The sequence below is a fragment of the Malaclemys terrapin genome, chromosome 2 (genome assembly GCF_027887155.1).
Source record: "Malaclemys terrapin pileata isolate rMalTer1 chromosome 2, rMalTer1.hap1, whole genome shotgun sequence".
NCBI classification, from domain to species: Eukaryota; Metazoa; Chordata; order Testudines; family Emydidae; genus Malaclemys; species Malaclemys terrapin.
Genome location: NC_071506.1, coordinates 1,333,838 through 1,403,809, shown reverse-complemented (window position 1 = coordinate 1,403,809; position 69,972 = coordinate 1,333,838). Strand labels below are relative to the sequence as shown.

The 69,972-nt window shown below is 55.7% G+C and overlaps 1 protein-coding gene across 3 annotated transcripts; it reads right to left on the bottom strand.

The window, feature by feature from the left end:
* Positions 1 to 37,573: 37,573 nt before the first annotated feature.
* On the bottom strand, positions 37,574 to 63,243 carry GRINA (glutamate ionotropic receptor NMDA type subunit associated protein 1). Of its 3 annotated transcripts, none has more exons than XM_054017521.1 (7): positions 63,189 to 63,243; positions 49,256 to 49,621; positions 42,738 to 42,850; positions 42,383 to 42,583; positions 41,282 to 41,410; positions 40,405 to 40,548; positions 37,574 to 38,760 (listed from the first exon to the last, which is right to left on the bottom strand). In XM_054017521.1, exons 2-7 carry the CDS (start codon positions 49,590 to 49,592, stop codon positions 38,611 to 38,613), a joined length of 1,074 nt encoding a protein of 357 aa, XP_053873496.1. In that variant the 5' UTR covers positions 49,593 to 49,621; positions 63,189 to 63,243; the 3' UTR covers positions 37,574 to 38,610. The 3 variants fall into 3 exon arrangements, with proteins under 3 accessions (XP_053873496.1, XP_053873495.1, XP_053873497.1); XM_054017520.1 differs by lacking the exon at positions 63,189 to 63,243 and adding an exon at positions 55,866 to 56,562; XM_054017522.1 differs by lacking the exon at positions 63,189 to 63,243 and adding an exon at positions 52,791 to 53,052.
* Between the last annotated feature and the right edge of the window lie 6,729 nt (positions 63,244 to 69,972).

The following is a 69,972-nucleotide window of genomic DNA, read 5'->3' as shown; positions in this document are numbered from 1 at the left end:
AGCGCAGGATAGGAAGTGTGGGTGCCGCCTGGCTGGCTGGGCTGCATGAATACAGTGGTTAAGGAACTGGTTGAAACCGACCCAGATCAACAGAGGTCCACAGGGACAGTGGAAGCCCCATGGCGTAAACACTTCCTGGCAGGAAGCTCTGGCTGCGGCATGGCCCGGCCTGGGGAACACAGGACGGGGACGTGTCGGGCAGGGGATCCAGGGCTGGCTTCTGGAGGAGGCCGGCTGCTCTCTCCAGGGACTGACAAGGAGTCAGAGAGTGACGCAGCCACTCCAGCTTGGCTGGCCGATTGCTCCAGCTCGGCAGATGGACGATGCTTTTACCTTCAGTTCTCTGTGCTGAGCTAGGGCTGGCCAGGCCTGTCCCAGCTGACTAGTAAACTCCACGCTGTTTTGCAAACACTGGCTGAGTGCACTAGTCCCTGCAAAGTGTACTGGGGTCTGGCTCAGTGGGGCTGGCAGGGCAGAGCTCCGGACGTGGAGCCCAGGGGCCCAGGAAAGAGACTGTGTGGCCTGCCCTGGAGGAAGAGTGGGACCCCTTGCGGGTCTGGCACACTGAAGGCTTCCTCCACGGGACAGTTCCAAAGCTTTATCCGTGACAACTGCCATCAGGCTAACCAGCCTGTAGTTACCTCCTGGATCATCCTACTTGTCCTTGAATATTGGTGCGACATTAGCACTCATCCCGTCCTCTGGAATCCCCCGATCGTCCAAGATTGATCAGAATTCATAGCAGCCGGGCAGAGATCACCTCAGCCAACCCTAAGACTCTTGGGTGCAAGCCATCTGGGCCTGGTGATTTTAAAATGTTTATCCGTAGGCGATGCTGTCTAACATTCTCCTCTTACTAATGGACTGGAAAGTACTTGGTCATCCTCATGTGATAAGAGCACATCATCCTGCTTCTTTCTTAAAACAGAACAGAACTAGTTATCAAACACGGCTACGTTTTCTGTATCATGAGTCACCATTTTACCATCTCCAGAGGCCCCAGGCCTAGCCCATTGCTGGGGTTTCTGTTGTTCCTGCTATACTTTAAAACTCCTTATTGCCCTTAGCTCTGCCAGCCATGGAGTTTGCCTGGTGTATTTTGCTTCCCTTATCCGTTTTCAGTGCTTTGTAAAGTTATATCGAAGGGACAACATTTCCGGTAAGTTCTTGGAATGTGCCGGGGAGAACTTTTTGTTCAGCAAGTGGAGGAAGTAAGTGGAAGGAGTAAGTGGAGGACAGCCCTTTTAGACTTAATTCTGATCAACAGGGAGAAATTGGTAGCGAATCTGAAAGTGGAAGGCCATGTGGCTAAAAGTGATCACGAAATGGTAGAGTTCCTGATTCCAAAGGAAAGGAAGGAGTCAGGGCAGCAGAATAAGGACAATGGACTTCCAAAAATCAGACGTTAAGAAACTCAGAGAACTGGGAGATAAAGTCCCATGGGAAGAAAATCTATGGGGAAAAGGAGTTCAGGAAAGCCGGCATTTTCTCAAGGAGACAGTATTAAAGGCACAACTGCCAACTATCCCAAGGTGAAGGAGAGATCGGAAGAATAGTAAGAGGCCAACCTGGCTCCATCAGGAGCTCGTTAATGACCTGAAAATCAAAAAGGAGCCCGACAAAGAGTGGAAACCTGGATGAATTGCTAAATTGGAACACAAAAGAACAGCACAAACGTAGGGACAAAATCAGACAGGCTAAGGCACAGAATGAGTTACACCTAGCCAGGAACATGAACGCAATACGAAGACAGTCCTTTCATTAGGAGCAAGAGCAAGATGAAGGTACGTGTGGGTCCTCTACGTAGCAGGGAAGGAGAGCTAAGAACTCATGGCATCCAGAAACGGATAGCTTTCTTGTTTTGTTTCAGTCGTCACTAAAAACGCGAATGGTGACCAGATACTCAGCACAATGAACATGAACAGCTGAGGGAAGGAACACAAAGGCTGGACAGCTCAGGTTGAAGAATATTTTAATACGCTGGATGTATTCAAGCAGGCTGGACCTGATGAAATTCATCCTCGGATACGTAAGGCAATCTCGGAACCGTTAGCAATTAGCTGTGAGAACTCCGGGAGGACAGGGGAGGTCTCAGAGAACTGGAGAGGGGCAGACACAGCACCTGTCTTTAGAAGGGGGAACAAAGAGGAATTGGGGAATTCTAGCCCAGTTGGCCTGACTTCGATACCTGGAAAGACACTAGAACAAATCATTAAACAATCCATTTGCAAGCACCTGGGCGATAAGACGGTTCTAAGGAGTAGCCAGATGTATCTGTCAAGAATAACCCAAGCCAAACCAAGCCGATATCCTTCTTAGACAGGATTACCAGCCCAGTGGACAGGGAGGAAGCAGCAGACGTGAGATACCCTGATGTTCGTCAGGCTTTTGACACAGTCTCATACGCAAACTAGGGAAATGTGGCTGAGATGAAATAACCGTAAGGTGGGTGTGACAGGACCATGGGCCCAGTGCTCTCGCACGGCTCTGTCACAGCCCATGGGAAAACCCCTTCGGTGAGTCAGCCCCCAGAGGGTCACACTCTGTCGCTGGGGTCAGTCCCTCGGCTTCACGGCCTGCAGGGACCGACCCTCAGAGCCCTCAGCCCCCCTGGGTCATGCTGTGAGCTCCCTGCAGCGAGTCCACCCGGAGTGAACACCACGGGGAACCCAAAGGGAACAGAGCGCCCCCAGTTTCCTTAATCTGGAGTGACTCTCAGCCCGCGGGGTAGCGCAGGGGGTTATTAGGTGTCTGGACTCAGCTTAGCGAGTCCTTCACTAACACAGATGGGAAAGTTACAGCAAAGTCCAGCTGGGTCGGTCCAGAGCCCAGAGCTCTCCGACGCTTCTCTAGTCCCAGACCAGCAGCCCCCCACGTAACAACCTCACCTGGCCCCTGCTCTGTCCTTTGTCCTTGTACCCCAGGAAACCTGGTCACCTGACCTCCTCCTCAGCCCTTTGTTCTCCAGCTCGTCACACCCGGCTGGCTTCCTGCCGAGGGTTGGTCATCCATGGTCGTCAGTTGCTAGGTACCAAATTTCCAGGCAATTGGAGTGGCCATTGTTTTCTGGGACCCTCCATGGGCATAGGGCCAGGCCCCAGATAGCCTGGTGTCAGTCATATCTGTACCTCATGGTCTCTGCAAAGAGTAAACAACCTTTTCCCTCCACCTAGTTCACCATGCAGCTCATTGGGGAAACTGAGGCACACATAGCATTCATACAAAACATTATGAAAAATTCCCACTTCGTCACAATGGGTGCATGACTGGTGGACAGACAGTTCTCAAGGAGTAATTACACGGTGTAACGATGGTGCCCATGGGAGCCAGCTGAGGTCACTCAATTAGGGTGAACTGCAAACAGAACGGGGCAGACAAACCCCAAACGCTGGTGGTTATTTCAATACTTAGATTTACCAAAACAGCTTCTATAGTACCTCACTGGTTACTCAGAAGTCCAAATAACGCAATTCCCTTAAAGTGCCCAGCCTCAGGCCTCCGTCCAGACACACACGTCAGATATAGAATCCTAGAATCTCAGGGTTGGAAGGGATCTCAGGAGGTGTCTAGTCCAACCCCCTGCTCAAAGCAGGACCAACCCCCAACTAAATCATCCCAGTCAGGGCTTCGTCAAGCCGGGCCTAAAAACCTCTAAGGAAGGAGATTCCACCACCTCCCTAGATAACCCATTCCAGTGCTTCACCACCCTCCTAGTGACATAGTGTTTCCTAATATCCAACCTAAACCTCCCACACTGCAACTTGAGACCATTACTCTGTGTTCTGTCATCTGCCATCACTGAGAACAGCCAAGCTCCAAGCTCTTTGGAACCCCCCTTCAGGTAGTTGAAGGCTGCTATCAAATCTCCCCTCATTCTTCTCTTCTGCAGACTAAACAATCCCAGTTCCCTCAGCCTCTCCTCATAAGTCATGTGTTCCAGCCCCCTAATCATTTTTCAGAGTAACAGCCGTGTTAGTCTGTATCCGCAAAAAGAAGAACAGGAGTACTTGTGGCACCTTAGAGACTAACAAATTTATTAGAGCATAAGCTTTCGTGGGCTACAGCCCACTTCGGATGCATATAGAGTGGAACAGAGAGGAGATATATATACACACATACAGAGAGCATAAACAGGTGGGAGTTGTCTTACCAACTCTGAGAGGCCAATTAATTAAGAGAAAAAAAACTTTTGAAGTGATAATCAAGCTAGCCCAGTACAGACAGTTTGATAAGAAGTGTGAGAATACTTACAAGGGGAGATAGAGTCAATGTTTGTAATGGCTCAGCCATTCCCAGTCCTTATTCAAACCGGAGTTGATTGTGTCTAGTTTGCATATCAATTCTAGCTCTGCAGTCTCTCTTTGGAGTCTGTTTTTGAAGTTTTTCTGTTGTAAGATAGCCACCCGCAGGTCTGTCATTGAATGACCAGACAAGTTAAAGTGTTCTCCCACTGGTTTTTGAGTATTTTGATTCCTGATGTCAGATTTGTGTCCATTAATTCTTTTGCGTAGAGACTGTCCGGTTTGGCCAATGTACATGGCAGAGGGGCATTGCTGGCACATGATGGCATATATCACATTGGTAGATGTGCAGGTGAACGAGCCCCTGATGGTATGGCTGATGTGATTAGGTCCTATGATGATGTCACTTGAATAGATATGTGGACAGAGTTGGCATCGGGGTTTGTTACAAGGATAGGTTCCTGGGTTAGTGGTTTTGTTCAGTGATGTGTGGTTGCTGGTGAGTATTTGCTTTAGGTTGGGGGGTTGTCTGTAAGCAAGGACAGGTCTGTCTCCCAAGATCTGTGAGAGGAAAGGATCATCTTTCAGGATAGGTTGTAGATCTCTGATGATGCGCTGGAGAGGTTTTAGTTGGGGGCTGAAGGTGACAGCTAGTGGTGTTCTGTTATTTTCTTTGTTGGGCCTGTCTTGTAGGAGGTGACTTCTGGGTACTCGTCTGGCTCTGTCAATCTGTTTTTTCACTTCAGCAGGTGGGTATTGTAGTTTTAAGAATGCTTGATAGAGATCTTGTAGGTGCTTGTCTCTATCCGAGGGATTGGAGCAAATGCAGTTATATCTTAGAGCTTGGCTGTAGACAATGGATCGTGTGGTGTGTCCTGGATGGAAGCTGGAGGCATGTAGGTAAGTGTAGCGGTCAGTAGGTTTCCGGTATAGGGTGGTATTGATGTGACCGTCGCTTATTAGCACAGTAGTGTCCAGGAAATGGACCGCTTGTGTGGATTGATCTAGGCTGAGGTTGATGGTGGGATGGAAATTATTGAAATCATGGTGAAATTCCTCAAGGGCTTCTTTTCCATGGGTCCAGATGATGAAGATGTCATCAATGTAGCACAAGTAGAGTAGGGGCGTTAGGGGACGAGAGCTAAGGAAGCGTTGTTCTAAGTCAGCCATAAAAATTTTGGCATATTGTGGGGCCATGCGGGTACCCATAGCAGTGCCGCTGACTTGAAGGTATATATTGTCCCCAAATGTGAAATAGTTGTGGGTGAGGACAAAATCACAAAGTTCAGCCACCAGGTTAGCTGTGACATTATCAGGGATACTGTTCCTGATAGCTTGTAGTCCATCTTTGTGTGGAATATTGGTGTAGAGGGCTTCTACGTCCATAGTGGCCAGGATGGTGTTTTCTGGAAGATCACCGATGGATTGTAGTTTCCTCAGGAAGTCAGTGGTGTCTCGAAGATAGCTGGGAGTGCTGGTAGCGTAGGGTCTTAGGACAGAGTCTACATAACCAGACAAGCCTGATGTTAGGGTGCCAATGCCTGAGATGATGGGGCGTCCAGGATATCCAGGTTTATGGATCTTGGGTAGCAAATAGAATACCCCTGGTCGGGGTTCTAGGCATGTGTCTGTACGGATTTGTTCCTGTGCTTTGTCAGGGAGTTTTTTTAGCAGATGGTGTAGTTTCTTTAGGTAATCCTCAGTGGGATCAGAGGATAATGGCCTGTAGAATGTGGTGTTAGAGAGCTGTCTAGCAGCCTCCTGGTCATATTCCAATTTATTCATGATGACGACAGCACCTCCTTTGTCAGCCTTTTTGATTATGATGTCAGGGTTGTTTCTGAGGCTGTAGATGGCGTTGTGTTCAGCATGGCTGAGGTTATGTGGCAAGTGATGTTGCTTTTCCACAATTTCAGCCTTTGCACGTCGACGGAAGCAATCTATGTAGAAATCCAGTCTGTTGTTTCGACCGTCCGGAGGAGTCCATGCAGAATCCTTTTTTTCGTAGTGCTGGTAGGGAGGATTCTGTGGGTTAGTATGCTGTTCAGAGGTATGTTGGAAATATTCTTTGAGTCGGAGACGTCGAAAGTAGGATTCTAGGTCACCGCAGAACTGTATCATATTCATGGATCTGGAGGGACAAAAGGAGAGGCCCCGAGATAGGACAGACTCTTCTGCTGGGCTAAGAGTATAGCTGGAAAGATTAACAATATTGCTGGGTGGGTTAAGGGAACTACTGTTGTGGCTGCTTGTGGCATGTAGCAGTTTAGATAGTTTAGTGTCCTTTTTCCTTTGTAGAGAGGCAAAGTTTGTCTTGTAAATGGCTTGTCTAGTTTTTGTAAAGTCTATCCATGAGGAAGTTTGTGTGGAAGGTTGGTTTCTTATGAGAGTATCCAGTTCTGAGAGCTCATTCTTAATCTTTCCCTGTTTGCTGTATAGGATGCTGATCAGGTGGTTTCGCAGTTTCTTTGAGAGTGTGTGACACAGTCTCTCAGCATAGTCTGTGTGATATGTAGAGTGTAATGGATTTTTTACCTTTAGTCCTTTTGGTATGATGTCCATCTGCTTGCATTTGGAAAGGAAGATGATGTCTGTCTGTATCTGTACGAGTTTTTTCATGAGGTTGATGGATTTCCATTCCATACGGCTAAATGCAGTGCCTTGCATAATGACAGGTTTCAGAGTAACAGCCGTGTTAGTCTGTATCCGCAAAAAGAAGAACAGGAGTACTTGTGGCACCTTAGAGACTAACAGATTTATTAGAGCATAAGCTTTCGTGGACTACAGCCCACTTCTTCAGATGCATATAGAATGGAACATATATTGAGGAGATATATATACACAGTGGGAGAACACTTTAACCTGTCTGGTCATTCAGTGACAGACCTGCAGGTGGCTATATTACAACAGAAAAACTTCAAAAACAGACTCCAAAGAGAGACTGCTGAGCTGGAATTGATATGCAAACTAGACACAATCAACTCAGGATTGAATAAGGACTGGGAATGGCTGAGCCATTACAAACATTGACTCTATCTCCCCTTGTAAGTATTCTCACACTTCTTATCAAACTGTCTGTACTGGGCTAGCTTGATTATCACTTCAAAAGTTTTTTTTCTCTTAATTAATTGGCCTCTCAGAGTTGGTAAGACAACTCCCACCTGTTTATGCTCTCTGTATGTGTGTATATATATCTCCTCAATATATGTTCCATTCTATATGCATCCGAAGAAGTGGGCTGTAGTCCACGAAAGCTTATGCTCTAATAAATTTGTTAGTCTCTAAGGTGCCACAAGTACTCCTGTTCTTCTTTTTGCTAATCATTTTTGTTGCCCTCCGCTGGACTCTTTCCAATTTTTTCACATCCTTCTTGTAGTGTGGGGCCCAAAACTGGACACAGTACTCCAGATGAGGCCTCACCAATGCAGAATAGAGGGGAATGATCACGTCCCTCGATCTGCTGGCAATGCCCCTATTTATACAGCCCAAAATTCCATTCGCCTTCTTGACAACAAGGGCACACTGTTGACTCATATCCAGCTTCTCATCCACTGTAACCCCTAGGTCCTTTTCTGCAGAACTGCTGCCTAGCCACTCGGTCCCTAGTCTGTAGCAGTGCATGGGATTCTTCCTTCCTAAGTGCAGGACTCTGCACTTGTCCTTGTTGAACCTCATCAGATTTCTTTTGGCCCAATCCTCTAATTTGTCTAGGTCCCTCTGTATCCGATCCCTACCCTCCAGTGTATCTACCACGCCTCTCAGTTTAGTGTCATCTTCAAACTTGCTGAGGGTGCAATCCACGCCATCCTCCAGATCATTAATGAAGATATTGAACAAAACCGGCCCCAGGACTGACCCTTGAAGCACTCTGCTTGAAACCGGCTGCCAACTAGACATGGAGCCATTGATCACTACCCGTTGAGCCTGACGATCAAGCCAGCTTTCTATCCACCTTACAGTCCATTCATCCAGCCCATACTTCTTTAACTTGCTGGCAAGAATACTGTGGGAGACTGTATCAAAAGCTTTGCTAAAGTCAAGGAATAACACATCCACTGCTTTCCCCTCATCCACAGAGCCAGTTATCTCATCATAGAAGGCAATTAGGTTAGTCAGGCATGACTTGCCCTTGGTGAATCCATGCTGACTGTTCCTGATCACTTTACTCTCCTCCAAGTGTTTCATAATTGATTCCTTGAGGACCTGCTCCATGATTTTTCCAGGGACTGAGGTGAGGCTGACTGGCTTGTAGTTCCCCAGATCCTCCTTCTGCCCTTTTTTAAAGATGGGCACTACATTAGCCTTTTTCCAGTCATCCGGGACCTCCCCCGATCGCCATGAGTTTTCAAAGATAATGGCCAATGGCTCTGCAATCACATCCACCAACTCCTTTAGCACCCTCGGATGCAGCGCATCCGGCCCCATGGACTTGTGCTCGTCAGCTTTTCTAAATAGTCCCGAACCACTTCTTTCTCCACAGAGGGCTGGTCACCTTCTCCCCATGCTGTACTGCCCAGTGCAGCAGTCTGGGAGCTGACCTTCTTTGAGAAGACAGAGGCAAAAAAAGCATTGAGTACATTAGCTTTTTCCACATCCTCGGTCACTAGGTTGCCTCCCCCATTCAGTCAGGGGCCCACACTTTCCTTGACGTTCTTCTTGTTGCTAACATACCTGAAGAAACCCTTTTTGTTACTCTTAACATCTCTTGCTAGCTGCAACTCCAAGTGTGATTTGGCCTTCCTGATTTCACTCCTGCATGCCTGAGCAAAATTTTTATACTCCTCCCTGGTCATTTGTCCAATCTTCCTCTTCTTGTAAGCTTCTTTTTTGCGTTTAAGATCAGCAAGGATTTCACTGTTTAGCCAAGCTGGTCGCCTGCCATATTTACTATTCTTTCTACACATCGGGATGGTTTGTTCCTGCAACCTCAATAAGGATTCTTTAAAATACAGCCAGCTCTCCTGGACCCCTTTGCCCTTCATGTTATTCTCCCAGGGGATCCTGCTCATCTGTTCCCCGAGGGAGTCAAAGTCTGCTTTTCTGAAGTCCAGGGTCCGTATTCTGCTGCTCTCCTTTCTTCCTTGTGTCAGGATCCTGAACTCGACCATCTCATGGTCACTGCCTCCCAAGTTCCCATCCACTTTTGCTTCCCCTACTGAAAATTTTATCAGATTACTGAAAATCTTACCTCATCATCTAAAAGAAAAGATTCTTCCTATCCCAAAGGATCAGCCACACACCCAAGTCCAATTATAACTTAGATCTTACCCAAAACACACGCTTAGCGCCAATTCTTATTAACTAAACTAAAATTTATTAAAAAAAGAAAAGAGAGAGAGTGTTGGTTAAAAGATCAATATACAGACAGATTTGAGTTCAATCTCTTGAGGTCCAGATACATAGCAGAGATGTATAAAGAAGTGGGTTGTAGCCCACGAAAGCTTATGCTCTAATAAATTTGTTAGTCTCTAAGGTGCCACAAGTACTCCTGTTCTTCTTTTTGCGGATACAGACTAACACGGCTGTTACTCTGAAACATAGCAGAGATGGTGAGTTTATAGTTGCCAAAAGTTCTTTTAGAAATGGTCCACAGGTTATAATCCAATGTCCATATTCAGGGTGACTCCAGTCAGTGACTGGGGATCTCAATTCTTATGGCTTAGGATTTCCCCTTCTTGAAACCCAAAGCAGATCTGAGATGAAGCAGGATTGTGTCTCAGGGTTTTTATACATTTCCAGCAGCCTTTTGGCCTGAGAAAACAATAGGCTTAACTCTCCTTCTCCCAAACATCCTGGCAATTAGCACAGGGTAATTTATCCATTACACAGTTCAGATACAGGTTACCACAACCTTCAAAGAGACATAGAGACAATAATACTATTTCCCTCAAGTATCTTCCCACATGCTAATATTCCTTTTTTGATCTTTGAATTAAAGCTATAGCAATAGACCAGACTTGTTTGCTTACATCACAAGACCTGAGCAAACACCTCCCCTTCTACCTCTAACAATGCCGGCTGCATTTCAAAGCTCTGTTCATTTATAGATCTTCCTAACCAGTCTCTAAAATTCCGCTATGGGTCAGGTCAGTCTGTGAGTTAATTAACTCTTTCTGGCCCTGTCATCTTTCAATAAGATATTATATCACACTCCTAACGTCACACCCGCAACGCTAAATTGATGCAGGAAGGGATGACACAAACATCACTGACTGCATCCCAAGAGCTCCCCATCCTTGGGTCTGTCTCAGTACCGCTAGTATTGGGTTAGAAGCCGTACCAGTGTATAACAGAAATGGTTCATCGAAGCCATGTTCAATAACATGATTGAATCTCTTTACAAACTCAAGGTAAAACTTGGTTAGAACAATAGTGGATTGGATCTGGTCTCAGGGCCGGCTCCAGCATTTTTGCCGCGGTGAGGAGAGAGAGAAAAAAAAGCCGCGATTGGCGGCACTTCGGCGGCTGCTGTACCGCGCCGCTTCATTCTTCGGCGGCAATTCAGCGGTGGGTCCTTCCCTCGGAGAGGGATTGAGGGACCCGCCGCCGAATTGCCACCGAAGACCTGGACGTGCTGCCCCTTTCCATTGGCCACTCCAAACACCTGCTTCCTGCGCTGGTGCCTGGAGCCGGCCCTGTCTGCTCTTGCAGCATGGTTCCTGTATGTCTCACAGACTGGCTAACCTAGTGAGGAGGGCTTTAAACTAGGTTCGACGGGGACAGGTGAGCAAAGCCCGCAGGTATGTGAGGAACATCGAGACCGGGGAGATGGGTCGGAAATGAGAGGGAGTGTGGGCTATATTGGCAGAGAGAAAGGAGGGTCAGGACAAAACTGGGAGGAAAGATCAAACCAGTATCTTAGATGCCTATATACAAATGCGAGAAGTATGGGGAATAAGCAGGAAGAATTGGAAGTGCTAATAAATAAATACAACTATGACATTGTTGGCATCACTGAAACTTGGTGGGATAATACACATGATTGGAATGTTGGTGTGGATGGGTACAGCTTGCTCAGGAAGGATAGACGGGGAAAAAGGGAGGAGGTGTTGCCTTATATATTAAAAATGTACACACTTGGACTGAGGTAGAGATGGACATAGGAGACGGAAGTGTTGAGAGTCTCTGGGTTAGGCTAAAAGGGGTAAAAAACAAGGGAGATGTCATGCTAGGAGTCTACTACAGGCCACCTAACCAGGTGGAAGAGATGGATGAGGCTTTTTTTAAACAAATAACAAAATCATCCAAAGCCCAAGATTTGGTGGTGATGGGGCACTTCAACTATCCGGATATATGTTGGGAAAATAACACAGCGGGGCACAGACTATCCAACAAATTCTTGGACTGCATTGGAGACAACTTTTTATTTCAGAAGGTTGAAAAAGCTACTGGGGGGAAGCTGTTCTAGACTTGATATTAACAAATAGGGAGGAACTCATTGAGAATTTGAAAGTAGAAGGCAGCTTGGGTGAAAGTGATCATGAAATCATAGAGTTTGCGATTCTAAGGAAGGGTAGAAGGGAGAACAGCAAAATAGAGACAATGGATTTCAGGAAGGCAGATTTTGGTAAGCTCAGAGAGCTGATAGGTAAGGTCCCATGGGAATCAAGACTGAGGGGAAAAACAACTGAGGAGAGTTGGCAGTTTTTCAAAGGGACACTATTAAGGGCCCAAAAGCAAGCTATTCTGCTGGTTAGGAAAGATAGAAAATGTGGCAAAAGACCACCTTGGCTTAACCACGAGATCTTGCACGATCTAAAAAATAAAAAGGAGTCATATAAAAAATGGAAACTAGGACAGATTACAAATGATGAATATAGGCAAACAACACAGGAATGCAGGGGCAAGATTAGAAAGGCAAAGGAACAAAATGAGCTCAAACTAGCTACGGGAATAAAGGGAAACAAGAAGACTTTTTATCAATACATTAGAAGCAAGAGGAAGACCAAAGACAGGGTAGGCCCACTGCTTAGTGAAGAGGGAGAAACAGTAACAGGAAACTTGGAAATGGCAGAGATGCTTAATGACTTCTTTGTTTCGGTCTTCACCGAGAAGTTTGAAGGAATGCTTAACCTAGTGAATGCTAATGGGAAGGGGGTAGGTTTAGCAGATAAAATAAAAAAAGAACAAGTTAAAAATCACTTAGAAAAGTTAGATGCCTGCAAGTCACCAGGGCCTGATGAAATGCATCCTAGAATACTCAAGGAGCTAATAGAGGAGGTATCTGAGCCTCTAGCTATTATCTTTGGGAAATCATGGGAGACGGGAGAGATTCCAGAAGACTGGAAAAGGGCAAATATAGTGCCCATCTATAAAAAGGGAAATAAAAACAACCCAGGTAACTACAGACCAGTTAGTTTAACTTCTGTGCCAGGGAAGATAATGGAGCAAGTAATTAAGGAAATCATCTGCAAACACTTGGAAGGTGGTAAGGTGATAGGGAACAGCCAGCATGGATTTGTGAAGAACAAATCATGTCAAATCAATCTGATAGCTTTCTTCGATAGGATAACGAGCCTTGTGGATAAGGGAGAAGCTGTGGATGTGGTATACCTAGACTTTAGTAAGGCATTTGATACGGTCTCGCATGATATTCTTATCGATAAACTAGGCAAATACAATTTAGATGGGGCTACTATAAGATGGGTGCATAACTGGCTGGATAACCATACTCAGAGAGTTGTTATTAATGGTTCCCAATCCTGCTGGAAAGTCATAACGAGTGGGGTTCCGCAGGGGTCTGTTTTGCTACCTGCTCTGTTCAATATCTTCATTAACGACTTAGATATTGGCATAGAAAGTACGCTTATTAAGTTTGCGGATGATACCAAACTGGGAGGGATTGCAACTGCTTTGGAGGATAGGGTCATAATTCAAAATGATCTGGACAAATTGGAGAAATGGTCTGAGTTAAACAGGATGAAGTTTAACAAAGACAAATGCAAAGTGCTCCACTTAGGAAAAAAAAATCAGTTTCACACATACAGAATGGGAAGAGACTGTCTAGGAAGGAGTACGGCAGAAAGGGATCTAGGGGTTATAGTGGACCACAAGCTAAATATGAGTCAACAGTGTGATGCTGTTGCAAAAAAAGCAAACATGATTCTGGGATGAATTAACAGGTGTGTTGTGAGCAAGACACGAGAAGTCATTCTTCCACTCTACTCTGCTCTGGTTAGGCCTCAGCTGGAGTATTGTGTCCAGTTCTGGGCACCGCATTTCAAGAAAGGAAATTGGAGAGGGTCCAGAGAAGAGCAACAAGAATGATTAAAGGTCTTGAGAACATGACCTATGAAGGAAGGCTGAAAGAATTGGGTTTGTTTAGTTTGGAAAAGAGAAGACTGAGAGGGGACATGATAGCAATTTTCAGGTATCTAAAAGGGTGTCATAAGGAGAAGGGAGAAAACTTGTTCACCTTAGCCTCTAAGGATAGAACAAGAAGCAATGGGCTTAAACTGCAGCAAGGGAGGTCTAGGTTGGACATTAGAAAAAAGTTCCTAACTGTCAGGGTGGTTAAACACTGGAATAAATTGCCTAGGGAGGTTGTGGAATCTCCATCTCTGGAGATATTGAAGAGTAGGTTAGATAAATGTCTATCAGGGATGGTCTAGACAGTATTTGGTCCTGCCATGCGGGCAGGGGACTGGACTCGATGACCTCTCGAGGTCCCTTCCAGTCCTAGAATCTATGAATCTATGAATCTATGTGATCTTGCCAAGAGCTAAAGAACATAACTACTTGATCCATACAAGCTCTGGCAAATGTTTGGAACCCAATTAATATTGAGTCAATGTAGAGATTAATGTTGTCCATAGTTCAGGAATCTTGGCAATTAGCCGTGAAAGCAATATGGTAGTGTACCTCAGTTTCCCTTTTCATACAGCACATCAGGTCTGGAATGTCTTTTCTCCTGTGAACAGTTCTAATACTGTTTACAGGCAGTAACAGTGCAACATTAGCATTACAAGGCCTTTTAACATAAGGGGGGGTTTTATGTATCACTTTCAACATGTTCAAGGGATTTTCCAGATTAGGCACATTGTACATTTTTACAGTTCTTGGTAATAGCAACACATTCGTTACAGAAATCACCATCCACAACACACGGATTCCGTGACTTTCCGCAACCCCCGTGACTTCTGTGGCGGCCAGTGTGGCTGACCCCAGAAACCTCCTGAGCCGAAGTCCTGGGGGTGACCAGAGCAGCCGCTGTGAGACACCTCCCCAGCAGCGGCCCCCCAGGGCATCCCCCCAACAGTGACCCCCTGCAAGATTTAGTCAGGGGTATATAGTACAAGTCACGGACAGGTCACGGGCCGTGAATCTTTGTTTATTGCCCGTGACCTGTCCATGGCTTTTACTAAAAATACCTGTGAGTAAATTGTAGCTTCAGTAACGATCAGTGGTTCGCTGTCAGCCAGGAGACACGTACCTAGTGGCCGTAGTGGCCCGCAGACCGACCGAGGCAGCTGTGGAAAACGCTGAGCTCATTGGCAGGAGCTCTCTTGCTGCATAATCCTGCCTGGTTCTGCAAGCTCCTTGGGGCAGGGGCTGGGGGACCTTGTGGGCACGTTCCCTGAGCTGCAACAACAGCCCGGAGAGCGCGGGTTGGGGCGGAAGCTGTCCCAAGCCCAGCCGGGACCCTACAGGGCCTGGTAATACCCTCCCAGCCCTGAGTTTTAGGGGGCTCCTCAGCCCCCCATCCCTGCCTGACCCATGGCCTTGCTCCGCCATCCTGGAAGAGCCCGGCCCCCTGCCTGTGCGTGGGCCCTGGGCCCAGCTTCACCCCATCGCGGCTCTGCGGGCGGTGGGACCTCGCCCCCCTGGGGTGCTGCGGGTAATGTGGCTTGACCCCGTCGGGGACTCTGCGGGCGGTGCGGTGGCCAGGCACAGGACACCCCTTCACTCTCATTTTCTGGTTGCAGGGGTCTCTCCGCCCGGTGGGCGCTCGTACCCAGGCGACACACTCTCCTGCAGCGCGGGCCAGGGGCGGCGTCTCCGGCCAGGCCAGTCGCACTGCGGCTGCTGCAGCTGGTGCGCCAGAGCTGGGAGGATCGAGCGAGACACCTGCTGGGCCGAGGCCTGGCCGAGCCTGACCCGTCCCCAGGCCCCCCGGCAGCAAGAAGAGGCGGCAGCGGACAGCGAGGGCAGGGGCGCCAAGCCATGCCCATGCCCATGCCAAGCAGCGCTGCCCTGCGGCCTGGGGGCACCGTCACGCTCCGCAGACAGCCTGGACACCTGTGGGTTCTCCACTGCCACCTCGTCCCTCAGCACCCCCAGCCTCTGCGAGGGCAAAGCCAGAGCGGATCAAGGGGCTCTGGCCTCTGCCCCAGACCTGGGGGGCTCAGCCGAGGAGACCATCAGCTCCATGCTGAGCTGCTGCGCCATCAGCCCCGGGGCAGCGGCCCTGCCCCTCGGCATCGACAGGTCGCCCACCGCCAACAGCGCTGCAGCGCAGCTGCTGGAGGAGTTCCTGACCCAGAAGGTCCGAGCGAGAGACCCGGCCGCCCTGCCTGCGGGCACGGAGGGAGGTGGCCCCCCAGGGCAGGGGGACGTCCTGCACAGAGCCTGCCACCCCAGCCACCCTACCGCCTCCACCTCTCTGCAGCAGCTGTGGCACCACAACCATCACTTCCAGCAGGCCATGGCGCGCTTTGAGAGCAGCACAGAGGCCTGTGGCTGGCGGAGCGAGCCGGGCCGGCTGCGGGCCGGAGAGACCAGTCAGGGGTGGGGCGCAGGGGGCACACAGCACCGCAGCCGTAGCAGGGAAGCCAGGCAGGCCGAGCCGCGTCCACCCCACCACAATGTGGCACGGGACTCTGCTGTGTGTGATGCCAGGAGCCCTCCCTTCCACACCACGGGCCTGCCCACGGGACACGGGTGCTGTGCCACGGTTGAAGTCGTGGGCAGGAGGCCTCGACAGGACCAGGGCCAAGGCCGGAGCTCTGCATTTCACTGCTGCTGCCGCAAGCCCCGCGGCGACCGCGCCAGCCCTGGCCCAGCCTGGGAACCCCAGCGCGACGGCAGAGGCACCTGGGCGACCGGGGGCAGCCCCAGGGAAATGGGTGGCACCCGCGAATGGATCGAGAAGTGTCCCAGCGACCTGCCCACCACGCACCCCAGCCGCCACACGGCGCAGGCCACGCTGCGACGGGCACACTCGAGCCACAGCAACCTGTGCCTCCATGCCCACAACACGGGCTCCTGGGCCGGCACCTCCTGCTCTGACCACGCGCCAGGGAGCCCCTGCCAGGCGCCCAGGAGAGCTGCCACGAGACCCCGCCCAGGAAACTGCTATGCCCCCCTCTGGCCTGGCCGGAGCTGCCTTTGGGAACCAGAGCCCATGATGACCCCCCAGCCTCCCCAGGTAGATGGGTGGGACTCCCAGCTCACACTGGCTTCAATGGGGTCCCCTCACGCACAGAGTCCTGCCTCCCCCTGGAGGGTCCCCGACCTTGGCCCCTGCCCCCTAGCTGCAGGGGATCTGGACCAGTGCCGAGAGAGCTCTCGGGCTGGGAGCAGCCTCTCCCTACACCCCCATAGCCACTAGCCAGGGGTGAGGCTGGGGGGCTCCAGGCCTGCATCCGGGCTGGGCTGGGGATGCTGCAGTGGCACGGAGGGACAGACACGCACATGCTCTGGGGCCTGGCCATGCAGCCCCTCCCCCAGCTCTGTTCAGTGACATCACAGCCTAGTGCATGTGACATCATAGTCACCCCATGGTGATGTCACAGGCCTCCTCCCATGGGGCTGGGCTGAGGGGTTTCCAGGGCCAGAGTGGGGCAGGGGCAGGGCGTGGGTGGCTGGCCCTGCAGGGCGTGCCGAGCTGGGGAGTGCCAGGCAGGCTGGGGGGGCGCGAAGGCTGCTGGGAGCAGGGGGTGGCTCCTTGGGGCTGGGGAGCAGGAGCAGGGACAGGGCCCGGGGCAAAGGTTTCTCAGCTCCACTGGAGCACCTAGGGCCAGGCCCATGGCAGCCCCCCACTGTCTCCTAGCCCAGTCCTGGGGGGTGGAGGGGGGCAGCCCCTCCCTGTAGACTGGGGGAGCGATTGGGGAGGCAGCTCTGGCTGCAATGGGGACAGTTGCCAACTTTCTAATTGCACAGAATCGAACACCCCTGCCCTGCCTCTGCCCTGGGGCCCTGCCCCTGCTCACTCCTTCCCCCCCGACCCCGTTGCTTGCTGTCCTAGGGTTACCATATTTCAGCGAGCAAAAAAGAGGACGGGAGGAGCCCCGCCCTAGCCCCGACCCTGCCCCTCCCACTTCCCGCCCCCCCTGACCTCCCAACCCTCCCCCCGTTCCTTGTCCCCTGACTACCCCCTCCTGGGACCCCTGCCCCTAACTGCCCCCCAGGACTATCTAAGCCTCCCTGCCTCTTGTCCCCTGACTGCCCCAACCTTTATCCACACCCCCACCCCCAGACAGACCCCTGGGACTCCCACGCCCCATCCAACCACTCCCCACCCCCTGACAGCCCCCCCCCAGAACTCCCAACCCATCTAAACCCCTCTGCTCCCTGTCCCCTGACTGCTCCGATCCCTCTCCCCACTCCTGCCCCCTGACAGCTCCCCCCCAGAACTCCCAGCCCCCTACCCCCCCCCCCCGCTCCTTGTCCCCTGACTGCCCCCTCCTGGGACCCCTGCTCCTAACTGCCCTCCAGAACCCCACCCCCTACCTAAGACTCCCTGTTCCTTGTCCCCTAACTGCCCCCTCCTAAGACCCCCCCCCCAACTGCCCACCAGGACCCTACCCCCTACCTGTACCCTGACTGCCCAAAACTTTCTCCACTCCCCCCAAAAAGCCCCCCCCATTTCTTGACTGCCCCCTCCAGAACCTCCCTGCCCCTTCTCCTGCCCCCCTTACCCTGCTGCTCAGAACAGGGTGTTGGGCTCTGTGCGAGCCGGACACGTGGCTGAGCTCCCCAGCACAACAAAACCCGGTCCCTGGCCCTGGTCCCTGGCCCTGCACAACAAAACCCGGTCCCAGGCCCGGACCGGGTTGCAGGGGAGAGCTGCCCTTGTATCAGCACAAAGTGCTCTCGCTCCCGTTTTGCTACGCTGCATGGCAGAAACCGCTCCCAGTTGCAAAAGGGGAGGGCTGCACTTTGTGCTGAGACACTTGCTCAGAATGCAGGGCGGAGCTCCTCTCCAGCTGCTCCGGAGTCCAGCCCGGGACTTTCCTGCAGCCCTCCCAGCCGCTCCGGGGGAGGGGGGAAATCCCGGACATTGTGAGTGCTTTACAAATTCCCCCCGGACGCTATTTTTAGCACAAAAAGGAGGACATGTCCGGGTAAATCCGGACGAATGGTAACCCTAGCTGTCCCCCACCCTCACTCACTTTCTCCAGGCCTGAGGCAGGGGCTCTGGGTGCGGGCTCCAGGTGGAGGCAGAAATGAGGGGTTAAGGGTGCAGGAGATGGCTCCAGGCTGGGGCAGGAGGTTGGGGTGCGGGGTGTGTGTGAGGGCTCCGGCTAGGGGTGTGGGCTGTAGGGTGGGGCCAGGGATGAGGGGTTTGGGGTGCAAGAGGGGTCTCCAGGCTGGGGGTGAGTGCAGGCTTTGGGAGGGAGTGTGGGTGGAGGAGGGGACTCCAGGCTGGGGCAGGGAGTTGGTGTGTTGGGGGGGGTGCAGGCTCTGGGAGGGAGTGTGGGTGGAGGAGGGGACTCCAGGCTGGGGCAGGGAGTTGGTGTGTTGGGGGGGGGGTGCAGGCTTTGGGAGGGAGTGTGGGTGGAGGAGGGGACTCCAGGCTGGCGCAGGGAGTTGGTGTGTTGGGGGGGGTGCAGGCTCTGGGAGGGAGTGTGGGTGGAGGAGGGGACTCCAGGCTGGGGCAGGGTGTTGGGGTGCTGGGGGGGGTGCAGGCTCTGGGAGGGAGTGTGGGTGGAGGAGGGGACTCCAGGCTGGGGCAGGGAGTTGGTGTGTTCGGGGGGGGTGCAGGCTCTGGGAGGGAGTGTGGGTGGAGGAGGGGACTCCAGGCTGGGGCAGGGAGTTGGTGTGTTGGGGGGGGTGCAGGCTCTGGGAAGGAGTGTGGGTGGAGGAGGGGACTCCAGGCTGGGGCAGGGTGTTGGGGTGCTGGGGGGGTGCAGGCTCTGGGAGGGAGTGTGGGTGGAGGAGGGGACTCCAGGCTGGGGCAGGGAGTTGGTGTGTTCGGGGGGGGGTGCAGGCTCTGGGAGGGAGTGTGGGTGGAGGAGGGGACTCCAGGCTGGGGCAGGGAGTTGGTGTGTTGGGGGGGGTGCAGGCTCTGGGAGGGAGTGTGGGTGGAGGAGGGGACTCCAGGCTGGGGCAGGGTGTTGGGGTGCTGGGGGGGGTGCAGGCTTTGGGAGGGAGTGAGGGTGGAGGAGGGGACTCCAGGCTGGCGCAGGGAGTTGGTGTGTTGGGGGGGGGTGCAGGCTCTGGGAGGGAGTGTGGGTGGAGGAGGGGACTCCAGGCTGGGGCAGGGAGTTGGTGTGTTCGGGGGGGGGTGCAGGCTCTGGGAGGGAGTGTGGGTGGAGGAGGGGAGTCCAGGCTGGGGCAGGGAGTTGGTGTGTTGGGGGGGGGGTGCAGGCTCTGGGAGGGAGTGTGGGTGGAGGAGGGGACTCCAGGCTGGGGCAGGGAGTTGGTGTGTTGGGGGGGGGGGGTGCAGGCTCTGGGAGGGAGTGTGGGTGGAGGAGGGGACTCCAGGCTGGGGCAGGGAGTTGGTGTGTTGGGGGGGGGGTGCAGGCTCTGGGAGGGAGTGTGGGTGGAGGAGGGGACTCCAGGCTGGGGCAGGATGTTGGGGTGCTGGGGGGGGTGCAGGCTCTGGGAGGGAGTGTGGGTGGAGGAGGGGACTCCAGGCTGGGGCAGGGAGTTGGTGTGTTGGGGGGGGTGCAGGCTTTGGGAGGGAGTGTGGGTGGAGGAGGGGACTCCAGGCTGGCGCAGGGAGTTGGGGTGCTGGGGGGGAGTTCGGGGTGTAGGGTTCTGGCAGTGGTTACTGTGGCTCCCGGGAAGTTGCCGCCAGGTCCCTGCAGCCCCTAGGTACATGGGCGGCCAGGGAGGCTCCGTGTGCTGCTTTTGTGCCCGCAGGCACCGCCACCACAGCTCCCATTGGTCACAATTCCTGGCCAATGGGAGCTGCGGAGCTGGCACTGGGGGCGGGGGCAGCGCGTGGAGCCTCCTTGGCTGTCCATGTGCCTAGGGGCTGCAGGGACCTGGCAGCCGCTTCCCGGGAGCCGTGCGGGGTCAGGGCAGGCAGGGAACCTCCCTTATCCCAGGCCCCCGCTGCGCCGCCGCCCAGCCTTTAACAACCGCCAGGCTCCTGTTTCAACCAGGCGTTCCAGTCGAAAACCCTACAGGCCATACAAATAGCAGAGAAAATTCCCATTTCATCACAGTCCCGCTCCCCACTCTGCCCCCCCAGGTACCCTGCATGGCTGCAGCAGGCTTCGCTGCCACCACAGCCCCAGCACGTCCCGCTCTGACACACCCTGCTCAGACCCAGCAGGCCCCCAGGACCCCAAACCCGCCCGGCCGTGGCCTGCTCTGGCCCTGGCACCCGCCAAAGGGCTCGGCTTGGCTCTGCCCCAGCCCCCCACCTGCCCCATGCCTGGTGCTCGTCCTCCCAGCTTGTCATTGTGGGCCCTGACCCGGCACCTGCTCTGCGCCCCACGGGCTCCCCGCCGGCTCCGCTCTCACCCTGGGGAGTTCCCAGCCTGCGGGCCCAGGCTCCCGCTCGGTGCCCAGCAGCAGGTGCCTAGGCCGGGCTCTGGGCTGCCCAGCCAGGCAGCCAGTGAAGACACGCACCAGGGATGGGGCCCCTGCAGCATGAGGGATCCCGAAGTCTATCAGCCCCCGGCCAGGGCTGGAGCTCACGGGGCAGCACTGATCCCAGCTTCCAGCTGGTGCGACCCCCGGCCCTGCCAGGGGGCACCAGGCCTCAGGCTGGGGCAGCCACAGAGCAGCACAACACAGCGCTGGCAGCACTCGGCAGACTGCCCTGCCGCGGGCTGACCCACCTGGCTCCATGCTGGAGCAGGGCCAGCTCCATGGGCCGCCCTAGAGAGCCGGCTCTCGGCGCCCAGCAGCCCCTCAGGGCAGGTGGACGCTGCTGCCCTCAGCCCAGGGCTCCCCTGAGGTGCCAGCCTGGCTCGCCAGGCCTGGGGGCAGTTGGTCCCCGGCTGCCTCTGGGCTGAGCCCTCCCTTTGTCTCTCCTCGCTGGCCACAGCCCGTCCCCAGGAAGCTGAGCTGCAGCGACACGGACTCTGCCGAGAGCCCAGAAGACGACTGCGCCTGCACCTACTGCATGAAACGGTGCCAGCTGGGCCGGTGCCCGGGGGCCGGGAGCCAGAGCCACCCCTCGCTGGGCGGGGACGAGCAGGACTCAGAGCACGGATGCGAGCGGGACCACAGGAGGGAGCAGGGCAGGGACAGGGGGATGGACGGGGAGGGTGGCAGGGACTGGGGATGGGCGGGGGAATGGGCCAGGGAGGGCGGCAGGGACCAGGGACGGGCCAGGGAGCGGGGCGGGGACCAGGGATGGGCCGGGGACCAGGGATGGGTGGGGGAATGGGACAGGGACCGGGAATGGGCCAGGGAGAGCGGCAGGGACCAGGGACGTGGCAGGGAGCGGGGCGGGGACCAGGGATGGGTGGGGGAATGGGACAGGGATGCGTGGCAAAGGGCTGGGGAGCAAGGGAGGGCCCCAGAACAGCGCAGAGCCCGGCGCAGGGAGCAGCCGTGGGGCTGGCTCAGGGAGTCGGCTGGGGGCCCCAGGCAGGGCCGTGCAAACAGGGTGTGGCTCATTGCCAAGACCTTTGAGCGGCGAGCACAGCGCGAGGCCGCGCAGGCCAAGAGGGAGCGGAGGGCTCAGGAACACAGGGCTCTGAGGTCCCCAGGCAGCCCGGGGAGGGAGCCCAGGGGCCGTTCCCAAGAGCCCAAGAGAGGCAATGCCCAGGTCAAAGACTCCAGGCAGCAAACTCCCCCGAGCCGGGCTGTCGCCAGGGCCCATCCGCTGGGGCCACCCCATCCCAGGAGGGAAGCCAGAGCCCAGTGGAGGGACGGGCACCTCAGCTCCTGGCTGTGAGAGCAGGGGGAAAGGCACCAGTGGAGATGGGGAGGGCGCTCCAGGCTGCGGGGCGCAGGGGGGAGGGTGCTGCAGGCCGGCAGGGGCAGAGGGGGGGAGGGTGCTGCAGGCCGGCAGGGGGTGTGGGGAGCGGGGGAGGAAGGCACCATGGGGTAGGAAGCGTTGGTGGAGGTGCACAGAGAAGGGAGACGCTGGGGCATCCCAGGCACATTAAAGTCCCTGCTGACGGCTGAGTTAAGAGCTGAGGAGTTGCTCTGAACGGAAGATGCGCCTCCCCCCTACAGGCTGCCCACCCCCAGGCGGTGCCCTGCTGTGTCCCCCCAGGTGCTGGCCCCGACCTGCCGCTGCCCCCGGGGCTCATTCTCCTCGCAGCGCTGTTGCCTTGGCGCTTGGCGCAAGCCCTGCTGATGCCTGACCCCAGCGTGGCCTGCCCCCCCCCCCCACGCGTGGGTCAGTGCCAGCTCGGGGTCAGCTCCCCAGACTGGCCTGTGCGGGGGGGGGGAGGCCTGGGGCACCCGCACTGCCTGGGGGGCTGAGCCCGCCCACAACGCTCCCGCCAGCCCTGCATCATGGGTCCCTCACAGCGCCGGAGCCCGACTCTCACCTTCCAGCCAGGACTGTCCCCACCAGCCCCTGCCTCCTCTCCCGGCCCTGGGCAGAGTCCTGGGCCGGCCCCGGGCACACAGCCAGCCTGGCACAAACAGGGCCATGCCCCAAGCCCAGCGCGGCCCAGGGACTCCAGGGGCTCTGCTCAGAGCTCATTTCCAGCTCCCCCCAGCGTGGCTGGTGCTGAGCGGGGCAGGGAGCAGGGATGGGCCAGGGAGCTGTCGGTTCCTCCGCTCTGCCCCAGCCCTGCATCTGCCCCCCACATGCCTGCTCTTGAATCTTCTCCGGGATGCGGTCCCCCCCACCCCATGCCATCCCTGAGCAATGTGAGAGGGGTAAGCCAGACGAGGGGGTCTGGACCGAGCAGGGCCAGAGGACTCTCTGTATACTGAAGGAGACTCTAATCCAGGGCCCGGTAAATCTGGTAAACCCAGACTTTGCCAAGCCTTTTGCAGGGTTTACCAACACCTCAGATGCAGGGCTGGGCTGATGCAAGCCGATGCTGAGGGGGGAGACCCCCCACCGGGTACCTGAGCCAGAAACTGCTGCCCCGGGAGCAGAACTATGCGGCCTCAGAGAAGAAATGCCCGGCCATGGGGCAGGCTCTTAGAAAGCTGCAGCTGTATCTATTTGGGCGGTGCTTTACTGTGTATTCTGACCACTCTCCTCCAACGTGGCGGCGTCACATGCAAGGGGCTGATGCCGAGCTGCTGGGGACAGAGACACCTGTTCAGAGGGTGGCCAAGGTCAAGATGGGGGCTCTTAACCCAGAGAGCCCGAATTGCAGCCCTCTAGCCTGGAGCGCTGGGAAAATACCCAATCCTAGTTTAAACCCCAGGGGTATTGGGGTGAATCTCAGTTTAAACTCCAGAGGTATTGAGGTGGCAAAAGGGTACGGGACGCACAAACCTTCCTGCATGCAGCCTGCAAGCGCCATCAAGCACAACAGACCCACGGGAGGGCCTGAAACTGGAAGGTCCTGGTGTAACTCCCACCAAGGAATGGGAGAGATGATGGGCCATCCATGGGAATGTTGCTGGGTTCAAACTTCCCCAGGTCACTGGCTAAAGTGACCTCGCTCAGTTCGGTCTCCAAGGGGGGAGAGATGTGATGAAGTGGGACTGTTCTTAAGGTTTCCTCTGAATACTGTGTGGGGGCCTCAGTTTCCCCTATGCATTTCTTAAATCTCTTGGTGGTGGGATAAGGGGGTGTAAGTGCTGGAAACCAAAGGGCCGATACTCTGTCTCCTGGCAACTAATGGCCAGGCCCTTCCCCCTGCAAGGGTATGCTAAAGGTGTTTGGAGAACAAAGGGATCAGGTGACCTCCTGGCCCAGGAAAGGAACAAAGCCCAGAGAAGGAGGGGCTGGAGGGTGAGTTTCAGTTTGGAGCAGGCTGAGGACGGGAAGGGAGGGCAGACGGGGGTGTCTGGCTCGCTGGACCCCAGAATGGACCCGGCTGAGGGATCTGGTTCTCTGTACCTACAAGCTCTGTTTTAGACGTGTTCCTGTCGTCTAATAAACCTCTGTTTTACTGGCTGGCTAAGAGTCACGTCTGACTGCGAAGGGGGGGTGCAGGACCCTCTGGCTGCCCCAGGACCCCACCAGGGCGGACTCGCTGTGGGAAGCGCACAGAGGGGCAGAGGATGCTGAATGCTCCCAGGTCAGACCCAGGAAGGTGAAGCCGTGTGAGCTGGAACTGGAGGAGCGGAGGCTGGCGGAGAGAGAGAGAGAACCAGAGGACCCTGCAGAACAGCGGAAGCACGAACTGGAGTTGGAGGAGCGGTAGGCCAAGAGGGCCTGCCAGGGGTAAGGGGAAGGATCCCGAGATGCCAGTTCTGCGGGGAATCTGGACACCCAGTTGTTGCCCCAGTTTAAGGAGAGGGGGGATATTGATGCCGATTTCATGGCCTTTGAGAAGGCTTATGATCTGAACCAGATTGATCCTGCGGACAGGCTCCGCTGTCTGATCCCCCGGCTGGGTCCCAAGGCCATAGAGGAGTTCAGCCAAATGGATGGTGTTGAGACGGGGGAACTCTGACCTGTTCAAACAGGCTTTGCTGCTGAAGTTTGAACGGACCCCCGAGGCGTACAGGAAACGATTCCAGGGTGTGCGCAAGACCTCAGGTGTCACTTACAAGGAGTTCACCAACCAGCTGGGGGAATATCTCTGCAAGTGGGGGAAGGGCGCAGGGGCCACTACCGCAGAGGAGGTGTATAACCTGGTGGGGTTGGAGCAGCTGTATGACATCTGCCCTCGAGACCTTGAGATGTGGTTAGTGGACCGGAAGCCTAAAGATCTGCGCAGTGCGGGGGCACTGGCGGATGAGTTTGTGAACAGCACGTCGGGGGCTCAGAAGGGGAGTCACCCAGAGACCTCTCAAAGGTGGGACTCCAGGAAGCCCAACTCGGGTGCCTGGGCCGACCCCCATCGTGGGATTTGAGGGATCTGAAATGTAATTAGTGGCCAAAAAGGACACAAGGTGGCACAATGCCTGAAGAGGAAGGAAATGGCGGCTAAGCAGAACCCGCGGGGTGTCAACTGGGTGGAAGCCAACCGAGAAGGGGCATCACCAGTCCAAGGGGCCACAGTCAACATGGCAGGGCCAGGGGGAGGGGACTGCCAGGCCAGGCCAGCTGGGGAAGGCGGGGCTCCAGCCCTGGAGTGCCCGATGTGACGGAGCAGGGAGCAGGGCAGATTTGACCTGGGAATGTTGCAGGGGGGTTGCAGTGGGGATGTGGGACTTCCCTTGAAGGAAGCTACCTGAGCTGTAACCTGAGCCAGGAACGGGGGTGGGGAGAATTAACACCTTCTGCCGGGAGACTGAACAAAGGAGAGGAGCAGCGGGAGGAGTTTTGAGTTAGTTTCGGTTTGGGCTGGGTGGTGCAACGCAGGGAACCCCAAGCTGGGGTCTAAGCTCCCTGAACCTCCCAGAGGGACCTAATTGAGGGGGTCTGGTCGTACCTACACGCTCTGCTTGAAACTGTGTTCCTGTCCTTAAATAAACCTTCTGCTTTACTGGCTGGTTGAGAGTCGCAGTGAATCTCGGGAAGAGGGGTGCAGGGCCCTAACTCCCCCACAATCCGCAACACCCACATGCAATTCGCTGAGTGAGCGTGAGACAGACCCTGGGGGACAATCGCCACATCATCCCCATTGAGGTGGGAGAAAGGAGCATCCCGGAGTTCTGGGACACGGGCACAGAGGTGACACTGGCCCAGCTGGAGGTGTGGCCCCAGACCAGCTAGTGCCTGATTCATACATGAGCCTGAGAGGGTAAAGCTTGATAGGGCCTGGCCTGAGCCTCTGTCCCAAGGTGGGGAAACCGAGGCACAGCCCTGGCTGGCTCCCAAACCCATCAGCTGAATTCCAGACGGAGCTGCAGGAGGCTCCCTCCTTAGAGAAGCTGAGGGCCCTGGCTGGCCACAGCAGTGCAGGATCCCTGGGGGAGGACTGCAGGGAGAGATTCCAGTGGGAGAAGGGATTCCTGTACCAGGAATGGGCTAGCCCAGGGCAAAGTGAACCTTGGAAAGCCAGGAGGCAGCTGGTGGTGTTGTTATATATATAAACTATATATATATAAACTATATATAGTGATTCATATATTCATGTATGTTATAGGTCATTGAGGCCTGGTATGAATGACACGTGCTTGACATGAATGCGTACGTTGCAAGTTGACAACCGCAGCAAGAACTTAAGGTCAAGGACTATTAGAACTCTTTGTGCAAAAATAAACAGTCTTGTTATGTTCTGAGAAAAATACAGAAAATCAGCAGAAAAGGAAACACCACCAGCTGGACTGATATAAAATTGTTTAAGAATTGGAGGAACTGGCACGCCATGGATCTGGCGGCCTGCCCAGGATTGTCTCTTCGGAATTGTGTGGGTAGAAGGCCTAGTAAACAAAGACAAAGAACCGATGATGCGATGGAATGGACTAGAAATGGGTGCCTATGATTTCTGCAAGTTGGAGTCATTTATTGATCCATAGTCCCGGGTGGATATAGATGTGGTTTTCAATTGCTGCCCACAGCGGAAGGAATCTCAACTGGTCATCGGAACCATTCTGACCTTTGGATTCTGGTATAGTATGTTTGAGGTGTGAATGTGGAGTAAGGTTTGTTTTGTAATCAATAAAGAGAATGTAGAGTATTATATACCAACACTGTGTCCGGTATCTGCCTGCTCCCCATTCCCTTGGGAGACCTCGTCATAAATATAAAGGGAAGGGTAACCACCTTTCTGTGTACAATACTATAAAATCCCTCCTGGCCAGAGGCACACAATCCTTTTACCTGTAAAGGGTTAAGAAGCTCAGGTAACCTAGCTGGCACCTGACCAAAAGGACCAATAAGGGGACAAGATACTTTCAAATCTTGGGACGGGGAAAAGGCTTTGTTCTGTCTGTTGTGTGTGCTTGCCGGACACAGATCAAGAAAGCAAGCTACCCAACTCCATTAGTAAGTACTAGCGAAGAAATGCGTTAGATTACTTTTATTTTGGCTTGTGATTTTCCTTGTCTAGAGGGAGGTTTATTCCTGGATTTGTAACTTTAAGGTTTTGCCTAGAGGGGAGATCCTCTATGTTCTTGAGTCTTTTGTTATTCTGTAAAGTACTTACCATCCCAATTTTACAGAGGTAATTCTTTTACCTTTTCTTTAATTAAAATTCTTCTTTTAAGAACCTGATTGATTTTTCATTGTTTTAAGATCCAAGGGTTTGGGTCTGTGTTAACCTGTACCAATTGGTGAGGGGATTATTCTCAAGCCTGCCTAGGAAAAGGGGTGTAGGGACTTGGGGGGATTATTTGGGGAAGGTAGGGCTCCAAGTGGCCCTCCCTAAATGTTTGTTTAAATCACTTGGTGGTGGCAGTGTTACCTAATCCAAGGTACAAGGATGGATTTGTGCCTTGGGGAGTTTTTAACCTAAGCTGGTAGAAATAAGCTTAGGGGGTCTTCATGTGGGTCCCCACGTCTGTACCCTAAAGTTCAGAACGGGGAGGGAACCCTGACACCTCTTTTGCGGGTCTAATAGTTGTTCTCCAGAGGTACCACTGCAGGCTATTGTACCTGGCCCATGATATTCCCCTTGTGGGGCATCAGGGCATCCAGCGCACCCGGCAGAGGCTCCTGCAGAACTTTTACTGGCCTGGGATCTTGACACAATCCAACACTATTGTAGGTCCTGTGACTCCTGCCAGAGGGTGGGGAAAGCCTGGGATAAGTGTAAAGCACCTCTGAGATCTTTGCCCATCATAGAGGAGCCTTTTCAGAAGGTGCCATGGACATAGTGGGGCCCCTCAGCAGGGTGACTCGGTTGGGGAAAAAATACATTCTTGTGGTAGATTTTGCTCCCCGGTACTTGGGAGCGGTGGCTCTGTCCTCTATAGAGGCAGACACTGTAGCAGACACACTGCTGGCCATTTTCAGCAGAGTGGGGTTCCCCAAGGAGGTCCTTATAGACTAGAGGTCCAACTTCATGTTGGCCCTGCTCCAGTGCTTGTGGGAGAAGTGTGGGGTCCGACACACCTGGGCCTCGGCGTATCACCCTCAGTCCAATGGGCTGATGGAGAGGTTCAACGGGATGGTGCTGAAAACATTTATGGACCAGCACCCGCAGGACTGGAACAAGCATTTATCCCACCTGCTGTTTGCATACAGTGAAGTGCCCCAGGAATCCACAGTGTATGGGAGGAGAGCGAGGGGACCCCTGGACTTTATAAGGGATGAGTTGGAGGGGAACGCCTCTCCTGATGGAGAATCAATAGTGGAGTACGTATTGACTTTCCAGGAAAAGCTCGCTGAGTTCATGGACTTAGCCAGTGGAAACCTAACCAGTGCCAGAGGGAAGCAGAAGGTCTGGTACAATCGCTCTGCGTGTGCCTGCTGTCACGATGTTGCCTTTGGCGGGACACAACTGAGAGTGTCAATTCAGGACAAATGGCTTAGAGCAGGACAGTTACAGCCCAGGGCTGGGGTTTCTCCACTTCTAAGGCAAACCAAACCAGCCAGACAGAGGACTTTGGTTTTACCCCACTGTGTAACCATAAGTCATATGAGAAATTCCCTTAGACACTCCAGTTTCCCAGTATCACCACCAGTGCCACTCGTTATGGGGACGAATGGTTATGAAAAAACAATACCCCAGTAAAAGAAAAAAGGTTCTCCCGATCCCAAAGGATCAAGCCCCAGACCCAGGTCAATATACAAATCAGAACTTACCCACAAATCACGCTGTTGCCAATCCTTTAGAATCTAAAATCTAAAGGTTTATTCATAAAAGGAAAGAGATAGAGATGAGAGCTAGAATTGGTTAAATGGAATCAATTACATACAGTAATGGCAAAGTTCTTGGTTCAGGCTTGTAGCAGTGATAGAATAAACTGCAGGTTTAAATCGAGTCTCTGGAACATCCCCAGCTGGGATGGGTCCTCAGTCCTTTGTTCAGAGCTTCAGCTTGTAGCAAGGTTCCTCCAGAGGTAAGAAGCAGGATTGAAGACAAGATGGAGAGGTTTCCAGGGCCTTTTATATTCTCTGGAAGAACACCCCTTTGTTCTTACTGTGGAAAATCACAGCAGCAAGATGGAGTCTGGAGTCATATGGGCAAGTCACATGTCCATGATGACTCAGTTCTTTACAGGCCAATGCCATTGTTTACATGTTAGTTTGAATGTTCCCAGGGAAGCTCAGATGTGGATTGGCGTCTCCCAAAGTTCATTGTCAGTTAAGTGTTTCTTGATTGGGCACTTACTGAGAATAGTCCTTCCTTAAGAAGCTGACCAAATGCTTCACTGAGGCTACTTAGAATTAAAACACATTGAGATACAAGTACAGACACAATATTCATAACTTCAACTACAAAATTGATACACACATATAGACAGCATAATCATAACCAGCAAACCATAACCTTTCCATAGACACCTTACTGGACATCCTTTGTACAAGATTTAGTGCAAATATATAACAGTGGTTGCAACAATGATCTATACGGTCACAGTTTATGTCAATAACGTCACACCCCGAACACTAAATTGATGCAGGAAGGGATGACACAAACATCACTGACTGCATCCCAAGAGCTCCCCATCCTGGGTTCTGTCTCACTACAGCTAGTATGGGGTTAGAAGCCGTACCAGTGTATAACAGAAACGGTTTATCAAAATCATGTTCAATAACATGATTGAATCTCTTTACAAACTCAAGGTAAAACTAGGTTAGAACAATAGTGGATGGGATCTGCTCTTGCAGTATGGTTCCTGTATGTCTCATGTGATCTTGCCAAGAGCTAAAGAACATAACTACTTGATCCATACAAGCTCTGCCAAATGTTTGATTCAATATTAATTGGGTTCCAATGTAGATATGAATGTTGTCCATAGTACAGGAATCTTGGCATTTAGCCATGAAAGCAATATGGTAGTGTGCCTCAGTTTCCCTTTTCATACAGCACATTAGGTCTGGAATGTCTTTTCCCCTGTGAAAAGTTCCAAGACTGTTTACAGGCATTAACTGTGAAACATCAGCATTACAAGGCCTTCTAACATAAAGTGTGTTCTCATGTATTTCTTTTAACATGTTCAAGGGTTTTTTCAAAAGATTAGGCACATTGTACATTTTTACAGTTCTTGGTAATAGCAACACATTAGTTACAAAAATTACCATTAGCAATAACAACAAATCCATTGCAAGTGTCCACACACCTTTGGCTCAATACCGGCCTTTTAGGGTTACCCTGTGGCTTCCCTTTGTAAAATTAAGTGCTCTTTTTTCTCCTTGTCCTGTAGGATTAAACCCTGATTTCTCTTGCTTAACAGAATCCACTGGCTGTCAAGGTGTGCCCTCTGTGCTAACAGCTATTAGCAAGTTTTTCTTCTCTTGGGGCTGGTCCACACTAACCCCCCAGTTCGAACTAAGATATTCACGTAGCTGAAGTTGCATAACGTAGCTGAAGTCGAAGTACTTTAAAGACTAACAGATTTATTTGGGCATAAGCTTTCGTGAGTAAAATGTTTTGTAGATACAGACTAACACGGCTACCCCCTGAAACTGAAGTACCTTAGTTCGAACTTAAAGGTACTTACCAAAAGGTCCACACGCGGCAGGCAGGCTCCCCCGTCGACTCCGCCTACTCCTCTCGCAGAGCAGGAGTACCGGCATCGACAGCGAGCACTTCCGGGATCGATTTATCGTGTCTAGACAAGACGTGATAAATCGATCCCAGAAGATCGACTGCTTACCACCGAACCCGGAGGTAAGTATAGACGTACCCTTGGTCAGCCAGGTAATTTGCATCAACACAGACAGAAGCCTGTTAACCAGTTTTCAGATCCTTAATTGCTACCAATTCCAAGGCTGGACTCTGTTTTAAAGAGATACCATCCATTTTTACAAACAAGTTAAACTTCAAGTTCTGTGGTCCTTCCATTACCAATCTCTGCTTCCACATGGAATCAAATGTTAAGTTCACTGAGAGACTAACGAGTCATATCCAAAGTGTCTAGAGATGATATAGTGTACCTACCCTCCCCTGCATTCTCCAGAGATTAACTACACAGCTGTTCTGCTCTGAAGACTCAGTACCCAGTCTTCCCTCTGAACCTGACTGTTCACTCACAGAATCTACATGGTGATATTCCTGTCCCAACAACATTGTCTTCCCAACAAACTGGTCAAGCACAGCCACTTGGTTATAGGGCTGTCCAAATTCCCTAACAATTTCCCTTCCATCTGAAGCCTTCTCAGAGCTACCCACACCGGATCTTTCCAAAGCAAAGTCAATGAATTCATTCTCAGCAGAAAATTTCTGCTATCAGGAACTGAAACCACCTTGATTAACTCCCTTCCACACCCTTCCGCTACGGCAAACTGCTTGCACAGATTACCCTGAGGATTCCTTTCACCCCTCACAGAAATTCTGCCCTTACCCTCTTCACCTAGGGCTTGCTCTAAAGGAACACTTTCCTAAGCAGCAACAGATTCTTCCTGGGTCTCACTTACATCCAGGATCACCTTGGGCTCATCAGGTGGATTTCTACACAATCCCCTTTCAGGCAAACTGCTAGATTTCATAGTCAAGAAGTCAGAAGCATTCTCCTTCCCTTGCCACACACAAGCTCGGGAATCTTTTCCTTATGGCTACCAGTTGCCACACTGTCAGTAAGTAACACAAATCAAATCACCTTCATGCTCTCCCTGTGCCCTGGCTAGGGTATCACCCTGATCAGACAGAGTTGCTACACCCTTTTCCAGCCACACATTAGCAATAGGCAAGATACAAACACCAGAATTGTCTGGTCTCTGGGATTTTGCTAAGACACTAACTGGATGCAACCTAGTTACAGTGCCATTCTCCCCAGCAGACATAAACTTAGGACCATTTCCTTCCTGGGCTTTAGTTGAATCCAGAACCAACTCTGAGACAACTGCACTATTCTCAACCATCACAGGCTGAAAGGCACCTTCTGTCTGCTTCACAGACAAAGAAGAGCTGGAGAAACCTTCCCCTTTGACAGACACACAGCTTGGGATCTCATTTCCCTTGTCCCAGCACACAGGGCTGTTCAGACAACTGCTTGGAGACTGGGTAGCTCCCTCCATAGGCAAGTCAATACCCCTAACAGACACAGGTACATTCCCTTCACTGTCACAATTCTCCACACAGATAACAGGTAAGGTATAGGGACACTCAGCTTCCACTATCCTTGTCTTCCTAAACTGCTGATTAGATAAAGCCATCAGCTCACAAGGCTGCCTGGGCTTATCCAAACTTACCTTGCCTTCCTCAGCTAGCCTGACCATCCACTTTAATCTGCTCCAGAGAAACATTTTCCTGACCAATGAGATCCTTCTGTGCTTGATCTAATTCCAGATTCACTTCTGAGCCATTAGACATTCAGAAACTTCATTCACAGACAAACAGCTATTTCCCACCAGGTTAGAGTCCCTCTCCCCCTGGTCATAGTGTCACCTGGATCGATCGGTCTTCAGCTGTCATTAAGACTGCGCCGATCACAACACGTCCGCCATTCTTCTCGCATTCTTGCCTTTCTTCTCCACGTTCGTCCGAAACGTTTTACAATGTCATCTTCCCACCTTCTTGGAGGCCAACAACCAGGTGGTCTTTTCTGTTCGTTCTGGAACGCCTTGTGTAACTCGAATTTTGTGTAAGTCGGGAACGTATAATCGACCATTACGCTCAAAAAAACAAAACAAAAACCCAAACAAAAACTTTCTAGCTTATGGAACTTTTTCTGTAAGTGCGGAAATTGGGTTTGCGTAATCCGGGGAGCCTCTGTACAGCATACCAACATTGTATCATCTTGAAAGTCCTGCTTATAACAGTTTCTGCTGTTCTTCCCTTGCTTTTTTGACTTGGAGCCTAAGTCTGGCAACCCTCTCCGCAGCAGCCAGCAGCTCCATACGCCCCTATGAGCCCTTTCCTCTCTCTCAGCAGCCTCCTTCTTTCTTTCAACAGCTTTTCTTTTTAATTCAGCATTCCTTTCTTTGGCTTCTCTCTCTCTTTCAGCAGCTTCCTCCCCCCCCCCCAATTCAGCCATTCTTTCTTTCACTTCTTTTTCTAATTCAGAATTCTTTTGATTTTCCAGCAATCGAAGATCTGCTAGTTTCTGTTCATGTTCAAGTTGCAGTTTATTTGCTGCCTTTTTCATTCTAATGGCTTCTGCAGTTTCTGTAGTATCAGGTAAGGGCTGTGCTCCTGCCTCCTGATCACTGGCCATTAACAGATCTCTCAGTTCTTCATTTGTAGCTTTCTTTCTAAAGCTTATCCCCTTTTCTGAACACAAATCTTCCAGGGGTTTTTTTGCCAAGGCCCTCATATGCTCTTTACTCAACTGCTCTTTAACCAACCAAACTCTCAATCCCAAAATTCAAAATTTGGACAGCGTGGGGTTCTGACCCAAAGCTTAATTGACCTGGTTCTGTGGATCCAAGCACGACTACGCCACTGTAAAAATGCTGCCTTTGGCGGGACACAACTGAGAGTGCCAATTCAGGACAAATTGCTTAGAGCAGGGCAGTTACTTTCTCCACTTCTAAGGCAAACCAAACCAGACAGACAGAGAGGACTTTGGTTTTAGGCTCTCCGATGGTGCTGGTACCCAAGAAGGACAGGTTGATCCAGTTGTGTGTGGACTATCGGAAGCTCAATGCCATCACCATGTCCGATGCCTACCCCATGCCTAGGACCAACAAGATCCTAGACAAGTTGGGGAGTGCCTGGTACCTCACTACCATGGATCTTACCAAAGGCTACTGGCAGGTGCCTCTGGACCCGGAGACCAGGGCGAAGTCTGCCTTCACCACCCCAATAGGGCTCTTTGAGTTCCTGAGGCCGAAAGGCAGGACCAAGGGGCACCTGCCACCTTCCAGCGCCTGGTGGATCAGTTACGAAGGGGGATGGAGGAATTGCTCTGGCGTATATTGACGATATCTGTCTCTTTAGCCAGACCTGGGAAGAACCTGTGTCCCAGGTGAAGAGGGTGTTGGGTTGCCTCCAGGATGCGGGACTGACCATAAAAGTTGAAAAGTGCAAGGTGGGGATGGCAGAGATTTTATACCTGGGCCATAAGGTGGGCGGCAGCCACCTGAAGCCAGAGCCAGCCAAGGTGGGGGCAATCCAGGATTGGCCCACTCCCCAGACTAAGAAGCAGGTCCAGGCCTTCATTGGGATGGTGGGGTACTACCGGAGGTTTGTGCCCCACTTTAGTTCCTTGGCAGCTCCCCTCACGGAGGTGTGCAGGAAGGGAAAGCCAAACAAGGTGGTCTGGACCGAGCAGTGCCAGAGGGCTCTCTGTGTGCTGAAGGGGGCACTTATCCCAGGCCTGGTGCTGGTAAGCCTGGATTCTAACAAACCCTTCCTGGTGTTCACCAACGCCTCGGACACAGGGCTGGGGGCGGTACTGATGCAAACTGATATTAAGCGGGAGAGACACCCCATTGGGTACCTGAGCAAGAAGCCGCTGCCCCGGGAGCAGCACTATGCGGCCATAGAGAAGGAATGCCTGGCTCTGCTGTGGGCCCTTAAAAAGCTGCAGCCGTATCTATTTGGGTGGCGCTTCACCGTGTGCACCGACCATTCACCTGGATTTGGCTGCACCAAATGAAAGGGGCTAATGCCAAGCTGCTGAGATGGGCCCTGCTCCTCCAGGTGTATGACATGGAGGTGGTCCATGTGAGGGGGAGGGCCAATGTTATAGCGGATGCTTTATCGCGGGGCGGGGGCCCTGAACTTCCCCAGGTCACTGACTAAGTGACCCTGCTCCGTTCAGCCTCGAAGTGGAGGATGTTCTTGTTTTCAGTGGTTTTCCAATGGTTTGCATGCAGAGGGAGTGAGACTCAGTTTCCCTGTGTGTTACAGGTTTAACGAGGTGGTGGGAGAGGGAATTTGTTGTTACAGAGGGCCAGCGAATGGCCTGGAGAATGGATGGCCTCCCGGTCACCAGGTGCTGGGCTAAGCATGGGCATCGTAGCTGATTCTGGCCAGTGGGAGGACAATGGGCTGCAGAGAGGACCCCGGTGACTGGACCAGCCAGTTCCAGACAAAGGGGAAACAAAGGGCGGATGAGAGGAGAGGAGGCCCAGGCGACCCTGTTTACCTGGGACAGATGACAAAGGACAGAGGCGGGACGGGGATATCAAATGCCCAGCTGGAAGAGGGCAGCCAGAGCCCATGTGGATGCGGGACAGACTTAGATTTGCTGTGCTGAGGGAGGCCAGGCCTGAGGCCTGGAGTTTCTTGTGCTGGGTTCAGATGTTCAATAAACCCTCCTGTTTTACGCTAGCTGAGAGTCACTCCAGTCTAGAGAGCGGGGTTGCATTATTCCCTCTGGAAGTGGAGGCCATGGGGTTCCAGAGCAAGGGGACACCCTGAGGGGGCCCCCAGAGAGAGCCAGGTGTGCTGGAGGCTTAGAGGTTCAGTCCCGGGAGGTGGCAGGGCCAAAGGGCCTAACCCCCAGAGCGAGTGCAACCCTTGAGAAGGGCTGTCACACTGAAGAGGGTTTCTCCCAGGGGCTGTACAGAGGAGAGAGGGCACAGATCCTGGGAGTCCGTGAGAGCCAGTTACTGTCATAGTGGATCACAAGCTAGGTATGAGTCAACTGCATAACATCATTCGGGGTTGTATTAGCAGGAGTGTTGTAAGCAAGACACGAAAAGTAATTTTTCTGCTCTACTTCGCGCTGATTAGATCTCAACTAGAGTATCATGTTCAGTTCTGGGGGCCGCGTTTCAGGAAAGATGTGGACAAATTGGAGAAAGGCCAGAGAAGAGCAACAAAAATGATAAAAGGGCTAGAAACCATGAGCTATGAGGGAAGGTTGAAAACATTGGATTTGTTTAGTCTGGAAAAGAGAAGACTGAGGGGACATGAGGGAGAAAAATTGTTCTTGTTAAGGTTTAGGTTGGACATTAGGAAAAACTTCCTAACTGTCAGGGTAGTTAAACACTGGAATAAATTGCCTAGGGATGTTGTGGAATCTTCATCCTTGGAGATGTTTAAGAGGTTAGACAAACACCTGTCACACATGGTCTAGATAATAGTCCAGGCATGAGTGCAGGGAACTGGACTAGATGTCCTCTCGAGTCCCTACCAGTCCTACAGTTCTATGACTCGGGGTTTGGCATGTGCCTATCGCTACCTGTACAGAGCCAGCAGGGCCCGTGAGGCCTGGGAGGCAGCGTTTGTGCTGCCCGAGGCCATTGGTTTCAGGGACTGACCCACACCAGGCAGGGTCATGCTAAAGCGGGCAGTGGGGAGAGGCCTCATGACCCTGGATATTGTCTTGCCATGCCTAGGAGAGAGGGCAGCGAGGGGGAGCAGCAGCTGCAGGAAGGACGAGAGGAGCCCAACGCTTTGTACATTCTCACTTTATTAGGACATCCTGTTTATACAGCGAGTGCCGAGTGGCACTGGGCTCGGGGCACAAGGACAGCCAGGCAGCATGCAGCAGTGCAGGGACCCCACTTGAGTGCCATGCCCCAGAACCTCCTGCCCCTGGAGTCCAGGCAGCTCAGGAGTGCTCACGGCCCACCTGTGCTACCAGGAGACTGTATGTGTGGTTGGGGCCCAGGGGGCTGTTGGGACCCCTGCCCCTACAGGGCCCCAGGGTCTGTCAGGGCCTTCCCTTGCTCCAGAGGGCGGGAGGGGCTCTGGGATCGATCCCTCGGTGCTGGCCTCCACTGGCTGCATCACGTAGCACACCTGGGCCCAGACAGTGCAGAAGGCCCCCCCCCCACTAACCCCATGATACCCCCAGGTGTGGGGGGCAGGCACACGTGCTTGTTGCTCTGCTGAAGTCCTCTCCCCCGGCCCCGAGGGGGCCCGGAGCCCAAGGGCTAGTAACCCTGCTATAGAGCGAGAACCTCCTCAGCCAGACCCTTACTCCCTTCGGTGTCTAGCTACCAAGTGGGCTGGCACACAGGGCAGGAGAGGTTTGCACAGCTCCAGGAATGCAGCCCCCTGGCCCCAGGGATTGGTGTGGGGAGGGGATGGCGAAGCTGTCTCTGGGCTGCCCAGCAGGGGTCACCAGCACTGCTCCGCAGGCCCAGCCTCACCCAGGTCTCTCCTGGTGCCGCTTGCTTAGCCAGGCCTCTGGGCAGGCAGCGGCACAGACGCTGCTCCTGCCGGGGGCGCCCCAGGAGAGGGCTGGGATGGTGAAAGGAGAGTCTGGACAGGTGCCGGTCTCACAGCTAAACAGAGCTTTATTAACAGCAGCAGCCAGTCACATACAGAACAACAGGGACCCCGGGACCCAGCCTCCGGCCGCCCGGAGCAGGAGGGAGCTGGGCTGCATGGAAAGGGAAGGCAGGGCCGCGGCGCAGCCCACACCATGTGCTCGTGGGAGGGGAACTGGGCAGATCCCTGCGCTCACCCCCAGGCCAGCCACACACAGTGCCTTGGGAAGCAGTCTCAAGGGGGCTGCACACCTGGGCACTCCAGGGAGCGGCCTGCACTCAGCCCACCACCACCACCGGTTCAGGGTCTCAAACATCTTCATGACCAACTGTAGTGAAATCAGGCAGGTGCTGTCAGGCCTGGCAGGGGCTGCGCTTGGGAGGCACCGCCCAGCATGCCAGATCTCCAGGGCCAGGCGCTAATAGAGCCTGCCTTTGAACTCTCTCTGGTCGTCTCACTAAAGGCCTGATCTGCCTGCGTGGGGCCAGAGAGGGTTTCAATCCATTCACCACTGGGAGGCTGGGGACGCAGCTGGCTAGTGACAGCGGAGAGGAGCAGTGGCGGCCAAAGAGCTGCCCCTGGCTGCCAGGGAGCTGGGCACATCCGTGGAGGAGGAGGGGGGCTGCCAGAGGGCAGGAGCAGCATGCTTGGGACTCAACCAGGCAGCGACATTCCCTGAAGCAAGACAGCAGCTCCTGACATGGTGCAGAGCAAAGCGATGTATACACCCCCGCCCTGCCCCACACAGCACGGGCAGCCGAAGGATGGAGAGCGTCCCTCACCCCATGATGGCCCAGGACGGGTCCTTCCAAAACCATGAGCCCACTGCCGCTCAGCTGCCCCCCGCCCCACTGTCCTCCCTGAAGAGCTGGTGAGGGGACCATGGGTCAAAATAACTAGAACACGAGAACCAACAACGAGATGCCATGAAAACACCACACCAAATGGCTATGGGGCAGGGCTGGGGTGGGGGCAGTGACACGCAGTGAGGTGGGGCTGGCACAGGGGCAGGTTACCCTACTCTCCGCAGCAACGGGCGCGCACTAGTCCTTGGCCCGGCCAATGATGGCCAGGATGTAGAGGAAGATCTGGATAATATCCGTGTAGAGGTTGAGGGCGGCGAAGACGTACTCCTCCGGGCTCAGGGCCAACTGCTTGTTCCCCAGGAGCATTTGAGTGTCCACCGCCAAGAACTGCAAGAGAGGGGGAGGAGGGGTCACACAGGAGCAGGGTGTGAAGAAGTTCTTAATGTTTCCTCTGAATACTGGGTGGGTGCCTCAGTTTCCCCTATGCATTTCTTAAGTCTCCAGTGTGCATACATGGCTGACACTCTGTATCCTGGCAACAAATGGCCGGGGCCCTTCCCCCCTGCAAGGGAATAGCTAAAGGTGAACAAAGATCAGGTGACCTCCTGACCTGGGAAAGAGACAAAGGCCAGAAAGGAGGGGCTGGAGGGGGTTGCAGTTTGGAACTGGCTGGGGATGGGGAGTGAGGGAGATGGGGGTGTCTGGCTTGCTGGGCCCCAGAATGGCCCCGGCTGAGGGAGCCTGTTCTCTGGACCTACAAGCTCTGTTTTAGACGTGTTCCTGTTATCTAATAAACCTCTGTGTTACTGGCTGGCTGAGAGTCACGTCTGACTGTGAAGTGGGGGGTGCAGGACCCGCTGGCTTCCCCAGGACCCCACCTGGGCGGACTCGCTGTGGGAAGCGCACGGAGGGGCATATGCTGAGTGCTCCCAGGAGAGACCCAGGAGGTGAAGCCGTGTGAGCTTCTTGCCCTGTAGATGGTCTGCTCCATGGGAGAGGAGGCTCCCCAAAGTCCTGACTGGCTTTGTGGGGAGCAGCTCCAGAGCATCGCCCGGGGACTCCGTGACACAGGGTGCCAGACCTGGCACCAGGCCTGCTGCAGCAGCACGCTTTCAGCATGGACCATGCCCAGGTACCCAGCTCCAGGCCATGAGCTGAGGGGGAGAATGCAGCCCCCCATCCTGCACATCACAACGCTGCGCATGGCATGGCAGGAGGGATGGTCTGTGCCAGGCTGTGCCTCTTTCCCCCCTGCACCCGGGGGTGCTCTGGAAGTGCTGCCAGGATGGAGGGGCATGGACAGTGCCATGCCCAGGGGCAGAGCACTGGGAGTTGGGTGATCCAAGGGGAGGGCTGTCCCCGACCATCACTGACACCGCCCTGCCAAGCCCTCCCTCCCTGAGCCCCTCCCACTCTAGATACGGGCGCGGATCCCAGTGCCGGCTCAGACAGGGCTCTCTGGCTTGTGAGCGAGAGCTCGGACTTGGCCACTGCTGCTGGTGGGTGGAACAGGGGCGTTTATCCAGGCGTGATGCCGGGTCCCACAGCTGCCACTGGGACCTGGTGTTCATGCCCCCACCCCGGGCAGGGGGAGCCGGGTTCCAGCTGGGACTAGGCAGGAGCAGGAACAAACTCCCAGGTGGTGCCACGCTGAGGGTCTGAAGCTACCACCAGTTCTAGAGCTGTCCCCACCGCACAGCTCCAGGCCTACCCTCCAGCAACGCGCTCCCCCAGGGGCCCAGGGACACGGTGGCCATAGCGGACCAGCAGCCGGAGAGGGTAGATTTTAAGGCCCGAGGGGCGCAGCGCCCGTGACCCTGCGGGTTTGGTTTCTCAGCCCTGGTGAGGCAGCCACATCCCCATGGGGAAGGGTTCATCAGGCAGAGCTGTCCCCTTTGAGGCCCTGGCGAGCCCCTAGGCCGAGCGCCCTGGCTCCTGCCCACTCAGCTCCAGCCCAGGCCTTCCCCACGCTGGGCAGGGATCTGCAGGAGACAGTGTGGTGGCGCTGTCCCCACCCCGGCAGATACTCACGCAGGTGAAGAGCAGGGCTCCCAGCGAGGCATACACGATGTCCATGATGCGGTTCCGGATGAAGATACACAGGATGGAGAAGAGGATCAGCACCACCAGGCAGACGATCAGCACGCCCCGGCAGGAGGTGAAGTCATACTTGGTCTGCAGGAGAGGACGACAGGCCATTGGGGCATCACACGCGGGGTCTCCAGCCCCGGCCTGGCCCCAGCACTGCTCCGCCTGCTGGAGGAGCTGAAAAGAGCCCAGCTTTGGGCCCAGGTCTTTCTGCTTTCCAGGCAGTTCCCCCGGGAGCCCAGACACGGGCCGGCTATTGCAGTGCCCACTGCCCAGCCCCAGGCACGGCTACGGCACAGCTGGGTCCGAGGGCGAATTCCCCAAGAACCAGCACAGGCAGCTCACAGGCTGCACCTGGATTCTGCCAGAGCCCCATGGCCAGCTCCCAGGACGCTGCCGTTCCCACTAAGCACGAGCCACACCCAATGCAGCCTGAGCAGGTGGAGACGTCAGCGGGCGGATGCTGCCCCTGCCCAAGGACTCCGGAGCACCAACCCCTAGCAGCATGAAGGCCTGACGGTGCCAGGGAAGCTACTGCAGCAGGGACCAACTCCCAATGGCAGGTGTCTGGCTAAGGCTCAGACAGGAGCTGCGCAGTGACCCAAGGTGCCAGGGCCCCAGGCAGAGAGCTAGCCATGTCCCCAGGAGGGGGCAGCCTGGGGCTTCTGGCTCCCCACTCTCACAGCTGGAGAAGGCAGATGCCAGCCAGCCAACCCCTCATTCCCCAGATAGCTACAGGGCTTCTAATGAAGGGATCCCGCTGGGTGGCCCAGCAGCCAGCTCCCAGCCCAGCCTGGGGATCGAGCCCAGCCCCCCTCACCTGCAGGGAGAAGAGGACAACGGTGAAGCAGACGATGGCCGTGATGCCCACGGCCATGATGACGGCGTCCGTTTGATAGAAGCTGGCGATCATCCCCACCATGTAGGAGAGGCTGAGAGTCAGGATGGACTGGAGAGAGGGAACATGCGTTAGAGGGGGCTGGGCAGGCTGAGCAGAGCCAGGGCTGGGCAGGCACCCGGGTGAGGGGCGCCCCAGGTTGCTAGGGCAGTGGCCTGGACACCACCGTCCAGCCCCGAGCTGCAAACCCTTAGCACCACAACAGCCTCATTCCCCTGGGGACCCTTTTGCAGCACACACCAGGGAGCCCCAAGCTGGAAACTACAACCCCACGAGGGGCCGGGCCTGGAGAGTGCCCAGCTGGGGAGAACAGGGAATGAACGGTTTACAGCCTTCGCCGGAGGGAACGGCCACCTGCTAAAAGCGTAGCACACGGCCATCAGCCTGACAGGCTGGGCAGCGAGAAGGGGTCTCCACCCCCTGCCCCAATGTAGCCAGCTCACGCCCAGCCAAAGGGACAAGAAAGGACAACTAGCCCCAAGTGTAATGAAATCTGTCACCCCAGATCCACCAGGGACTGTGGCCATGGGGCGGTTATTGGCTCTGTGCTCAGGACCTAGGGGGCTGCGCTTGGGGTCAGTGCTGACTCAAGAGAGCGCCTCCTATGGGACTCTGCCCAGAGCCAGCAACACAGCGCCTCCTAGTGCCTCCCTGGGCTCAACACCCTCTGCATCGCCTGTCACAGCTCAGCACGCCTGGAAGGAGGCGCGAGACCATGGGGTGAGGGGTACAAACACCCTGCATAAGCGGCTGGGTCGGGCGAACTCCCTGGAGCGCTCAGCACACAGCAGCGCTGAGCCTGGGCATGCCGCGCAGGGAGGGGAGTCAGATGGGGATGCGGTCAGTTCTCACACCTCTCCCCAGGGCTGGGGCAGCATAGGGAACAGCACGGTGGGTGGGAAGAGCAACTCCAGCCTGCCCCAGAGCAGAGGGCCCCTCCCAGCCCCAGACTGTCACCCCAAGCAAGGGGATTTCAGCGGTGGGACTGCGAGAGCCGTGCTGGGCCCGCAAGCTGGAGCTCACCAGGGCGATCAGGTTCCAGGGGTACTTGCGGCGGAACTCCCCACAGCAACTCAGCACGATCAGCGAGATGAAGAAGATGGCGTAGGAGACATAGTACATCCAGACATTTCGCCTCACAAAGCCCTTCATGCCCTTCACAAAGGTGAAGATGGCCACGAAGGCCAAGGTCACGCTCAGCTGGAGGGTCAGCACCAGGAACACCTGGAGGAGCACATGACATGGGTGAGGACAGGTCCCCTCCCCCACCGTGGGGACGCTTCCCCTACCCCCATGCAAAGAGGGGGCCTCTCCCACCTGCTCAAGTGGGGGATCACAGGCCCTTGGCCCCTGCCCCAGTGCACTGGGAGCTCCTCACCTTGCGGATGAAGGCCTGGCGGATGCTCTTGTCGTCCCAGTGGGTGATGGGGAAGTCCTGGTTGTCGTAGTACGAGGGCGGCCCGTCCTCATGGTAGTTACTGTGCAGCGGAGCTGGAGAAAGGGGGAGTAAGGCAGAAGCTGGTGCACAGCCCTCCACCCACCCCAGCCAGGAGCAGCCCAGTGCCCAGGAAGAACTAAGCTCCAGGGGAGTGGGCCCCGGACCAGATGGGTGCTGGGCTCTACTGCACAGACTGCAGCACCTTGTTCCACATCTCCAGCCCCAACCCCGGGGAGATCACCGCCTGGCTATGCCCCCAGAGCAGCAGCTCACCAACCCTGGTGGCCACGGTGCCAGGTCTCCAGGGCACACGGGCAGGGCTCATTCAGTCTTGCGGTGCCAGTGCCACACAGGGAAAGAAGAAAGGCAGGAGAGAGGGGTCAGGCAGGGCTGGGTGCGGTGGGCAGAGCTGCCTAGGAGCACGGCCATGCCAGCACTCGGACATCCCCCCTGCCTGGACTCTGCCACGGCCCACCTGAGGGCACCCATGTGGGGAGGCAGGAGTCTACGCCCTGCGCCTCTCAGAGGGCTGGAGGAAGCCTGGGGCTGCCCCCCATGCCCAGCCCATCTCCCCTGCCAGCAGGGGGGTGAGGAAAAGCAGCCATAGGTGCAGCTCAGCTGCCTGCAATTCCTCCCTGTGGCTAAGAGGTGTCAGTGCAGGGAGCTCGGCGTTTCCTCCAGAGTGGGATGCCTGCCAGACCCCACCATGCCCCCCTCCCTGATGCTGGAGGGCCAGCAGGAAACAGGGTCCTGGCTCATGGCTAGGCCTCACCTGCCCCAGGGAGGGGAGACTGCAGGAGTCTCCTCTTCTCTCCCTGGGGTGCAAGAGGGCTGCAAGCAAGGGACTTCCCCTTCTTCTCCAGAGGAAGCAGCTGCTGCTGCCCCCAGGGCAGAGAAACCCTCATGGCTGCAGCAGCAGCAGGAGGGAGTTGGCAGGCAGAGAGCACTGAGCCCCAGCGATTCCGGTGACCTTGCCAAGCCACACCGATTCAGTCCCCAAATCCCACCGCTCGCTCAGACCCCTGGGCCCTGTGCAGGATGGAGGGGCCCAGAGAGCTTCTCAGACTGGGAGTATTACCACTGCCCCACCATGCCAAACTATGTGAAAACTCACAGAAGGACGGTGAAGAAATTTGGCAGCATGTGACCTCCAGAAGGAGAAAGAGGAGTGTCCATGTACCAGCAATGCAGATACAGGTGAGCAACCATTTTCATGTTCTCTCCACAGGTACTAATGCAGAGAGTGAACTAGAGGATACATCTGAGGGAAGGGAGCAGAAGGAGACTCCACCGATTGGAAGGCATGAGATGCACTGTCCTAGGGATGGGGGTGTGACATTGTGCAGTCTATAGGGTTTTATAAAAACTTGATAATAAGTCAATATAATGTAACTGAGATAGTTTTAGAGAAAATACGGTAATAAGTGAATGTAACGTAACTGGGATATGCTTCATGCAAAAGGTCTCTTGTAAGGTATCATTACAAATCTTATAATCTACTGAGTATGATCATCTGATTTGTATAAATGTACCACTCTTGTATCTAAATCTAGAAATATAAAATGTAACTCTGAGGGCCTATTGTAATTGTGTAAAGTGTGGACCATTAATGATGGTTTGGAATCTTGATGACTCCCATTGTCTGCAGATGGGTGTGTTTTACCTGTGAGTCTTCCTGTATGTGTGTGTGCTGGCAAGTGAGTAATGAAGTCTTGCAGTGACATGTGATCATGTCACCTGAACTGGAATCCATCTTTAACCTGGTGCTTTTCCAGTGAGGGGGGGTGGAAACCCAGAGGGACAAAGAGTTCCCGCCTTATGCAAAAGATATATAAAGGGGGGAAGAGAACAGAGAGGGAGAGGAGCCATCATGAAGAATCCCCTAGCTATCACCTGAGCTGCAACAAGAGCTGTACCAGGGGAAAGAATTGTGCCCAGGCCTGAAGGTGTCCAGTCTGGGGAAAAAAAAAAAAAACCTTACTGAAGCATCTCTGAGGGTGAGATTATCTGTATTCAGTTTGATTAGACATATATTTGCGCATTTTATTTTATTTTGCTTGGTGACTTACTTTGTTCTGTCTGTTACTACTTTGAACCACTTAAATCCTACTGTCTGTATTTAATAAAATCACTTTTTATTTAGTAATTTACTCAGAGTATGTATTAATACCTGAGGGAGCAAACAGCTGTGCATATCTCTCTATCAGTGTTATAGAGGGCGAACAATTTATGGGTTTGACCTGCATAAGCTTTATACAGGGTAAAACGGATTTATCTGGGTTTAGATCCCATTGGGAGTTGGGCATCTGAGTGCTAAAGACAAGCACACTTCTGTGAGCTGTTTTCAGGTAAACCTGCAGCTTTGGGACAAGTGATTCAGACCCTGGGTCTTGGTTGGAGCAGACAGGAGTGGCTGGCTCAGCAAGACAGGGTGCTGGAGTCCTGAGCTGGCAGGGAAAACAGAAGCAGGGGTAGTCTTTGCACATCGGGTGGCAGCTCCCAAGGGGGTTTCTGTGATCCAACCCGTCACAGGGGGTTCCACGACCACCGCTCCCAAGAGAAGGAGGCGGGTGGTGGTGGTTGGGGATTCCCTCCTCAGGGGAACTGAGTCATCTATCTGCCGTCCCGATCGGGAAAACCGAGAGGTCTGTTGCTTGCCAGGAGCTAGGATTCACGATGTGACGGAGAGACTGCCGAGACTCATCAAGCCCTCGGATCGCTACCCCTTCCTGCTTCTCCACGTGGGCACCAATGATACTGCCAGGAATGACCCTGAGCAGATCACTGCAGACTACGTGGCTCTGGGAAGAAGGATAAAGGAGTTTGAGGCGCAAGTGGTGTTCTCGTCCATCCACCCTGTGGAAGGAAAAGGCCTGGGTAGAGACAGTCGAATCGTGGAAGCCAATGAATAGCTACGCAGGTGGTGTCGGAGAGAAGGCTTTGGATTCTTTGACCGTGGAATGGTGTTCCGAGAAGGAGGAGTGCTAGGCAGAGATGGGCTCCACCTAACGAAGAGAGGGAAGAGTATCTTCGCAAGCAGGGTGGCTAACCTAGCGAGGAGGGCTTTAAACTAGGTTCACGGGGAGAAGGAGACCAAAGCCTTGAGGTAAGTGGGGAAGTGGGATACCGAGAGGAAGCACGAGCAGGAAAGCGCAAGAGGACTCCTGCCTCATACTGAGAAAGCAGGACAAACAGTGAGTTATCTTAAGCACTTATACACAAATGCAAGACGCCTGGAAAACAAGCAGGGAGAACTGGAAGTCCTGGCACAGTCAAGGAATTATGATGTGATTGGAATAACAGAGACTTGGTGGGATAACTCACATGACTGGAGTACTGTCATGGATGGATATAAACTGTTCAGGAAGGACAGGCATAGCAGAAAAGGTGGAGGAGTTGCATTGTATATAAGAGAGGAGTATGACTGCTCAGAGTTCTGGTATGAAACTGCAGAAAAACCTGAGTCTCTCTGGATTAAGTTTAGAAGTGTGAGCAACAAGGGTGATGTCGTGGTGGGAGTCTACTATAGACCACCAGACCAGGGGGATGAGGTGGACGAGGCTCTCTTCTGGCAACTAATAGAAGTTACTAGATCGCAGGCCCTGGTTCTCATGGGAGACTTTAATCACCTTGATATCTGCTGGGAGAGCAATACAGCGGTGTACAGACAGTCCAGGAAGTTTTTGGAAAGTGTAGGGGACAATTTCCTGGTGCAAGTGCTGGAGGAACCAACTAGGGGCAGAGCTCTTCTTGACCTGCTGCTTACAAACAGGGAAGAATTAGTAGGGGAAGCAAAAGTGGATGGGAACCTGGGAGGCAGTGACCACGAGATGGTCAAGTTCAGGATCCTGACACAAGGAAGAAAGGAGAGCAGCAGAATACGGACCCTGGACTTCAGCAAAGCAGACTTTGACTCCCTCAGGGAACTGATGGGCAGGATCCCCTGGGAGAATAACATGAGGGGCAAAGGAGTCCAGGAGAGCTGGCTGTATTTTAAAGAATCCTTACTGAGGTTGCAGGAACAAACCCATCCTGATGTGTAGAAAGAATAGTAAATATGGCAGGCGACCAGCTTGGCTTAACGGTGAAATCCTTGCTGATCTTAAACACAAAAAAGAAGCTTACATGAAGTGGAAGACTGGACAAATGACCAGGGAGAAGTACAAAAATTTTGCTCAGGCATGCAGGAGTGAAATCAGGAAGGCCAAATCACACTTGGAGTTGCAGCTAGCAAGAGATGTTAAGAGTAACAAGAAGGGTTTCTTCAGGTATGTTAGCAAGAAGAAGGCGGTCAAGGAAAGTGTGGGCCCCTTCCTGAATGAGTGAGGCAACCTAGCGACAGAGGATGTAGAAAAAGCTAATGTACTCAATGCTTTTTTTGCCTCTGTCTTCACGAATAAGGTCAGCTCCCAGACTGCTGCACTGGGCAGCACAATATGGGGAGAAGGTGACCAGCCCTCTGTTGAGAAAGAAGTGGTTCGGGACTATTTAGAAAAGCTGGACGAGTACAAGTCCATGGGGCCGGATGCGCTGCATCCAAGGCTGCTAAAGGAGATGGCGGATGTGATTGCAGAGCTATTGGCCATTATCTTTGAAAACTCATGGCGAGTTTTCAGGGGAGGTCCTGGATGACTTGAAAAAGGCTAATGTAGTGCCCATCTCTAAAAAAAAGGGAAGGAGGAGGATCCAGGGAACTACAAGCCAGTCAGCCTCACCTCAGCCCCTGGAAAAATCATGGAGCAGGTCCTCAAGGAATCAATTCTGAGGCACTTAGAGGAGAGTAAAGTGATCAGGAACAGTCAGCATGGATTCACCAAGGGCAAGTCATGCCTGACTAACCTAATTGCCTTCTATGACAAGATAACTGCTCTGTGGATGAGGGGAAAGCAGTGGACGTGTTATTCCTTGACTTTAGCAAATCGTTTGATATGGTCTCCCACAGTATTCTTGCCGGCAAGTTAAAGAAGTATAGGCTGGATGAATGGACTATAAGGTGGACAGAAAGCGGGCTAGATCGTCGGGCTCAACAGGTAGCGATCAATGGCTCCACGCCGAGTTGGCGGCCGGTATCAAGCGGATATCAATATCTTCATTAATGATCTGGAGGATGGCGTGGACTGCGCCCTTAGCAAGTTTCCAGATGACTCTAAACTGGGAGGACTGGTAGATATGCTGGAGGGTAGGGATAAGATACAGAGGGACCTAGACAAATTAGAGGATTGGGTCAAAAGAAATCTGATGAGGTTCAACAAGGACAAGTGCAGAGTCCTGCACTTAGGACGGAAGAATCCCATGCACTGCTACAGACTAGGGACCGAGTGGCTAGGCAGCAGTTCTGCAGAAGAGGACCTAGGGGTTACAGTGGACGAGAAGCTGGATATGAGTCATCAGTGTGCCCTTGTTGCCAAGAAGTCTAATGGCATTTTGGGCTGTATAAGTAGGGGCACTGCCAGCAGACCGAGGGACTTGATCATTCCCCTCTATTCGACATTGGTGAGGCCTCATCTGGAGTACTGTGTCCAGTTTTGGGCCCCACACGACAAGAAGGATGTGGAGAAATTGGAAAGAGTCCAGCAGAGGGCAACAAAAATGATTAGGGGGCTAGAACACATGACTTATGAGGAGAGGCTGAGGGAACTGGGATTGTTTAGTCTGCAGATGAGAAGAATGAGGGGGGATTTGATAGCTGCTGTCAACTACCTGAAAGGGGGTTCCCAAAGAGGATGGAGCTCAGCTATTCTCGGTAGTAGCAGATGATAGAACAAGGAGTAATGGTCTCAAGTTGCAGTAGGGGAGGTTTAGGTTGGATATTAGGAAAAACTTTTTCACTAGGAGGGTGGTGAAGCACTGGAATGGGTTCCCTAGGGAGGTGGTGGAATCTCCTTCCTTAGAGGTTTTTACGGTCAGGCTTGACAAAGCCCTGGCTGGGATAATTTAGTTGGGGGTTGGTCCTGCTTTGAGCAGGGGGTTGGACTAGATACCTCCTGAGGTCCCTTCCAACCCTGATATTCTAGGATTCTATGTCCAGAGCCGGCCACATAACCCAGACCCCCTCACTTGGCCCCCCCAGGGATGGGGCTGGCTCTGCATCTTTCACCCCATTTCCTGGCAGCTCACCCCATCCTTGAGTCCCAGCTGCAAAATGGACACAGGTACTATCTCTAGGGCCACAGCAGGTGCAGAGCAGATGTGGGGGGAGAGGGGAGCAGAGCTGGGAGCCCCAGGAGGAGTCTCTGACCTGCTGCCATGCAGAGCTCCCAGAGCACCACTAGCTGCAGCAGACTTTGGGGAGGGGCCTCCAGCTGGACCGGCAGCACCTGCTGTGACTCCAGGCGGGCAGAACACAGCCTGGCTGCTGGGAGGGTTAGACTCTCGCTCAGCTCTAGAAGGGGATGGGGCAACTCCCCCAGGCACGCCCTCCCCACTGCCCCCACGGGGTTTGGAGCAATGTCACTTACAGCCTTGGTCCTCTGAGACTATGGGCTGTGGCTGGGCATATGGCGGCTGCATATACGGCCCTGATGGATACGGCCCCTGAGGATACGCGCCTGCTGGTGGATACGGCCCCTGAGCATACGGGGCCGGTGGGTACGGCCCAGGCCCTTGAGGGTACGGGCCCTGCGGAAAGCCCGGCTGGTTGTAAGGTCCTGGCTGGAACTGGGGCTGTGGATAGGGTGCTGCTGGGTAGGGGGGCTGTGCGTAGGCTGGCGGGGCAGGAGGCTGCTGCCCAGGGAAGGCAGGGCTTGGAGCGGGGAAGCCATCGCCCGACACCAGGAAGCTCTTCTCGTGGGACATGTTCCCAGGCGCTCACTGCCGCTTCAGTGCTGAGGAGAAAACACACGGAGGGGGCGTTAGAGGCCTAGCTCCTGAGTCCCCCCCACTGCCAGCCAGTCACAGCCCGAGGAGACCCCCAAAGCTCAGCATCCCAGGCACCCCCTGGACCCATCCTTTCCAGAGCCGACAGGACTGGATGCCCCTCCCCCCACCCATCGCCCCATGCCCGCCTGCCCCACGGCTGCCTCCACCCCACCCCCCATCACCACAAGCTCCCTCCCCGCCTGCAGCTGCTTCCACCCTCCACCCACCTCCATCACCCCATGGCCCCACCCCCACAGCTGCCTCCCCAGCCCACCCCCAATGTCCCCCCCCCACAGCTGCCTCCCCCTCCAATCACCCCATGCCCCCCCACGGCTGCCTCCCCGCCCCCCCCAGCCTCACTCAGGGGGCCCACGTCACCCGCCCGTGAGGTGGGCCCTGCTGGCAGCAGTCTCTGCTAGGGAGCAGGCTGACCCAGTTCCTGCGGCTCCGTCGCCACGGTAACCAGGGCCTAGCGCCAGCTTTCCCTCCCAAGCTCAGGCTTGATCGGGCCAGGCCGGAGACGGGTGTGGGGCAGCGGCAGGGCCAGCGTCTGCCCTACGGAGCCTGGGGGGGCTGGGGTGACTCCCCTAGAGCCCAGCCCAGCCCCAGCCCCCGTTCCCAACTGGAGCCCCACTGCTCAGCTCTGCCTCCGGGCCTGCCCTGGCACCCAGCCACTCCGACTCCCGCTCCGCTGCCCAGGCTCCAGACCTGCTTCTGAGGCCCCCTTGCTCCCACCCGGGCCCAGCCCTGGCACCTGCCAGCTCGGAGGGAAAGGGGGCGCCTGGCGGGGGGCACAGGGATCTGGGGAGGGCCTTTTGTTCAGCTGCCACGCGCTGAATGAGCTCTGCCCAGCTCCATGCTCCTGGCAGCCCCCTTCCCTCCTGGCTGCAGAGCGTCCCCCGAGGGCACACAGAGGGAACAGCAGCCGGGACTGGGCAGGGGAGGCCAGGTGCTGGAGCCGGGCTGGCCGTACAGCGGAGCCCCCAGCGAGGAGCAGGATCGAGCTGCTGACGCCTGGCAGGCCAAGTGGAAGGCCCTACTGGGCCAGCTCTGGCTGTCAGGGGGCTGCCTTGGGGCTAGGATGACCAGATCGTGTGAAAAATCAGGATAGGGTGGGAGGGGATAAACAGGCACCTATAGAAGACAAAGCCCTGAAATATCACAACTGCCACTATAAAATCAGGACATCTGGTCATGCTACTCGGGGTGCCCTGTGACTGCACGGGTGGCAGGTGCCTGCACTGCCCAGAAGGTCCGTCTAACAGCCCGCAGGACAGCGGGGCTCGGGGGGGTTTCAGAGACCCAGTGGAACTCAAGGTGCGTCTACACAGCCGGTTTCCAAGCGCTAGCCCAAGCCCGGCTGGGGCTGGGAGGCTGCTGCATGGGCTGCCGAGGCACCTTGGGCAGCCACAGCTCAGGATGGGCAGGAAGGGCCCCAGGTAGAGACACGCTCCGCGAGGAAGCCCCAAGCACTCAGCACACACCAGGACACGCTCTTTGGGCTAGCCCTGGCCAGAGACCCCAGCCTAGGCAGGGCGGCTGACCACCCTCCCCAGGTTAGGGCTGGGCCCAGCCCGCTGCAGGAAAGCTCCTTCAGCCCTCCCCAGCAGCTGGGCCTGCTCTGGCTTGTTAGTTTGACTTCAGAGGATGAGTCCCAGAGCGTGAGTGTGGGAGCTCACAGCCCCCCGCCAGAGGGGCAGGGGTGCTGCCTCATTAAACAGAGAGCGACCCCCATGCCCAGCCTGGAGCTGTTACTCAGGCCTTCCTCCCTCCCTCAACAGCTGACAGCGACCCTGCCTGTTTTTCAGTCACCTAGCGAATCTCCCCTGGCTTTTCCAGGGAGACAGGGCCCCCATTCACCCCCCCACAGGGACCCCTCCACCCACCCTCCCACAGAACTTCCTCTCTGCCCAGATCCCTCCCCCCCACAGGGACCCCCAGGCTCCTCCCGCCCCCACAGAACTTCCCCTCTGCCCAGATCCCTCCCCCCCACAGGGACCCCTCCACCCACCCTCCCACAGAACTTCCCCTCTGCCCAGATCCCTCCCCCCTACAGGGACCCCCAGGCTCCTCCCGCCCCCACAGAACTTCCCCTCTGCCCAGATCCCTCCCCCCAGGCCCCGCCCACACCCCATCCCAGGGACCCCGCCGCCGCAGGGTTCCCCCCCCTGCCCCTCCCCAGGCCGCTCTGCCTACCACACAGAAGCAAAGACGGACAAGCCCATTTTTCTCCTTTCCAGTAGTGGTGACTACAGCTCAGTGCTGGCTGCACAGTGTGCTGGGGCGAGCTACAGCCGAGGCGCCCATGGGGTTAAGGGCAAGGGTAGGTGCAGACTACTCCTTTTTACACAGCATTATATCAGCGTTCCTATGTCCCCTGTTTGTAGGGTGACCAGACAGCAAATGTGAAAAATCGGGACAGGGGTGAGGGGCAATAGGAGCCTATATAAGAAAAGACCCAAAAACCGGGACTGTCTGTATAAAATCAGGACATCTGGTCACCCTGCCTGTTCGGGTTTCATGCATGCTCCTGCCATGACAGGTTGGCACGCAGTGAAACAGAAGGGGTGCCACCATCCCAGCAAGCCTGGGAGCTAAAGTCAAAGTACACCCCACCCAGAACACCAGTGGCCAGCACCATCTCCCAGGCTCCCTCTCTGCCTGTGCCGCACAGGGCTGGCCACAGAGCGCTTGCCTGCCAGCCCCTGGACACGGACCAGGTCTCCTGGCTGGAGCTGCTATGCCAGGAGCAAGAGGGACCTGGTGTTGCCCAGCCCCCGCAGGGCAACGCCTCTTCTTGTAAACACCAGGGCTCATTTATCAGGCAGCAGTAGGAGCTGGGAAATCCCATCTAATTCCCAGCATCAGCTGGCCCCGCTCACGTGACATGGTGTTGGGCTGGGTCTGGCATTGCAGGGCCAGTGCTGTTCCCTGCCCTGGGTTCAGTCCAACTTTCTCCTGCAAGTAATTTACAAACACAGCTGCACCTTGGGCCAGAAGGGCTGAAACCCCACAGCGCAGCATCCACCATGGCACCGCCCAGGGGATTTAACACCTTCAGTGAAACCCAGCCAGCGTCAGCCACGCAGCCTAGGCACCCAGAGCTCCCAGCCGCCCAGCATAGCCCCCGCATACCGCACACCGCTCCCCAGGGCACAGCAGCTCCCAGGAATATCCCCGTCACAGAGCGTGGGGGAGTCAAGGCCCTGCACTCCTCTTCCTGGGATTCACCATGACTCTCAGCCAGCCAGTAAAACAGAAGGTTTATTAGATGACAGGAACACAGTCCCAAGCAGAGCGTGTAGGTACAGCCAGAACCCCTCAATCAAGTCCTTCTGGGGGTTTAGGGAGCTTAGAGCCCAGCTTGGGGTTTCCTGCGTTGCACCACCCAGCCCAAACTGAAACCAAACCAAAACTCCTCCAGCAGCTCTCTCCCCTCCCCTCTGCTCCTCCTCTCCTTTGTTCAGTCTCCCGGGCAGAAGGTGTCAAGTATCAGAGGGGTAGCCCTGTTAGTCTGAATCTGTAAAAAGCAACAGAGGGTCCTGTGGCACTTTTAAGACTAACAGAAGTATTGGGAGCATAAGCTTTCGTGGATAAGAACCTCACTTCTTCAAGGTGTTATTTCTCCCAACCCCCCTCCTGGCTCAGGTTACAGCTCAGGTAGCTTCCTGCAAGGGAAGTGCCCCATCCCCATGCAACTTCCCTGCAACATTCCCAGGTCAAATCTGCCCGCTCCCTGCTCCGTCACCCCCCCACACACACACCGGAGTGGGTGCTTCCTTCGGTCCTGGCGAGATACGCAAGCCCCCATTTATCCGTAGGTGCAGTACAGCTTCCCATCGGGCAATACTCCTCCTTGGGCTGGGGCCACCCTTACGAGAGGGAAGGGGGTGTGACGAAGTGGGAATATTTGGTAATATTTTTAGGAGGTCTGTTTGTGCCTCAGTTTCCCCCAGATGCTGCATTGTTGCCCACTGTTTGCTCTCCAGGCAGGCTGAGACACACAGGTGGGTGGTGCCCAGATTTCCAGACCCTAACCCCATATCAACAGAACAGCTGAGAAGACAATGGCAAAGCCAGTTGCCTGGACATTGACACCTAGCAACCAAGGACCCAGAGGGATGTGGACTTTCCTGCCTCTCCTTGGGGAGACTTAACAGCCTTGCCCCAGCCCGAGATCCATGGGGGTAAGTGCTGGCTGCTGGAAGGAGCCAGGGCTCTCACCTAGTGACCAAGGTGGTCAGACGGACAGCCAGTGCTGGAACCACGGGGGTCACTAGGCTCGGCTGGGCTCTGGGTCGACCAGACCAGACAATGCTCTAGGCTCCCCTCAGGCCGGCCTGTGCCGCGTGCGAGGCACAGAACCAGCTCTTTCACAACACGGCATGCGCATCAGTGCCCACACAGGGCCAGGCACATGGGCCCCTCTGAGGGAGGAGCCTCCCTCAGGGTCTGGCTCAGTGGGGTGAGCAGAGCGGAGCGAGGGGCTGCAGGCCCAGAGGCCCAGTCCAAGGAGGCGGTGTGGCCATGTAGCTACCCCAAGGCAGAGCGAGACCCCACGGGGATCAGGCCCACTGAAGGGTTTGCCCTAGAACTGTTTCAAAGCTGGGACCAGGCATCGCTCCTGTGAGTCCGGGACCGGGGGCCTATTTGTCTTCAGTCTCTCCACTCAGACTCACCCTGACCAATCCCACTGCTGAGCGGGTGTCTGGAGACCTCGATTCCCCCCTTTGTGGGCCCTGCACTAGCGGCACCTTCCAGGCAGAGCCTAGTTCAACGTGCAGCAGGAGTCAGATGGCAAGGGCAGCCGCCCCAGATCTAGTCTAATGCGGTTACATACAGGGCTGGTGTTTCCCTACAGCGAGTCCTGCTGGTCACAGGACTCTGACCAAGTCACAAGGATCCAGAGGCGGACGAGGAGCAGAGCTCTAGGGAACAGGGAGATGAGAGACCAGGGCCGTTCAGTAAGAGGTGGGACCCCCAGCACCATCACTGTGGGGTCAGAGGGACAAACTAAGGGGCCAGAGAAGGCCCCCAGGCTAGTCACCCCACCGCATAACATGACAGTGGGGCACTCAATGAGCTCAGAGCTCTGTCCCTGGTGACCTAGAGAGCCGCAGCCTCCCTCACTCAGAAGAGCTGGAGGAGAGGCCCACCAATGGCTAGTAGCCACGCTGGTCAGGGACACAGCCCCTGTGCTAGGGGTCCCCAACTGCCAGAACTGGGGACCGGATGACAGGGTGGATCACTCCATGATTGCCCTGTTCTAGCCATGCGCTGATGCTCTGGCCCTGGCCGTAGACAGGATATAGATGTCCCGGAGTCCCTGCCCCCCCCCCCCCCCCCCCCCCCCCCAGCTTTGGGACACCACAAGGCCAGTTTGCTATTTGCAGCTGACTGTGGGGACAGCAGTGGGTTTCGCAGGGATCAGGAGGAGGCAGGGTTCCCGGCATGGCGCCATAAGGCACATGCTGGGCACTCTGCTACAGCTAAACGAATGACAGGGTTCTAGGCACATTAGCACCTTGCAGGCGACCGTAACAGACTGCGCTGTGGCCCTGAGCTACCTAACGCCGGCCTGTCCTGTGCAGGTGGATGGCCAAGGACCAATCACAGCAGCAGCTGCAATGCATGAGCAGCACTGCACTGCAATGTTCCAGGAGCTCTCGGCCCTCATGCTTCGGGGTACAAACTGCTCACCAGCTTGAGAGGCGTGGGGCGGGCCAGAGGATCCGCCCCCTGGCTAGGACATCAGCAGGCAGAGATTTACAGCCCATCCAAGGCACTTTGAGCACCTTCCACCCCCACCCCCCAACCACACACACAGTTATGAGCATTCTCCTGCCAGACCCGGGACCCCAGACTAACTAGGAGATCTGATACCAGACAGCCGACGCAGGCAATTCCAGATATGATGGGCCACCTCCTCCCTCTGACCCATTGACAGGCTCCCTGGCACCAGGAATCTAAGCATTATTCAGCCAGCGAGAATGCAGAGACTGGCATGGAGGAGGACAGGGGGCGGCTGAGTTGAAAATCTCCAAGCACGCCGGTGGAAGGGAAGGGGAGGGACAAGACCCCAAAACAACCCAGGACAGAAACAAGGCCTCCTGACCTAAGTCACTTGCCCCATGCCTTGTCCCCACAGGGCACATGAGGTCTCAGTCCAAACCAGATGCCCTCCCCAGCACGGGCGTCTCAGATACATACGGCCCTGGGTGGCGTCGGTTTAGGGCGTCAGTGCCTGCCAATGCCGTAGCAAGCAGAGTCTGTGCGCAGGCCTGGTGGTCCCGGAGCTGTGCGGAGAGGAAGGCCCAGATCAGGCCGTTATCTTCTCAGCCACCGGAGCAGAGCGGAGGGGGTGGGGGGGTCTCCTCCCCAGAGCAGAGCCCAATTCCCGAGCGGGGCGGCGGCACAGCCTGCTGAGTCACTGGCAGAAATGCCAGGCAGAGTCCACAGCGCAGCAGTTTCCTTCTCAGCGGCCTCCAGCCCTGCCTGGAAGATACCCTTCTCCCAGCTGCAATAAATAAACACGCTCCATCCAGGGGGCGGGAGAGAAACCCTGTCAGGCAGCGACAGCGAGCGGCAGCAGGTCTAACACAGCTGCTCTCCGCCAAACGAGCCCCCTCGAGCGCCCCACCTCACGCGCAGCCTCCTCGCTCTAATCCTGCTGGGTCCTTCGCTATCTTAATCCCACGCCTGTGACATCAGCCACACACAGCCAGGCCCCCGCAGGAGCGAGCTGGACAAAGCTGCAGCCATCACAACTCCGAGTCCGAGACGCACACCAAAACCTCCCCCCTTCTCCTAGCGTCAGCAGCCAAGCGCACCTCCCCAGCCGCAGAGACAGCGCTACGGGACGATCCCAGGCAGCACTGCCCGGGGGCCCTGAGGAGCCCCAGCGCATTGCTGGCAGTCACACCCATTGCTGCTGTGCTGCCTGCCCAGGGTGCAGACAGGAGAGCGTCACACACTGCAGCAGAGGGCTGGAAACAGGCAGGAGAGAGGAGTGCAGCGCAGGTACCTATGGCCACCGCCACAAAGCCGCCCAGGAAGCACTGAAGCCTGGAGAGCTACAAACAAGTAAGGCTGGAAGAAAATCACGGCCTGCAATTTTGTTGTGGAAACTGCAACTGTTAACACCATAACTTTCTACAGCTTGTGGCCCCCTGCACCAGGTCACACCAGATCTGGCCCAGCCACCCTCCGTCACGTCAGCCTTCGAGAGCCAAGCAGGACACAGGGCGTCTCCGCTGTACTGCTGCCCTGCCGTGAACCGCAACTTTAACAAACTGCAACTGCACATTTGGAACCAAGGAATCGCAACGTTCCAACAGCCTGAACCACCCAAGACCCGCAGGAATACCAGCTCCCAGCACCTGGGCGTGGCACGCCGAGGAACCTCTCCTTTGATTGCTCAGCTCCAAGAAAAGCACCTTGCTCGATTTGCAGCCCAAAGGCTGCTGGCATGGGCTAGTACCCGAAGCAGGAACCCAAACAGAAGTGAAGGGGCTGGCAGTCCCTGCTTGGCTGGACCAGAGCACCAGGAAACCAGCAGCACAAGGAGGAGGCTGTGGGGTGACAGCAGGGCCTGGGAGTGCCTTGGATACAAAGGGGGGTTGCAGGTAGCGAGAGGTGGTGTAATCCCATCACAGGACAGGAGGAGGGGCTGTCACCACCATGGGGGATACTAAGTCCCCACAGCACCATTTCCCAGGCCAAAGGGGTGGAGTATTTCCCGGCCAGGCTTTGCGGCAAGTGCCAATAAGCAGCTTTGCTCTAACTCTCTGTAATTCCACCACACAGCCTATTTACGGCATCCGAAATCCTAATCCTGTCACCTCAGCGAGGCACTGCGAGTCCTGGGGGCACTGAACCCCTATGGGCATCCTGAGGGGGCTCCCCATCCCCAGGGTCAGCCCTCCTGGGTGACTTGGATCAGTCTCACCCAGTGACTCCTGCAGCCAGCCCCTAATCCTGGGCTGAGCTAGAACAGAGAGCTTGGAAAGATCCAGTCTGGGTTTACAGACTCCATGTGGGGGCCCCAGGGGAGCAGCTCCAATGGCTAATCACCACTGCCAACATCTGCCCCTTGGGGTCTCGGTTCAGCTCCCAGCCCTGGAGCGTCTGCTAGACAGAGGCGCTGCCGTCTGCTACATGCCCCTCACTAGCCTGGTGCCTTGCCCATTCCACGCAGCTCTGTGGCCAGAGGGGAACACGGATCTAGGCTGAGCTCCTGGGTAACAAGCTGGAGAACTGCCCCAGAGCAGCTCAGAGCTTTGAAAGCAGTGCGCCAATCTCCAGAGTCAGGCAGACTGCACTGGGTGAGGGGTTATTCCCAACCACAGAGGGTGGGAACCATTGTCCTGTAGCAGCTGATGCCTTGGCCCCTCCCCTGCCGTTGAATGGTTCAGGGGCTGACTCTGGCCCGCCCCAGCAGGGCATGGCCCAGGGTGAGGAGAGCACGCTGAGGGCAGAAGAGCACCTTGGGCAGCACATGCCAATGCTGAGCAGGAGACCCATCTTGTGCAGATAGCTCAGAGTCAGAGAGGATCTAGTGCAGGGTGGATTGGATTTAAATCACTCGGCAGGAAGACTCAGTTCAGTCATGGATTTCTACATAAAAGTGCATTCTTGTTGGTGGCGATAACCTTCATACACGTTCTTCACAACTCAGAGATAGAGGAGAACGAAACTGGGTCTCTTTTACGGTCTGCTGCCAGCCTAGGTTTTCCCTTCTAGTGAGAGAATGGTATGGTAGATCTCAAATCAATGAAGGCTACACTCAGAAAGACCTCAAGACTTCTGGAATATGCTGCACAAACAGTTGCACTTCTGTTTCTACTGCCTGTCCCTCCCTTCTCATATTTATCTCCAGACTTCTCCTTGTCCAGATCTATTCTGCCCCAACAATCTTCTAGTCATTGAACTTTTTGAGACTTTGCACTTTTAGAGAGAGGTAAGGGATTGACTCTGTGTACACAAATTTGCAGAGGGACCATAGGGTTGAGGTCAGTTATTTCTCACCTCTCTATATTATTTATTTATTTTAAAACATTTTTGCTGTTAACAAGCATGTTACCTCTGGAGAAACAAATCCACAGTTTGAGAACTGCAAAACTAAGCATCTCTGATGGTGTCTTCTAGACTGAGCACTGAGTCCCATTGGGTAGATCGAAAGATTAACCTAAAGAATCTATACAGAAGCCCCTGGAACCCCACAAGATTGAGTCTCTAATCCATGAACTATTGGAACTCCTTTACAAAACTGTTCTTAAACATGACGTGACTATATTGTCTCATGCTGTAGAATTAGAATGTATAATCCCTATTCCATGAGGAGATATCTTTGAGCTATAACCTATCTATCTTTAGATAGGTTTTTCCCCTCAAAAAGCATTTTATCAACAATTTTTTTTTTAAAATCAGATTTTTATCCACCCTGGCCTAGCGGCCAGAGCACTGGGCTGGGACCTGATGCAGCTCCCGGCTCAGCTGGACTCTGCCAGCCTCTGGGGCTCAGTCACATGGTGCTAACGCCTCCCTGCCTCGCAGGGGTGAGGGACAATCCCACACCTGAGGGTGCTGCTCAGATCCCGCAGGGAGGGAGCACGAAGGAAGGCAGGCAGTCCTCGGAAGCAAGAGTTCCTGCCCTGGCCACCTCTGTGCAGCCACCTGGCTCCATCTCCCCAGCCCACACTCTGCACTACTTGTTCGGTCATTAGGCTCACATCCCCTCACAGCACGCAGTCCCCTGGGTCTCTCTGCAGCTCAGTCCTGGGCTCCAGTTCTCAGGGCTGAATCGGCACCAGAGAAACTCCAGGCACAGCCAGGGAGCAGGTGCACGGGGGAGCAGGTGAGCTTAGATGCCAACAGAGCCTCTGCACTGGACTGCAGCAAAGTGAGAAATGCTTGAAGCATGGCGGGTGCCTTGTTGCTGCTGTGACAGAAGCAGCTTGTCAGAGCCCCAGGAAATACTCTGCAGAGCAGGGACTGAGATGCCAAGTGTGACCTCTGCCAGGACCTGCACCAAACAGCCTGAATGCAAACCCTAGCGAGCCACAGGCAGCGAGAATGCCTCAAGGGGGCTGGAAAACCAGGCACCAGGACGAAAAACTGCAGCAAGAGAATCTGTGCACACAAAACCCAGCTTCTGGTCAGCGTCTCAGTGCAGTCCCCTTCAGAGCCCACAGCAGCGAGCGCCAGCCCTGATGCCCAGTGCAGTTTGGGAACAGAACTGGCAACCAGTGAAGGGGACTAGCAGCTAGACGGAGTCCAGAGCCCAGAACAACTTGCTAGGTCTAATCATAGTAACAGCCACACTGGGTCAGAGCAAAGGCCCATCAAGCCCAGTGTCCTCTCTGCCGACAGTGGCCAGTGCCAGGTAACCATCAAGTGATCCATCCCCTGTCGCCCATTCCAGCTTCTGGCAAACAGAGGCCAGGGACACCATCCCTGCCCAGCCTGGCTAATAGCCATTGATGGACCTATCCCCTGTGAACTTCTCTAGCTCTTTTTTGAACCCTGTTATGGTCTTGGCCTTCACAACATCCTCTGGCAAAGAGTTCCACAGACTGACCGTGCTTTGTGTGAAAAAATGCTTCCTTTTGTTTTAAACCTGCTGCCTATTGATTTCATTTGGTGACCCCTAGTTCTTGTGTTATGAGAAGGGTGTCATGGAGTGTGGGGGGGACACAAGGCCCTGCACCCCCAGCTTCCTGAGATTCACCATGACTCTCAGCCAGCCAGTAAAGCAGAAGGTTTATTTAGATGACAGGAACACAGTCCAAGACAGGTCTTACAGGCACAGACAACAGGACCCCCTCAGTTAGCTCCATCTTGGGGTCCCAGGGGCACCACAGCCCCGTTGTGGGGTCAGAGCCCTGTCCGGGCTCCCTCCATTACCAGCCAACTCCTAAAAACTCCAACTCCCTCCAGTGTCTCTCACGTTACATGCTCAGGAATCCTCCCTCAAGGCCAGTCTCCCATCCCCCAATGCAGACCGTCCCAGCCAAACTCCCCACTTCAGCATTCAAAGACCACAGTAAGAACAGTCCCAGTTCTTCACAAAGGGGAAAATAACATTTCATATTTACTTTCTCCACATCAGTCATGATTTCATAGATCTCAATCATATCCCCACTGTGCAGCCTGGAAAAAAGACAACTAAGTCCCAGTCTTTAATCTTTCCTCATATGGAGGCCGTTCCATACCCCTACTCATTTTTGTTCCCCTTTTCTGAACCTTTTCCCATTCCAGTATATCTTTTTTGAGATGGGGCGACCACAGCTGCACACAGGATTCAAGATGTGGGCGTACCATGGATTTATATAGAGGCAATAGGATATTTTCTGTCTTATTATCGCTCCCTTTCCTAATGATGCCCAATGTTCTCTTCGCGTAGCAGCCCTGGTCAGCATCACCCCAGCGCTTTCTGCACCAGTTCCAGGAGAAAGCCTGGGCTTCGGGGCTTCAGAGCGGAGCTCAGTCAAGCAGAACCTGGGTGCAGCTGAGCTCCACACTGCCAGGCTGGCTGCACTGACGGGCTAAAGAAGTTACCTGCCCACATATGATGAGCAGAGAGAGGCCCCCCCAAAGCTATTTTCACCTGCCTACGACCCCCCTGGCCGAGTGCACAGGGGGGCGGCTGCCTGCAAAGCACTGGCTTTCGGCCCATGCCCAAAAGGAGCACTGGCAAGTCAGGCTGGAATCCTGGCCCAGGGCAGTGTATCCTACATCTCAGTACGCGGAGTTCAGGAGACTCCTGCTGCCCACTTGCACTTGCCTTTCCACTCTCCTGCTGGGGCCCTGCTCTCCCGGACTGCTGACCAGTGCCCGCTCTCCTTGCCGCGCTGGCTGCACAGGAAAATGGACAAGGCCTGAGCACACCCCCGAGGGCGGACAGTTCCCCAACCCCCCAAAGCAGGGTGGCCGGCCGTCACTCACCGGCCCAGGGCCAGCAGCTCCACACAGCAGGCAGACGTTGGCTCCAGCTTTAACACCAATATCTGGAGGGGAAACATTGGAGCTGCTGCCCACTTGGTCTGTGCCTCTACCAAAACAAACCCTTCTCTAGCTGCACTGCCCAGGCAGGGAGCCCAGGGCTCTCCATGCCCTCAGCCAGCCCAGCGTCCTCCCCTTTAGCTTCACCCGCTTCTCTCCTGAGGCCTCTCTGAGTGGCCCATGCTGATAGGATCCTGCCCTCGCTGCCAGACTGTAATGAAGAGGAATCGAATCAGCTTTTATCGCTCCGCTGAGAGCCGATGGCCCCGGGCACAGAACATCTGAGGCTCCTTGTGTGTGTCCGTGTGCACAAGTGCTCGTGGCGTTCACCTTGCCTGCAAAAGGGCTGAGCAGCTACAACTCCACTACAGCCGGCCAGCAAGAGGGGCGTGCGGCCAGCAGCAGCTACCCTGCTCCGACACCATCAACGAGTCCTACAGGGGACGTTAAACGCCATAGCAAGCAGCCAGTGCCCTCCCCCTGCCGCATCAGAGGGGCTCCTGGCACTGCCCACAGGCATTGCCACAGCCCACAAGAAGGCTGACTACAAGCAAACTGCTTCCTCTCCAAAATGAACTCTGGAGTCAAACAGGGCCTCTCACGCACACAGCTGACCTGCTGCCGGCACCGACCGACTTACTTACCCTTTCCCTGGTTCACACAGGCCCACGTGAATACATGCGACACCCAGCACAGGCCTGGGAGCCGCCCCTCGCCACTGCCCCCCTTAACACGCAAGTGCTGCCCAGGGAGCCTGCAGGGCCCGGTGCGCCAGGCTCTGGGTGAAATGGAGAAGCTGGGGCCCAGGACGGGGCAGGGGCAGCTGGCCCCCTTCATGGGGCCTCCCAGAGGGCACTGAGAGATGGCAGCATTGCCCATGTAGGCTCCTCGGGGCAGGGACTGGGCGACACAAACTCAGGGCTGCGCCAAACACAACAGCCCTCACACGCTAGTAACACACAAACACCCCCCCCCCCCACCCAGGACCCTCACTGGGCCATGCACTCAGGGCACCAGCACCCCACAGACACCCCTACTTCATCACAGCCCCCCCCCCATGCCCCCACCTGGAGACCAGCACAGCTGCCCACTGCCGCTGCCCAGCCTAGGGTGACCAGGTGTCCCGATTTTGTAGGGACAGTCCCGATTTGTGGGTCTTTTTCTTGGATAGGCTCCTATTACCCCCCACCCCTGTCCCAATTTTTCACACATACTGTCTGGTCACCGTACCCCAGCCCCACACCTGCAGCCAGCCCGCAGGGCACCCCCCCAGCACAGAGCGCCCCCCCACAGGGCACCCCCAGCACAGAGCACCCCCACAGGGCACCCCCAGCACAGAGCACCCAGCCCCCACCACACCCACTCCCCAGAGCACCCAGCCCCCACCCCCAGCACAGAGCGCCCCCCCCCACAGGGCACCCCCAGCACAGAGCACCCAGCCCCCCCCACACCCACTCCCCACACACACACACACACACACACACCCCCATGCCCCCAGCCCCGCCCAGCCCAGCCCAGCCCGACACTCACCGCGCAGGGCCCGCAACGGCTGCGGTTGCGGCGGGGGCGGGGATAAGGGGAGGGGGCGGGGCCTAACCGCTTCGTCGCGCCCATGGCCACGCCCCGTCGGGCCGCCGGAAGCGTCGCGCTGCCCCCCCGAGGCGCGAGGGGCAGGGGGAGGGGCAGGCCCGTGCCGGGGGGGGGCTGTACCCGGGGGGGACGGGGTTGTCCTCGGGGGGGCCGATATTTGGGGGCGGGGGCAGGGTTAGTACCCGGGAGCTGTACCCCGGGGGGGGCAGGGGATGATACCTGGGGGCAGGGGCTGTACCCGGGGGCTGTACCCCGGGGGGGGCAGGGGATGATACCTGGGGGCAGGGGCTGTACCCAGGGGGGTGATACCTGGGGGCAGGGGCTGTACCCGGGGGCTGTACCCCGGGGGGGGCAGGGGATGATACCTGGGGGCAGGGGCTGTACCCAGGGGGGTGATACCTGGGGGCAGGGGCTGTACCCAGGGGGGTGATACCTGGGGGCAGGGGCAGTACCCGGGGGCTGTACCCCGGGGGGGCAGGGGGAGGGGGACGATACCTGGGGGCAGGGGCTGTACCCAGAGGGGTGATACCTGGGAGCAGGGGCAGTACCCGGGGGCTGTACCCCAGGGAGGGCAGGAGGAGGGGGACGATACCTGGGGGCAGGGGGAGGGAGACGATACTTGGGGGCAGGGCAGTACCCGGGGGTTGTACCCCAGGGGGGGCAGGGGGAGGGGGGCGATACTTGGGGGCAGGGCCATACCCTGGGGGGCAGGGGGACGATACCTGGGGGCAGGGGCTGTACCAGGCGGAGTGGGGTCCTGCAGAGCCCGCCCATAGGGGTTTTGCCCGCTGACCGGCGCCGGTCTCTGCTGGGCGCACGGCCCCTGGGAGCAGACCCTGTGACCACCCCGGGCTGCTCTTTGCATGGTCAGTCCCCCAGCTGCAGCCCGATCCCGGGGGCGCTCGCTGCTCCCTGAGCGCCTCTGTGGGCTGTGGGGGGCTCCCGGGTCAGGCTCCCAGTGCAGATAGGAGGTTCCAAGCGGCCGCCTGTCCCCAGCCAGCGCAGAGGCGGGCCTGGCACCCTGTGACAGAAACCAGCCCCACGTCGGGCAAAGCCGAGGGCGGCCTGGCTCAGTGCAGCCTGCAGGGACTCCAGTGTCCGTCTCACTAGCGTGGGATCTGAGAGTCCCTGGTCCTGTCACCTCACAGAGCTGCCTGTCCATATTAATTCAGATGGGACCCCTGCAGCTTGCCCTTTTTCCTGCCCGTTCCTGGTGGCCCTGGGCACCTACCTAGTGAGCTGCTAGTGCACAATTTGAGCACTCCCTCCCAGTATATGTGACTCACTGTGGGAAGGTGATAAGCCAAGGAGGCAGCTCTGATGTTGCCATATTGTGCAGGCAACAGCTGAACCTGCCTCTCCACCCAACCCCCCAAAGCCCAGAGAAAAAGTGAAGAGACAGTGAGACAGGGAACAAAAGTTTGAAAGGGGATGTGGTGGTGTGAGGAACTGGGACGGTTCTTACTGTGGTCTGTGAATGCTGAGTGGGGAGTTTGGCTGCGACAGTCTGCATTGGGGGATGGGAGACTGGCCTTGAGGGAAGACACTGAGCATGTAACGTGAGAACCCAGGAGGGGGCTGGGACCAGGTGACACCTCTGCCCGGGAAACTGGACAAAGGCTGTGGGAGGGGTCGCTGAAGGAAGGGTTTTGGGAGATGGCTGGGAAGCAGATGGGGCTCTGACCTCCCAAGGGGGCTGGGGAGCCCTGAGACCCCAAGATGGACCTAACTGGGGGGGTCCTGTTGTCTGTGCCTGCAAGACCTGTCTTGGACTGTGTTCCTGTCGTCTAAATAAACCTTCTGCTTTGCTGGCTGGCTGAGAGTCATGGTGAGTCTCAGGGAGCCGGGGGTGAAGGGCCTTGTGTCCCCCCACACTCCGTGACAACTGGTGTTAGCGGTGGGATCTCCTGCACCCCGTGGACGGCGCTTCCTGCAGTAAGTGACTGGGGAGCAGTAAAACGAAGGGGGATCGACGGGGACCAGGTGGGCTGAAGAGTCGGAGAGAGACGGTTTCAGGGGGCGATTCACCCCTGGGAATGTGTGACCAGCGAGAAGGACTTTTGCGGTAACAGGGTCCCCCGGGGGATCACAGCGAGTGGTCCCAGGGGCAGAGGAGTCTGCAGCTCGACCCTGGCAGAGAGGTGGTGACCTGAAGAAGGGCTGGCACATTAGGGGTCCTCCTGGAACGGTGGAAAGCGGAGAGCACAGGCCGGCGAGTGGCCAGCAGGAAGACGTATGCCAAGTGGCTTAAGAGCGACCTGGTGGAGCTGTGCAGGCAGAGGGGGCAGTAGTGTAGCTAGCGGGGTGCAGGGGAAGCGGCTGCTTTCCGAAAGCGGGGGCCAGGGCATGGCATGCGGCCCGCAGCGCGGCCCAGCAGCCGCGGCCAGAGGAGCGAGGGGGGGGCGCAGCCTGGAGGCCCGCAGCGCGCCGCGGCCGGAGGAGCAGGGGGGGCGCAGCCTGGCGGCCTGCAGTGCACCCGGGCAGCCGCGGCCGGAGGAGCGAGGCGGCGGCCACAGGGGTGGCACGGCAGGGCCGGAGGAGCCATGGGGGGGGAGGCGGTGCGGCCGGAGGAGGAGTCAAGGGGTCGTGGCTGGAGGAGGAGCCAAGGGGGGCGCCTTTTTTATATTTGCTCCCCCTCCTCTTAGAAGCTGGCTACGCCACTGAGAGGGGGCTGCGCAGTGGGAGGCTCACCAAAGAACAGCTCATTGCCCAGCTGGAGGAGGGAGATTGCTCGAATGAACCGATCCCTGGCGCTGAGGGAAGCAGCCTGGCAGATGCAGCGCAGGCCCCAGTGTTTGTCCCAGCTGGGAGTGGTCAGCCGGCTGCTGAGGGCTTCCCGAGACCCCTCCTTCCTATGCCTAGGGGAAGGGTGGGGAGGAGCCCAGCAAATACCGAGGGCGCCGTGACCCCCCCGGCCAGCAGGGGATCCTCCCGGTGACGCGCGGCATCCGTGGAATGGGAGAGAGAGCTAAAAATGAGAGAGCTGGAGGATCGTGAACAACAGAGACAGCATGAACGAGAGGAGAGAGAGAAACAGAGGCAGCATGAGGAGAAACAGCGTCAGCATGAACTGGAACTGGCGAGACTGGGGGGCAGTGGACCCCCGGCTGCAGTGAGTGAGGGGGGACCCAAGACTGCACGGAGCTTTGATAAGTGCATCCTGGCCCCACGTAAGGAGGGGGAAGACATGGATGACTTCCTGAATGCCTTTGAGACGGCCTGCGAGCTGCACCGGGTTGACCCTGCGGACAGACTCTGGGTTCTCACCCCCTTATTGGACCCCAAAGCCGTGGCATTGTACCGCCAACTGGAAGGGGCGGAGAAAGGGGACTACAAACTATTAAAAAAGGCCCTGCTATGTGAGTTTGGGCTGACTCCCGAGATGTACCGGGAAAGGTTCTGGAGTCAGGATAAAACCCCTGAGATCTCAAATCTGCAACTAGCCATCCGCATGGAGGGATACGCCAGCAAGTGGGCAGATGGGGCCCAGACGAAGGAGGACCTGGTTAAATTGCTGGTACTGGAGCAACTGTATGAGCGGTGCCCATCCGACCTGAGGCTGTGGTTGAGGGACAAAAAGCCAGAGAACCCGCGACATGCAGGCCGGCTGGCCGATGAGTTTGTAAAGAGCCGGTCAGGGGGTGGCAGGGAGGTGTCCCAAAGGAACAGGCCCACCGCGATGCAGAGAGAGAGTCACCCTGGGAACTCCCAAAGGGGGAATATGGGGAATCCCCTCCCAAGGGGAATGCCCAGCGTCAGGGACAACCGACCGGCTCGAGGGGACCCACGGGACGTGAGCTGCTATTACTGCAGCCGAAGAGGCCACATTCAGGCCCAGTGCCCCAAGCTCAAGGACAGACTGAGCAGACCGAACCCACACCGGGTTAACTTGGTAGAGGCCCAGACAGACGAGGGGCAGGCTTCCTACGCAACGGGGGCTGGCAGCTTATCAACTGCTCAAGAGAGTGAAGGGCCCCAGGCCAGCTTCTCTGGGGGGCCGGATGCTCCGGACTCAAAGTTCTCTGTTTACAGGGTGGGCGCGGGGCTGTCCCTGCGGAGCGAGTGCCTTGTTCCCCTGGAGGTGGATGGGAGGAAAGTTTATGGATACTGGGACACAGGCACAGAGGTGACACTGGCCCAGCCCGAGGTGGTGGCCCCAGATCGGGTGGTACCCAACACCTTCCTGACCCTGACAGGGGTGGGCGGGACCCTATTCAAGGTGCCCGTGGCAAGGGTACACCTGAAATGGGGGGCCAAGGAGGGCCGCAAGGACGTGGGAGTGCACCACCATTTGCCCACTGAGGTGTTGATGGGGGGGGGACCTAGAGGACTGGCCAAGCAACCCCCAGAACGCCTTAGTTGTGACCCGTAGCCAGAGCCAGCGAGGGGCATTACACCCTGACCTTGGGAAGGATGTCACACCGGAGGCACAGAACCCTACCCGGGTGGGGAGGGAACACCCAAGGACAAGGCTCAGGGGGGCTGTGACTTCCGACCCAGCCGACGAGAGGGAGCAGGTCCCCGTCCTGTCCCCAGCCGCCGAGTTCCAGGCCGAGTTGCAGAAAGACCCCTCCCTGCGGAAGCTAAGGGGCCTGGCTGACCTCAGTGTGGTACAGACCATGAGGAGAGGATGCAAGGAGAGGTTCCTGTGGGAGAAGGGGTTCCTATACCGAGAGTGGGCTCCCCCAGGGGAAGTGGAGTCCTGGGGGATCAGGAGGCAGCTGGTGGTACTCCAGAAGTATCGCCGCAAGCTACTGTACCTGGCCCATCTTGCATCTGAAGAAGTGAGGTTCTTATCCACGAAAGAATGCTCCCAATACTTCTGTTAGTCTTAAAGGTGCCACAGGACCCTGTGTTACTTTTTACAGATTCAGACTAACACGGCTACCCCTCTGATACCTGGCCCATGACATCCCTCTCGCAGGGCACCAGGGAATCCGGCGCACCAGGCAGAGGCTGCTACAGAACTTTTACTGGCCCGGGGTCTTTACCAACGTCCGGCAGTACTGCCGATCCTGTGACCCCTGCCAGAGGGTGGGGAAGGCCCGGGACAAGGGGAAAGCAGCATTGAGACCTTTGCCCATCATAGAGGAGCCTTTCCAGAAGGTGGCCATGGACATAGTGGGACCTCTCAGCAAGACGACCTGGTCAGGGAAGAAATACATCCTGGTGGTGGTAGATTTCGCCACCCACTACCCTGAGGCAGTGTCCTTATTGTCCATCGAAGCAGACACTGTGGCAGATGCGCTGCTGACCATTTTCAGCCGAGGGGGGTGTTGCGGATTGTGGGGGAGTTAGGGCCCTGCACCCCTCTTCCCGAGATTCACTGCGACTCTCAACCAGCCAGTAAAGCAGAAGGTTTATTTAAGGACAGGAACACAGTCTCAAGCAGAGCATGTAGGTACGACCAGACCCCCTCAATTAGGTCCCTCTGGGAGGTTCAGGGAGCTTAGACCCCAGCTTGGGGTTCCCTGCGTTGCACCACCCAGCCCCAACCGAAACTAAACTCCCAGCCCCTCCCGCTGCTCCTCTCCTTTGTTCAGTCTCCCGGGCAGAAGGTGTTAATTCTCCCCACCCCCGTTCCTGGCTCAGGTTACAGCTCAGGTAGCTTCCTTCAAGGGAAGTCCCACATCCCCACTGCAACCCCCCTGCAACATTCCCAGGTCAAATCTGCCCTGCTCCGTCACAGGGGGTTTCCCAAGGAAGTCTTAACAGACCAAGGGTCCAACTTCATGTCGGCCCTACTCCGGTGCTTGTGGGAGAGATGTGGGGTCTGGCACAACTGGGCCTCAGCATATCACCCCCAATCCAACGGGCTGGTGGAGAGGTTCAACGGGATGCTAAAGATGATGCTAAAAACATTTATGAACCAGCACCCACAGGACTGGGACAAATACTTACCTCACCTGCTGTTCGCGTACAGGGAGGTACCCCAGGAGTCTACCGGGTTTTCGCCTTTCGAACTGTTATATGGAAGGCGGGTAAGGGGGCCCCTAGACCTGATGAGAGACGAATAGGAGGGGAAGGCCATTCCCGAGGGAGAGTCAGTGGTGGAGTATGTCCTGACCTTCCGGGAACGACTTGCCGAGCTAATGGGTCTGGCCAGGGAGAATAAGGCCAGAGCCCAGAGGAAGCAGAAGGACTGGTATGACCGCACAGCGCGGGCCCGCGCCTTCGCCACCGGGGATCAGGTGATGGTCCTCATCCCCGTGAGGAAAAACAAACTCCAGGCCGCCTGGGAAGGGCCCTTCAAGGTTGTCAAGCAACTAAACGAGAGAAACTATGTGGTGGAGCTGTCGAACCGGGCACACCACCACCGGGTGTACCATGTGAATATGATGAAGCCACAGCAAAGATAACAGCTCAGGTGAGAAACAGAGCAGCAGGACTTGAAACGAGGTGGGTGAGTGCGTGCGTTATTTAGAGTCCAGCAGTCCTGTTGAACACGGGGATACAGATTGCCCAGTGCACTGAGTCAGCAGCACTTACGGGAGCTCCTGACTAGGTGGCCTTTGTTGTACCCTACAGAGTAGTTCTCCCGGCCTCATGTGGAGACTAGCCTAGGAGTAGCTGTCTGTGCTACACCCTCCAGGCTTGGCCTGCCAAGGTGTAGAAACAGGCCTGATTTACACCACAGTGTCCCGGACTCACAGATCGTGCCCACTCTTGGCCCCGTGTGGTCCGTGGGGGGGTACCCCTTTCAGTGAGACAGCCCTTCTCTCTC

Excerpts from the sequence above, each read along its gene's own strand:
- GRINA (XM_054017521.1), bottom strand. The coding sequence starts at position 49,592 with ATGTCCCACGAGAAGAGCTTCCTGGTGTCGGGCGATGGCTTCCCCGCT. Across the intron at positions 42,584-42,737 it reads GCCAGGCCTTCATCCGCAAG|GTGTTCCTGGTGCTGACCCT; the intron begins GTGAGGAGCTCC and ends GTGCTCCTCCAG. Across the intron at positions 41,411-42,382 it reads CCTGGAACCTGATCGCCCTG|TCCATCCTGACTCTCAGCCT; the intron begins GTGAGCTCCAGC and ends CCCTCTCTCCAG.